At 40.9% G+C, this 71,922-nt stretch overlaps 1 protein-coding gene across 5 annotated transcripts; it reads left to right on the top strand.

Moving 5' to 3' along the window:
* The first annotated feature begins 23,651 nt into the window (after positions 1-23,651).
* Positions 23,652-61,337, top strand: Csnk1a1 (casein kinase 1 alpha 1). Of its 5 annotated transcripts, none has more exons than XM_048419595.3 (11): positions 23,652-24,267; positions 24,902-25,008; positions 38,351-38,477; positions 39,460-39,558; positions 41,952-42,035; positions 45,420-45,559; positions 46,726-46,804; positions 47,444-47,518; positions 49,021-49,127; positions 50,957-51,069; positions 52,931-53,012. In XM_048419595.3, exons 1-11 carry the CDS (start codon positions 24,145-24,147, stop codon positions 52,963-52,965), a joined length of 1,089 nt encoding a protein of 362 aa, XP_048275552.1. In that variant the 5' UTR covers positions 23,652-24,144; the 3' UTR covers positions 52,966-53,012. The 5 variants fall into 5 exon arrangements, with proteins under 5 accessions (XP_048275552.1, XP_048275553.1, XP_048275551.1 ...); XM_048419596.3 differs by lacking the exon at positions 52,931-53,012 and adding an exon at positions 58,800-61,337 and having other exon boundaries at positions 23,655-24,267; XM_048419594.3 differs by lacking the exon at positions 52,931-53,012 and adding an exon at positions 58,800-61,337 and having other exon boundaries at positions 23,656-24,267; positions 50,957-51,105.
* Positions 61,338-71,922: the final 10,585 nt, after the last annotated feature.

Below are 71,922 nucleotides of genomic sequence, written 5' to 3'. Positions count from 1 at the left end.
TGGAGAGGAACTAAGAGGAGTAGATGGGGGGGGGGTTGTAATCAAGATACATTATGTGAGAGAAAATAAAATCTATTTTCACTAAAAGGGGAAAATATCGATACTCCCAAACAGGCATTTGACTTGCTGGCTCCTGCTCTGTCTTCTTGGTCCTAAAAGTGACTGTGTGAAAGGGGACTGTGGCGGTTCGGAGCCCAGGCCTGGAGCCAAGAAAACCTAATTTCAAATTGTTTTTTGTTTTCTGTTTTGTTTTTAGACTTTTTGAGACAGGGTCTCATGTGACTCAAACTGGCTTGAGTTCTCACATAGCCACTCTTCTTGATACTTCTGTTTCCACTTCCCAAACATCAGGGTTACAGGCAATGTTCCGTCACGCCCAGCAACTGCTTAGAAATTTTGATTCTGTGATCAATTTGCTGCCTTTCCCAGCATGCTTATCTAACCACCCTTATTGGGTTCTTAGACGATTTCCTTAGCAGATGTCTAACACAGTGCCTGGAACACAATAAGATCTCCCTGTTTATTTGCTATTTTTTATTAAGCTAGAAAGCCAGTTATCATCATTGGCCAGGAGGATGAAAAGTTACCTGTGGATACTTGCTGACTGATCTAGGTCCAACCAATCAAATTCAGGTAAATGGATTCAGAACTGCTAAAACGATAATTATCATTATCATCATCACTGGTAATAAGAACTATGTAACCTGAAATTGCAGCTACTGCCCCAAAAATAGAACCGAGAGACTGACAGAGACTGAGTGCTGAGGCTGCGACTCAACCCAAGTCATAATGGAGATTGATTCTTTTGGGGTTTTATTTTCACAAGAGCTAATATATTTCCCTTCTCTTCCTCCACTTTGGCTTACAGCACTCTGGATTGGATTTCTGCCACTTGATTAAAACAAATGATTTTTTAGCCCTTGGAAGGAAATAGGTCACTGGGAGTCAGCACAGACTAATAAAAGGGTTTTAAAAACAAAACAAAACAAAATCCATAGAAGACAGGTCATACCAGACTGTCTTCATTCCCTTCCTGACAGCGGCATCAGTAGATCAAAGGAATGCTGTAGGCTATGTAGTCCAGCAAGCTGGCCCAGGGAGGTCTTGTGATTCTCTCAGGACAACCTTAAAAAGAAGAAACAAAAGATGTGATTGTAGAAGCTGAGGGAAAATGCACTGAAAGGCAGTCATGCGCACTAAGAAACTGATAAAGCTTGCCAAGCAAGCTGTACCCCCTGGTGCAATAATGGCATGGCTGTTAGAGTGAGTAACCAACCGATTTTTGATTGCATTTGAGGTCTGTCCAGGAGGAACCAATGGCTGGCACACGCGCTAGTGGGGAACCTACTACTTTGGTTTTCTTGAATAGACAAGTTGTCAAACTGCCTTCTCAATATTTATGTTTATGCCCATACCTTAGTGCTGTTCTCAACCTTAGCAAGAGAGGCTTCCTTTTACAGTGGGCCAAAGTTAATGCCAGCTGAGGACAAGCAACTGTGGAGTTCTACGTTTTGCAGAGATCAGGGAACGTGGCAAAAGAAAGGAAAGAGTGTAAGAGCTGGAGGGGGAGATGCTGCAAAAGGTGTCTTCCGGACATGGTGTGCCTCAGTGATACTCACTCACAAACTTACAGCTGGGGGTTACCTGCCCAAGAGCAAGACAGGCGACACTGCAGCATAGCTTGGGGGGGGGGGATCATGAGGCCCCACCCTTAGCTAAAGGATTGTGATCTGTGGAGGGGTATTTTATTTCCGGGGGTATGGCTGCATATCTAGACACACACAGACAGAACTAACCGAACTCCGTGGAGTATTAAAAATGGAGAGACAAGGTAGGAAAGGGGTATGGAATCTAGAGAGAGGAAAAGGGAGTTAGGTATATGATCAAGATACACTGTATGCACATATGAGATTGTGAAATCAATTTTTTAATTCTTAAAGAAAAACTGGTTTAAAAAAAAACTTTAATTTTTGTCCTATTTACCAACATCCACTAATTTCTCCAGTGTTTCCTATCTCAGAGACCGTCTGAGTTCAAATTCTACCTTCCTCCTGGAGGAGCAAGGCAGACCGGATGCCTGGCAGTAGCGTGCCGCGGTCTTTAAAACATGACAGCTAGGATTCACCTTTGAGAAACATCTTTAGTAGGGGCTGGAGGGATAGATGAGTGGCTAAGAGCACTGGCTGCTCTTCCAGGGTACTTGGTTTCAATTCCCAGAACCCACAGGGCAGCTCACAACTGTCTGTAACTCTAACGCCAGGAGATAAATGCCCCCTCTCCTCAGGCACAAAGCACACATGTGGTGTACAGGCATCGATACAGGAAAAACACCCATATAAGTAAAAATAAATAAAATTTAAAAATAGACATATCTTTAATATAATCTTAAGCGGGGAGTGAGGGATGGCTGTATGCTCAGGGGTAGGTTTTGTGCTTAGCCTCTACAAGGCCCTGAGTTGGATGCCCAGCACACACACACAGAGACATGCACAAAACAAACATACATACATGTGAATGTGCACGTGCACAATAATAAATATTTAAAAAAAAACCTAGACAAGTCTTCCTTGACTCCAAGGCCCTTTCTGAAGAATCACACCTGTCCTCAATAAATTTTTTGTTCTTTTTATATGGCGATTCATTCAACAAAATACAAACTTCGTGAGGTCAGGGGATCGTGTCTTATTTTTTCACTAGCATGTTCTTTTTGTCTGCTCTAGAGTTAGCACATAATACATGCTCTGATAATAAACTGAATGAATGATACAGATGAACACATGATTCAGTTGCAATGATACTGCTGCCTGCAGAGTTAGACTAATATGACCTTACGCAAATCTTTGGTTCTTCTTGGAAAACACTGACGAATCTGAGATCAGAAAAGGAATAGCAATTCCCTTCGAATTGTATACAAAGAGAACCAGATGTTATGTATTCTCTACGATTGTCTCTTTCTCTCAGAAGACCGCCCTTCACAGGTACATAATATTCTGCTATGAACATACATACGTTGCTATGGATATACCTGTTATGGGTATATGCCTGTTTGTACAATATGATCACCAATATACTGGATGAACAACTGGTTGTTTCCTGGTACCTAACTTTTTCCTCTGTTACTACAGAGTTGGACTTGATAGTGGAAGGTTTGGGTCACATGGTAGGGTTCCTTAACTTACACGGAAACGTCCAGCGCTTTGTAAAGTGGTCTTCTGGTTGACACCCCGTTAGCAGTGTGAGCTCATCTGCTCTGCTTCCTGGTCACCACTGACATGGTCAGTCTTTCTCATTTCTCTGAGGTTGATAATCGTGAGTACCTGCTCAAGGACTTAACTGCCACCCATATATTTTCTTAAACAACATCTTTAAATTTAAATTATATAACAATTCAATTTATAAAATTATAAAATAAAACTGAAATATAATTTAAATTTGTGCTATTTAAATTCTTAATATTTAAATTACAAATGAGGCTCTTGCTCATCATAAAAGTAAGTAAACAACACAGAGGGGTGTAAACAAGAGGGCACAGTCCTCCACGCTAACCACCTAACCACCGCCTGCAGCACACAGGTAACCACAGGGAATGAGTATCTTCAGAAACACACACATATTAGGCACAGAACTCCCCCCTAGAAGGTCTTGATTCAGTGGGCTGAGCTGAAGTATTTTAGCATATGTCCAGGAGTTTTTGATGCAAATGTTCTACAAATCATTTCTGGAGAAATTCGGTTCTGCTGGAAATGTAGTAAGTGGGCCTTAGGGAGGAATAGGGGGACACACCGCTGTCACCAGACAAGGAGGAGCCTTTTGCTGAAACAGGAAGCCTTTTGCTATAGACTGTCCTCTATGGAGGACCTAAAGCTTGAAGTCTAAAGGTCTAATTTAAGAAAGAAAATTCAAAATGTTAGAAACAACGGTGGGCTGGAGCAACAGTTCAGCTATTTAGAGAGCACTGATCGCTCTTCCAGAGGACCTGGATTCAATCACCAGCACCCATGTGTCAGTTCAAAACTGGCCTTAAAGCCAGTTCCAGGGAATCTGGTGGCCTTTTCTGGCTTCTGGGGACACTACTTTGCATGTGGTACTCAGACATACTTGCAGGCCATATACACAAAATAATAAAAATAAAAGAAACAACTGTGAAATAAAACCATAGTACAAGTTACCAAAATAATCATGTCAAAGAAAAAGGATCCCTGTGAGCTAAGAAAACAGGGATACGGAGGTGGGAAAGAGCAAAGACATCACATGCACGCAGTGCACGCACATGTATGCGCGCGCACACACACACACACACGTGCACACACACATAAACTTCCTTCTCATTGTAAATGCATGGGCAGACAGGTGGTATGTGTCTGAACCCAAATTAAACAGCAACAGCTATTTGCCTTTCTCTGGCTCTCCTTGGAAGGCTGAAAGGTAGAGAAAGGAGGCCATGCAGTATTTTTTATTTTTAAAGAACAGGTCTTTTCATAGACCCATGGGTCTGCCCAGACGGTGACTTCACAATTCCAGGTCCACAGATTCAAAGTTCTTCAGCCCATCAATAAACAAGTGCCAGGCTGTGGCACGTCAAGCTTGATAAATGCCATGCTGCTTTGGGGACAGCACTCAGACACACCCGCCTTCTCCATAGTTAAATAAAAAGCCATTGATTTGAGCTGGAGCAGAATCAACTGAGGCACTGTTCACCACAGTAATCCGCTGAGCCAAGGGAGATGCGAGCCAGCTGTTGGTGAATCCTGTGCCCTGGCAGAAATTCAATGAGCCCGTGTGTCTGAACAAGAATGGTGCTGCCAGGTCCCAGGTCATGTCCTCCTTCCCTCACTTAAAAACACACCATAAGTTTCTGGCCCCATTTGAAAGAGGCAAGCAATGCTTAAGAACCATCCTTGTTAGAACATCTGGTAGTTTCGACTTTGGGTCATATAGTGAACTGAGGGACTGGAGAGAGGGTTCAATGATTAAGAATGCTTGCCGCTCTTCCAGAGGACCCGAGTTCAATTCCCCTTGGCAATGTCATGCAGCTCCTGACCACCTGTAGCCATGGGGATAGGAGGCATCTGACCTGAGAGACCTGCACCCACATGCTCACTCCCACCCACAGGCACACACATACATATAATTAAAATAAATACAAGTATTTTAAAAAATAGTGAATGGAGCCGGACGGTAGTGGTGTATGCTTTTAATCCCAGCACTAGGGAGGCAGAGGCAGGCAGATCTGAGTTCAGGGCCAGCCTGACCTACAGAGCGAGTTCCAGGACAGCCTCCAAAGCTACAGAGAAACCATGTCTCATAAAACCAACCAATCAACCAACCAACCAACCAATCAATCAATCAATAAACAAATAGTGAATGGAGTACAACACTGTATCCTTATTTAAGGCACTCTCGCCAAGGTACGTGCTGGGTTTTGCTAGTCACTATATCGTTGATTTTATTCTACTTTCATGGGTACATTTTTTTCTTTGGGGTGGTGCATGTGAGTGGGGGCCAGAGGTCCTGGCAGGATATCTTCCTTGGTCTTTCAACACCCTGTTGTTTGGCAATCTCCCACTGAACCTGAAGCTCACCTATTTGGTTAGGGTGGCTGGCCAGCAAGCCTCAAGGAACTCTTTATCTCTGCCTGCCTCTACCCCTTGTGCTGGAGTTACAGCCTCCCCCAGAAGAGTAGGGCTTTTGAGTGTGTGTCAGGGATCCGACGTCAAGCCTTCATGTTTGCCAGGTTTTACCTGTTGCGGGATCTCCCCAACTCCGCCCATGTACACACGTTTTAAAGTTTTCATCTTATTTTACTTTGTATACAGTCCAGTTCCTTCCAGGTCGTCCCTAACTGGCACAGCCGTGTTTGACTGGATTATCAGCATCAGCCCTTCTGTTGAGCACGAACTGCGTGCCAAGCAACCAGGCTTTCCACTCAAAACAATCTGGAGGGCAAGGCACTGGGCCTGGAAAAAAGGCGAACAGGTCTTCCCAGTTCACATGGGAGTTCAGAAGGTAGCCTCCTCCGGCACCGGCTCCCTCTCTGCTATGGAACGAACTGTTCGCACAAGTTCTGCCCGAATGTTCAGTGGACAGTTATTTCCTCGGGATCACTGACCCCCAGAGGGCCAAGAGTCCGCACCTGCGCCAGGGGCGCACTTTACCACTTCAAATTGGCCAGCACTCAGGAGCTTCAGTTCGCCTCCTGGACCCAGTTCTGACAGCACTTCTCTACCGGGCCAATACTCCCTTCAGTCCATCTCGGATTTCTGATCTTTTCGTCCCCGGCCTTGCCGATCTACTCAAAAGTATAGTTTTTAGCCTGGATTCCTTACCGTCGTTTGAATCTTTCCTTTGTCTTAATGAATGGCTTCTTATGAAAAGCCGCCTCACATCCGACACAGGCAACGAGATTTTTTTTTAAAAAAAAAAAATACAGAACAGTAATTTGTTCTAGTCCAGCTTACCTTCCTGGACCTGTTTCCCACCCAGAAAGAGGCGCGGTGGAGCCACCTGGAACGGGTGACTTGAGCTCTTAAGAGGCTGGAGACCCAGCACCTGGGGCCTGGGATCCGGCCGCACCCCGCCTCTCTGCCCCCCACCTCGCGCTTCTCATCTGTCCGGCAGCTGTTTCCCCGCAGCCCTCCTGGCGGCATCCTGTCGCCGGGCTGGACTCACCGCGCACGCGCCCTCCGGTGTCACTCGCACCCGCTGGGCTCCCGCAGCAGAGCCCAGGGAAGCTCCGCTGCCTGCTGTGCACGCGCAGAGCGCGCCCCCGCCTTTGTCAGTTGCCGCTCTGGGGCCAGGTTGTTTGCCGCGCGCTCCCTGAGTCACCCAGAGGCCGAGGGCGTTCCCAGGCCTCGCCTCCGCGGATTGAGGGTGGGATAGCGCCCCACCTGCCAACTCACCTGCCCCACTGCTCAAACCCTCCACTCCCACCGCACTGGGATGAGGAGCCTGTTCGTGGGCCCTCCTCCTGGGAAAGGGTCTCTGTGCTGGGACCCGAATCACTGAGCTCAAGGGCCGTGTCTTAATTTGTTTTCTATTGCTGTTTTTAACACCATGACCAAAAGCAATTTGGAGAGAAGACTTCAGTATCACAGTCCTCTCTACAGGGAAACGGGCAGGAACTCAAGCAGGGCGGGAAGTTGGTGGCAGGAACTGAAGCAAAGACTATAGAGGAATGATGTTTGCTTGCCTTCTCCACACCTGCTTTCTTCTACAACCCAGGCCTTCAAGTGTGTCACCACCCACAGGGCTGGGCCCTCCCAAGGCAATCGTTAATCAAGAAAATACCCCCTCAGACTTACCTATAGGTCAATCTGATAGACGCATTTTCTCAACTGAGGCTCCCTCTTCCCAGATAACCTTAACTGGTGTCAAGTCGACCAAAACCTAACCTTAGTTGAGACTTGTGAATTCCATCCGTGGAGCACATAAAGCCACCAGTGGTTTCTTCTTGGCCATGCTGATATTTTATTTCATATTACAGTGAGCAAGGGTCCCTTCTGGGCACCGAAGACTCGGAGGTTAATTCTACAGACAGGGTCCCCAGTAGCCATAGCCACCTGTGCTTGACATTGAACTCATAGTTGGAAGTGCAAATTACTGTGAAATTGACAAAACATTTTTTATCCGGATAACCTAAGCTTGTGTGTGGGTACGGCTCTATCTAGTATTATTTATCCAAAGACAGCATCTCACTAGGTAGCCATGACCTGGAACTCACTATATAGCCCAGCCTGGCCACGGACTCACAGAAACCTGCCTGCCTCTCCCAAGTGCTAGGATTAAAGGCATGCACACTACACCTGCCCCGGGTTTGTTTTTTAAATAATGATTTCTCAAACATTTACAAAGACATAAACATCACTTCCTCCTGCGTACAAAGATAAAACCCAAAGATAAAAACAATTCTCCTGTACTTCTTTCTCCAAGAGCAATCAATCTTTAAACTTTACCTACTGAAAAAATACATTTGTCTCATTTAAAATTCAAAAGCATATTCTCAAGATTGTTTCTCATTGATCCTTGGATTTCTTCAGTACCTGGCATACTGCCATAGATACAGTTTGTGCTGAACTAGTGTTTGTTGAGTGGGTGGATAAGAGTACAAACTAAGAATTGTGAAAGTCAGAGAGAGATGCGATTTGGATTTGGACAACACGTATTTTGAGAATCAAAGGACAGTTACCCTATCTGCTGCTGTTTCTCCTGTTTCCTGAGGCACACAAGACTGAAACAGAACCCAGACAGAACTCCCAAACCAGTTGCAAAACTAATCATGGATTTATTTAGCGATATTATACACTGCAAGATCATACTCTTTGCGGTTAAGTATATCTAGAAATGATGGAATAGTTAGGCTGCTATGGTCTTCAGTAGTAGCAAAAACTGGTACTGGTTAACAGAAGCAGAAATGGAATACATTAAAAAAAATCCTTGGGGAGCTCACTGAATCGCTAGAAAAGTCTAAAGAGAAGGCTTGAGATACGACTCAGCAGTTAAGAAGGCATGCTACTCTTCCGGTTCCCAGCACCCACATTGACAGCTTATAACCATCTGTAACTCGAACTCCAAGTAGATCTGCTGCCTTCTTCTGGCATCCATGCGCTACTGAATACAGGGTCAGAGGCATACAGGTATGTGAGTGTGCACACATACATTCTTGTGCATGCACATGCGTGTGTGCACGCGCGCACGCCCTCACACACACACACACACACACACACACAGGGTTTTAAAATAATAATGCATCTTAAAGGAAAGGGTGAAGAGTCAAGTTAGCAACATAGGCAGGTCATGAAAGCAGGCTAGATAAGTGGTTCTCAACCTTTGGGCCATGACCCCATTTGGGGATCCCACATGAAATATCCTGTATATCAGATATTTACCTTATGATTTAAAACAGTAGCAAAATTACAGTTATGAATTAGCAATGAAACAATTTTAGGGTTGGGCATCACCATAACACAAGAAACTGTGTGAAAAGGTTGTAGCACTAGGAAGGTTGAGAACCACGGGGCTAGAGGATCAGACCCACAAAGAAACCACACCACAGAAAGGATGCTTCTGCTCTTCTGCTGAACTCGGGCAGTGTGGCTCTCCCATCGCCAGTCTCTGACTCTGGTGAGAAGCTGTCAGAGCTGACTCAGTTGTCATCCTGCAAACAAGCACCGAATTCACTACAACAGTCGACTGATACTTCTATGAATTTGCCTGCCTCTCTTCACTGCCCCCTCTCTCTTGCATCACCATCTAAGACAACTTGGGTGTTAGGTTTTGTTGTTGTTAATGATGCTGTGACAAAAAGCTCAAATGGGGAAATCGGATTTGTTTATGGTCTCATAGGTTTAAGTCAATGGCTGTCCAGTGCATTATTTTTAGGCCCATGGCAAGGCAGAAGCATCATGGAGGAAGTTCATGGTAAAGGAAAGCTGCTTACCTCCAAGAAACTAGTAGGGAGAGAAAGGGGAGAGGGGGAGGGAGAGGGGGAGCGAGAGAACAGAGGCCCATCCCTCCAGCTAGACCCCACCCTGATAGCCCCTTCTCTGAACTCAGTGTATTAATCCACAGAGGAGATCAGTGTTCTAGGGGCCCATTTGCCTCCCTAATAAAAACAAAAGTGTGGTTTCAGGATGTCTTTATAGTGGCTATGAGAAAATAGACTGACAAGAGCAACTCGTGGGAGAAAGGGTTTTGTTTTTGGCTTACAGTTTTGGAGAGATACAGTCCATCTTGTCTGAAAAGGCCTGACAACAGGCCGGGACGCAAGGTGACAGAAGAAGACAATTGGCTGCATTCCCTCTGCACGCAGAGACCGAATGTGAACAGGCTATGAAGCCTCAAGGTCCATGGTAACTCCCCAGCTCTCCAACAAGGCCTCACTTCCTAAAAAGAGTTCTATACCTTCCCAAACAGCACCACGGGTGGTGGGAGATGCTGCAAGGGTTCAAACATGAGCCCTTATGGTACGGGAGCTTTTCACATTGGAACCACAGCACACACTGTGATACGGCAGCTGTCCATGTCCAGGTGGTGCCTGCATAGTGTTCCGGATCATCTATAGACCAGGCCCAGTCTTCTCTTCCTCAGTAATTGACACCGCACATCTCTTGAGAATGAAGGCACATGCTTGGGAGTAGAAGACGCTATAGCAGGAAAAGGAACAGTAAGCACCTGGGCCACTTCGTGGTACTCGCTCATGCCTGCAGATTGTTCTTGAGCCTGATCATGTATAGAGCACATCCCTTTAATGATAGGTTGTTTCTGTTTACATTGTTGGGTGTATCAGAAGTCCCTATCTAGGGTTAAAAGCCTGAAAGTACCCTAGAAAGGCGTTGGTAACAAATCCACTTCGGAAGGCTGACAATGCTGGATTCTGATGTTAGCAGAGGAAGGTGGCAGCAAAGACAGGCAGGCAGGCTCACACTGCTCTTAGACTTCGTTATATCTGGACCACATCTTAAAGGGTGCCACTCATAAGGAGGGTAGGTCTTCCCCTGTCAACTACTCATCTTTAGAAATACTCTCACAGACACACCTAAAGGTGTGCCTCCTAGGTGACTGGGAACCTGTCAAACTAATGATCAAGTCCAAGCATCATATCAGGGAGAAAATATTTTATCAGTGACCTGCAAGAGAAAAAGAAAGCTGGGCGGTGGTGGGACACGCCTTTAATCCCAGCACTTGGGAACTCACTCTGAGTTCGAGACCAGCCTGGCCTACAGAGCAAGTTCTAGGACAGCCACAGCTACACAGAAAAACCCTGTTTCAAGGAAAAAGAATTTATTAGTCATAGTCCCCTTCATCTGGGCTGGAACTCTGTTACTAGGCTGACCTTGAACCAATAGACATCAGCCTGCCTCCCTGTCCCTGGTGTTCAGGGATTAAGAGTGTGTGACACAAAGCCTGAATCTTGAACAGAGCTTCTCCAATTTCCCCATTTGCAACACTTTCCTCCTAAAATACCATATTTATAGATATATATAAAATAGTTCTACAAGCTGAACTTGTATTGGTTAATAAACCAGGAAGAAATATACTTTAAAACAATTCTTTGGTTTATATTTCCTTTTCTAAAAAATTATGTATATCAGTGTTTTGCCTGCATGTATGTCTGTGTGAGGGTGTCAGATCTTGAAGTTACAGTCAGTTGTGAGCTGCCATGTGGGTGCTGGGAATTGAACCCGGGTCCTCTGGAAGAGCAATGTTCTTAACCACTGAGCCATCCCTTCAGCCCTTAGTTTACATTTGCTTTAATTGATAAAAATAATTTTAAAAGAAGGGAGGGAAGGTTTCTTCTGTCTTATACTTCCAAGGGGAATGTGCCATCATGGTGAGGAAGGCATGGTGACAGAGGACCTGACTAGTCACGCTACAAACACAGTCAGAAATCAAATGATATTAATTCCAGTAGTATAAACTTCATACCATTTACTAATGACAAAAGCAAATTCATATGGTGATAAGATGGATACTCTTAATCCCAGCACTGGGGAGGTAGAGGCAGGTGGATCTCTGTGAGTTCGAGGCCAGCCTGGTCTACAAGAGCTAGTTCCAGGACACGCTCCAAAGCTACAGAGAAACCATAAAAAAAAGAAAAATGGATACTCTTATTTTACATAAAGAAGTCAATGTGAGGGACTAGAGAGATGGCCACAAAGATTAAGAGTACTGGAGTACCAGCTGCTCTTCAGAGGACCCCAGTCTATTCCCAGCACCCACAGGGTGGCTCACAACCAAATGTAACTCCAGTTTCCAGCACCTGGTGACCTCTTCTGACCTCCTCAGGCACTGGGCATGTGCATGATGCACAACCACACATGCAGGCAAAATACTCAGACATCCAATAAAATAAACAGATCTTTAAAAAACATTTTCAGGGGGCTGGAGAGATGGCTCAGAGGTTAAGAGCATTGCCTGCTCTTCCAAAGGTCCTGAGTTCAATTCCCGGCAACCACATGGTGGCTCACAACCATCTGTAATGAGGTCTGGTGCCCTCTTCTGGCCTGCAGACATACACACAGACAGAATATTGTATACATAATAAATAAATTAATAAATAAATATTTTTAAAAAAGAAAAAAAATTTCAATAAATACTAATCAGTATGTTTGTTTTCCTCAGTAGTATAAATTAGCAGTTCTGAGACTGCCCTATGGGCATTTACTCATTGAGTGAACAACTGAATACACTAAGTATGAAGAGGAACCAAACTTCTGACTTTTTGTTTTTGTTTGTTTTCTTGAGACAAGATTTCTCTATGTAGCCCTGGCTGTCCTGGAACTCACTTTGTAGACCAGGCTGACCTCGAACTCAGAGATCCACCTGCCTCTGCCTCTTGAATGCTAGGATTAGAGGCATGTGTCATCACTGCCCGGCCAAACTTCTGACTATTAAGAAGGAACAGTGCACAGGAATTAGGAGTATATCCACTGAGGAGGGAGAGGAAGGAAAAAAGAAAAAAAAATGATGTTTAAACTCATAGAAGTAGAGGACAAACCAGGAGCAATGAGCACACCCAGCACCTAGATCTTGGCTTCTAAATACTCTTCCCCCTAAAAAGAGACACGGCTCTTTGAAGAAGGGGCTGGGAAACCTGAGACAGCTTGTTCTAGTTTGCTATCCTACTGTTGCAATAAAACAGTGGTCAAACCAGGCAGGGGGTTAAGAGCATTTTCTGTTCTTCCAGAGGACCTTATTTGGTTCTCTGCTTCTGGTCAAGTGATTGACAGCTGCCTTTAACTGCAGCTCTAGGGTCTCTGGTGATTTCCTCTGGCCCTCTTGGGCCCCTGTACACATGTGATATATATTCACTTAGACACACAAAAACATAGACACATTCTCTCTCTCTCTCTCTCCTTTCTCTCTCTCCTAAATAAAAAAATTTAAGGGCCAGAGAAATGGCTCAGCAGTTAAGAGCACTGGCTGCTCTTCCAGAGGTCATGAGTTCAATTCCCAGCAACCACATGGTGGCTCACAACCATCTGTAATGACATCTGGCATTCTCTTCTGGCCTGCAGGCATACATGCAGACAGAACACTGTTTACATGATGAGTTAAAAAAAATCTTTAAAAACTAGTGTTATTTGGGGCTGGAGAGATTGTTCAGTGATTAAGAGCACTGACTGCTCTTCCAGAGAACCCGGGTTCAATTCTCGGTACCCACATGGTGGCTCACAGCCATCTGGAGCTCCAGTTCTAGGGTACCTGACACCCTCATGCAGATATACTTACAAGCAAAACACACACACACAAACCAACTTAGAGTAATAAAAAGATGTCATTGTAATTAGAAAATACATAAGATGCAGGCACATGGTTATACATAATTGGAAGTTATGTATACACATACTCATAAAAGAAGTAGAATGCTATGCCATTCTCAGCAAATAGTCCTGTTGGAATCTAGTAGTGAAGTAAAGTGGCCCTTGCCATGTGACAGAACAACAGATCTAAACATTTTATCAATTGGCCCCTTTAATTATCTTTGTGATTATGGACATATTCATTAGTATTTCTGGGACTCAGTTTCTTGTAGAAACTCAGTTAGCTCTATTCGGGAAATAACCAGGCTAGCTAAAAGATAAAACAGTTATATTTTTATTTATTATAAGGGGAAAACTCACGAAACAGGAACGAGAAGTCCAAGCTCAGCTGTGTTGCAAGGGAACCACACAGAGAGCAGGCACCTGGGCCCAGAAAGCCACACCCTAACTTAGTCCCACCTCTTAAAGATAATTGGTTGGCAAAGATTCCCCATCAGTTTCTTTGTGTGAATCCAGTATAAAACATATATGTCTTTTTTTGGGGGGATAGGGTCTCACTGTGTAGCCTTGACTTGTCTAGAACTCACTATATAGACCAGGCTGGCATCAGACTCAGAGATCCACCAGCCTGCTTCCTGAATGCTGGTATTAAAGGTGTGCAGCACTATACCCTGCTGAATCTGTCTTTCCTGACCGACAAAAAAAATGAAATAATGCATAAAAATTAAACTTCAGGATGCTGCAGAGTGGAGTGATCATGTAGCTGCCTCATAGTGTTTTGTGGAATTCTTTGAGTTTATTATTATTTATTTATTAATTCCGAAGTTGCAGACAAAATGACACGTCTTATTCAGGCCTTATCCTGGGATAAGATGTCCTCCTCAAATAAGAAAAGCCTCCATTTAGTTGGTAGTAGAGTTTAAGTCTAGACTGGAAACCTCCTAATGCAGGGAGATTAGAGCTTTATCACTTGGTATCATGGCTGGCCCAGGGTGGTACTCAGTAAACCTAGTGCTTGCCGCCACAAACACATGCCCACTGCCTACCCTTCTGAGTGGACACCAAGAAGGTCGAGTATGTGTTAGTTTCTCTTAGTCACCAATATGCTTTTGTTACTCATAAGTAGTTGTAGTATAGTGGGAAGAGTACTTGGCTGGTCTGGGAACCTAGAAGACCGACTCAGCTGGGACTTTGACTTGGTCCTCTGCTCTCTGTCCATCCATTTAAGTCACAAAACACAAACAGACTTGATAGCCATTCTCATCGATCATGGTGTCCTGAGAGACAGAATGCACTTCACAGTGATTATGGTACAGTGGGATGGCATTGCACTGAGAGGAAGAGAGGGTTCTTTGGAGTAGGCACTGCCCTACACAGGGTTTAATTGTGCTCTCATGCATTTTTCATCCTCCCTGTTCTATCGTTTTTTTTTTTATCCAAAGTGAGTTCAACACTGTGTGGAGAGATGTTCAGCGGTTATTTTCTTCGCTGTGACTGTAAATGGCTGTATCTGTGCATTTAATATTTGACTTCAGATAAAGCTAGGCAATCTAACTGTGGATGTCCTAGAAGGCTGGCTATATTAACTACCCACAAGATGGCAGTATTGTATAATGTCGAAAACCAAGACGTTGCGTGGGTTCTTGATTCCCTTTTGTATTTATTTCAAGAATCTCTTTAGATGTCTATTTTTGCAGTTTCTCTCAATTATTGCATAATTTGCAGTTTCCTTCCTTTGTATGTTCTGCAATCCTTTGTATGTTCTGAAATGGAAGTGTGCTTGAGTAATGAAAAGCATATTCTTTGATATGAAAAAAAATTGAGTTCAAATAGAAGAGGAGCCTCAGCAATCCTATCAGAAAATTTGATACACTGAAATTATTTTCCTATGCAATTTTAGGGCATTAGATAATGTGTATGAGAATAATAATAACACCATAAATAATATGCTGTTTGAAATTATATGCAATATTTATGGCATAAGATAATATGTATAAAAATAGTATACATAGATTGGATGCAGTAGCAAATGCCTTTAATCCTAGTACTCTAGAGGCAGAGGCAAAGGCAAGAGCATGTCTGAGTTTGAGGCCAGCCTGACCTACATAATAAATTCCAAGACAACCACTAACTAGTGAGACCTTGCTAAAAAAAAGAAAAGAAAATATATAATATGAAGTTCTGTAAATATTACAAAAAAAAATGAATAAAGTATTGCAAGTAATGGTTTACTTTGCCTTAGCATGGACAAAAAAAAAATCAGTCCAGGTATATGCCGTGTGAACACCCAGTATTATCACATTGAGTAGAAGAAAGGCTGAGAGGCCTTTAGAAGAGCCTGGAAAAGTCTTATTTCTCTTTCCTGTGACACACTTAAGCACCTACAAGAACCTTGTCAACAGGACTTGTCCACATAAAAAATGAGTTGTGGAAATGTGGTCTTTTCTCATTTCAGACATCAAACGATAATTGTGGCATTCCTTTTTGAGCTGGCAGCCTAGCTCCTCTCCCACTAGGAGGTTAGAGAATGTCACCTTTGGTTTGCTGAATTGTCTAATATTATAGCCACAACAGCGTGTATTTCTGTGAGGTTTATGACCGAGACGTAGTGCTCTCACATCTCCTACTTCAACAAATGCAGAGGGATGTGGTCCTTGACACAATGGGGGGAACCAATAGTAAAATAAGAAAGAATGATAATAGAACTTGAAGTTCTGAGTAACCTTTAATAAATACTAAAATGTGAGTTCCCTATGGGCTAAAAAGTCTAACCAGGTAAGTAGAAGGTCTCTCATTTGTCCACAGAGACAGCGTAAGTAAGAATTACTTTTAGGAATTATGAGCAAGGTCAAAGCACAACAGGAAGTAAGGAGTTAGTAAAGTACAAACACTCTTAAGTGTAAAGGACTAGTTCAATGTGATTGGATATTCTATCCTGGTGGAATAGGGTCCTACAACCCAAACCACCACACACACACACACACACACACACACACACACACACACACACACACACACATTACCATGTTGGCTCTGCTCACTGCACAGTCTTATGGTAACCAAGTCTTTGCTGGCACCAAATGGAGCCGTTATTCCATTTCCTGTGATAAACATCAATCCCTCCTGGCTAGCAGGGAGAGTTGAGAGTTAACAGGATGTAGCTTTAGGACCAGCTCTTCCCAGGAATGGTAACTCAAACGGCTCCAAATGTGGTCTCACAAAGAAGAGTGGATTGCTAGAGTTAACTGTGAGTCACGGGAGCCCAGCTTCATGCCCTCGCTGGTGAACAATGCAGCGGAAGAGAACAGGGACTGGGAAGAGAAAGGCACCTAGAAATTGCAGAAACGCTAGTATATAGAATAGTCTTCCCGATAAGAAATAGCTAGCAAACATCCCAAAGTGCCGGGCAGTACATTTTCAGGGATTAATGGCCCATATAAATTGAGTAAAACTATTAAAATATAATTTGATAATCTAAATGTTGGCAGGTCGGTGTAAGCAGATATGGGAAGAGGGTAGAAAAAGTTAGTCAATGACAGCACATTGTCTTACTACCCAAGGCTCGAGTCCTGGCTTTAGTCAGTGGGGATGTAAGAGCGGCTCACCTTCTTGTTGTCAGCGTGTATTTCCAGCTTTTGTGTATTATACTGTGTGACATTCATTTCAGACAAACAAGCCAAAGCCTCTGGCATTGTTTCAGAATAATCCTGAGAAGGAAGGGAGAGACTTGACTGGACCTTCATTGTTGAATTTTATTATTTTATTGTGTTGAGCAGTATAAGTCATTTTCTCCTTTCCCTCTATATTAAGCAATATTTGTAGGCAAAAAAAATGGATTTTTAGAGGTCCCTCTTCTACATCCAGAGAAAACTATACAGAAAACTAAGTTATAATTGCAGTCTTTCTTAAATATCCTGAAAGAAGCATATTTCTTTATCCCTTCAAATTTCTACTTGCTGTTGGAGCTCCTGATGGAGGATCTGGTTTCTCAACAGTTTAGGGTCGAAGATCATGGATGAGGATCTAGCCACCTGAACTTTATCTTTGTTTTTTGAGACAGGGTTTCTCTAGCCCTAGCTGTCCTGTAACCAGCTCTGTAGATCAGGCTGACCTCAAACTCGTAGAGATCTGCCTCCAAATGCAGGAATTAAAGCCATGCACCACCACCGCCTGGCTTTCTATTTTTATTTCCTGAGGCAGGGTCACTTGCAACCAAAGCTTGCCAATTTGAGTAGTTTAATTTGCCATCTTGCCTCAGAAATCCTGTCTCCCTGCCTCCAAAGCAGTGGGATTACAGGTGCCTGTCATACCTGCCTGGCTTTTACAGAAGTTTTGAGCTATGAGTTTGAACTCTGCGCCTCATACTACTATCTCTATATATATTTACTGAACTAGCTATACATTTATTTTTGCAGGAAGATGAACTCATGCAAAAGATGAGAGATTATATGAGTGTATTCTTTTTAAAAATTAAATATATATATACTTAGATAGGGCCTCGTTATGTTTCCCACATCTTAAACTTGTAGCATCTTTGCCTCAACTCCTGAATGTGTCCATGACAAGTAAATGCCATCATTATAAGTCTTTCCTGGGGTTCTTTTGTTTGTTTGGTTTTGTTTTTAAGAGTCAGAATTGAGCTGAGCGGAAGTGGCGCATGCCTTTAATACCCGCACTTGGGAGGCAGAGGCAGGCGGATCTCTGGGAGTTCGAGGTCAGCCTGATCTACAGAGCTAGTTCCAGGATAGCGAGGGCTGTGACACACACACACACACAAACCCTGTCTCAAAAAACAACAAAAAAGAGTCAGAGTTGGTTTCTCTGTATATCCCTAGCTATCCTGGAACTAGAACTCTCTCGATAGAGCAGGCCGGCCTTGAACTCAGTGATCTGCCTGCCTCTGGGATAAAAGGTGTGCATCACACACCAGCCACCGTTCTCAGCCTTTACTGGGGTTCTTTGATCTGCATTCCTTCCCAGCAAACTCATTTTCCTGTCCCGCTCAAGTGAACCAAAATCGTTTCAGAACTCAATTGCTTCTCTAATGGACAGCACTCTTCGTAGTCCTCTCATTTGTGTCAAAGGGGGGCATTTTCACTAGCACACTCATAAATCAGGTGAAGAAATAAAGGGGTTACCAAATTAAAATCCGTTAGGTTATTCTACCAACACATTAGTCAGAAAAGAAGATCTAACATCCCCTTTTGGAGATAAAAATGAAAAGAATTGAATTGAAATGTGTGGCTATAAATTTAGGTGAGCAGCTAGAACAGCTCTCGAGTGAACTGAATCACTGCAGATCGCATCAATAAAATCAGTTTGCCAAACCTGTTTGATTATGCTACCAAGGGGTTTTAGGCCAGCAGTATTCCTAGAAATATGTTCTCACCAATTGATGTTGCGTGATAACAAATACTCAGTTACAGTAATATTCATTATAGCATTGTTTGTTTGTACAAAAGTCAGGAAAACAGCAGAATGCTCAATTGGGATTGGTTCGATGTTCCACCAATACCGTACGTATTTCCATAGACATTAGAAGTGACACCGCAGAAACCCAGGTATACGGGGCCTTATCACAGAACAAATCATTAGGAGGAAAAGCACAGGTATCAAGATAAAACTACAACCATTGATAATTTTAAAAAAGAAAATTGAAAATGTGTACACACATGTATTCTTGAAATACTGAACAGTCTTTAAAAATATCAAATTGTGAGTTTTATATGAGCTGAAAGAGATAACAGGGAAGTGCGGGGGGGGGGGCTGACATCTGTGCCATTTGCCCAATGGATATAAGTGAGAAGAACTTTTGGGAGTTCTTGCCAAGCTCAGCACCCACTGGGAAGTAAGGACCTCATGAACTACAAAATAGTCTAAGTGTAAAGGACTATTCAGTACAATTCTGAAACATTTTTTTGAGTACCATGTACTGCATTTACATCATTTCTACCTGTCTCCCTCTCCAACTTCACCCCCGTCACCTACACACCCTCTCAAACTTTATGATTTCTTATATATACATATATCTATATGTTTGACTACACACACACACACACACACAACGACCTGTTGTGCCTACTTAGTGTTGCTCTTATGTGTTTAGGGTTGACCACAGTTTGGGACTGGATAATAACCTATCAGGGAGCGTGACATCAGAGAATAGATTGTCCCTTCATCTAGGGCGGGGCCTTGAGACTTCCACATCCATGTTGGGTGTGAACTGACGTTGCCGTTGGGCTGCTCTTGTGTAAGTGACTATATTGTTAAGATTTTGTGGAGGCGACTTCCTGTCATACACAGAAGACAGTATCTCATAGCAATCCACTTTTAACAGAACCCAATGAACAATGTAGTGGGAAGAACAGGAACTGAGAAAAGAAATATGAAATTGCTATCAGCGTCAAACACTGGGAAACAAGCAGAATGGATTGTGACTAACCCTAAAGCACATTTCTGGTTTCCTCATGATTTTCAACACTCCACTGACTCCTGCATCTGATACTGACTACACTTAGGGTGTTTAATAGTCTACACCTGGGACAGTGCTTGATGGAAGTGTTGCGTTTTTCTATTGATGTGTAGGTTTGCGATCCTAGAGATGGACAGGCTGCTTGTGCTTTTTGGAATCCACCTGAGCTTTTTGCGGTTCTTATTTTACCCAAAACACCCTCTGATTACCGGAGAACTTTTCTTAAGTAACACTGGCTTTAAGAATTTGGAACCACTTACTCTAGAATGGTCAATAAATACAGATGTGGGACTGGAGAGATGGCTCAGCGGTTGAGAGCACTGGCTGCTCTTCCAGAGGTCCCAAGTTCAATTCTCAGCAACCACAACCACAACCATCTGTAATGAGATCTGGTGCCCTCCTCTGGCGTGCGGGCATACATGGAGGCAGAATGTTGTATACATAATAAATAAATAAATCTTTAAAAAAAATAAAATAAAATACAGATGTAATTACTAAAACACAACTGTCCAAATTTGTATCCTACTGTTCCCAAAAGTTCTGTCTTGCTTAAGTTGAGGTTCTAGTCCTGTCTTTACCACTAAGAGCTGTGTGACCTTTGGCAAGCCAGTTCATCATAGGAGGGCACAAATAATATGCATGAAAGCATTCTGTAAATTGTATTTGAAATAGTAATTATTTGGTCTGTAAATTTCCCCAGAGTCTAAAATTTTTATTCATTTTCAAAGTAATTACAGTGAATTCATCTGATAAGAGCCAGCAATTATATTTTGGCACATATGAACTACATCACTCACAAAGCTGTCAATTTAAAGAATATGAAATGATTGGTGAGTTTAAATAACAGCCCCCAAATAAAGTCAAGCCTTCAGTAATTTAGGGTGAAAGTTTCCGCAGAATGATACAGGAGTTTAAAAAAATGGATTGAGTCACATTTAAAAAAACAGTTTCCACACTAAAAACAAACACGACCAACCTCTCAGTGGTGGCACATGCCTTTAATCCCAGCACTTGGGAGGCAGAATAAGGTGGGTCTCTGAGTTTGAGGCCAGCCGGGTCTATAGAGTTCCAGGAAAAGCTGGGGCTACAAGAGAAACCTTGTCTCGTAAAACCAAACCAAAACAAAACCCCACCAAATTTGCCCTTCCTGTCTTATAAATGAAAATTATTAGATACAATAGAAATCCCAGCTGCAAAGGTTGTGGCCACCCATTCATTTTACAATATTTAGTACCCAGTCAGTCCTGGAATAGTGGCTACAATATTCTAGAAACAAATAACACATGATAAATTACATCTATAAGCTTTATTTTACACGTGTCTGTGTAAAAATCATAGAGCCTCAGAAGCATTTCTAAAAGTTATTTAGACTAACAGGTCCAGAAATAATTTTTTTTTTAGGTGGGGGATAGGCTTATAACAATTCCTTTTTGAAAAAAGTTAGGTATATATGTTGACTTTAAAAAAAAAACCAAAACTTTTCCAAATAAAGATTTAAAAAACAAAAATCAAAAAATGGTGTCATTGGGGCCATTTCTAAAGATTTACTTTGACTTTATGTATATGGGTATTTTGACTGCATGTGTATCTGTGCACCCTGTGAATATCTGCATGTACACCTGTGCACCCTGGCGGATGCAGCACCCAGAGACCTGAAGATATCTGATTCTCTGGAACCGGAGTTATGGATGGTTGTGAGTCACCATATGGATGCTGGGTGCCACACCTGGGGTCTGCTAAAACAGCTGCAAGAGCTTGACCCACCTCTCCAACCCCCATTTTTTTATAAAGCATCATTTTTATAAGCATCATTTTATAAAAATGTTTTCCAATGACACAAATGTAGGAAGAATTTGTGTGTGTGTGTGTGTGTGTGTGGTTTTTCAAGACAGGGTTTCTTTGTAGCTTGTTCTGGAACTAGCTCTTGTAGACCATGCTGGCCTTGAACTCAGAGATCCGCCTGCCCCCGCCTCCACTGCCCAGCAGGAAGAATTTCAATAAAGTACAATGTGAAATTAGATTAGGAAATGGATGACTGCACTTCTGTAAGTTTACACAACGCTTTGCTAGACTTGCACCTATCCACACACATACCTTAAAAAAAAAAATCACTAACTTGGGCCACTTTGTCCTCTCCCTATTACACCAACTGAGCATCTATATACCTCCACCAAGACTCCTTTTTTCTCAACTTCCATGGAAGCTTTGGCCAACCCTGGTTTTCTTATACTTCAGAACTCCTTGTTAAATCCTAGATGGATTCTTTTTCTCAGTACTGTACCAGCTTTCAACGTGGCATTTAAAGCCTCCCCCCCCCCCCCCCCCCCCCCCGTTTTCCCTTGGTATGGAATGACAGACAGCTCAGTGGTTTAGAGCACTTACTACTCTTGCAGAGGACCAGGAGATCAGTTTTTGTCACCTATATTAGATGGCTTTCAGGCAAATGTGACTTCAGTTCAGGTGATCCAGTTCTCTCTAGCACCCATGTATGTGGTGCACATAAATATGCAAACACACACATAAACAAAATAAAAAATACATCGTTTTTTTCATTTTGATGAGTTCATTTTAGGGTTGACTTAAAATTTTTACAACCTAGAGCTATAATCATTCTTCGTTGCACCCAACAGTGCTTTTGTAAATTTTATAATTTCACGTTCAATTTTCAGTCAAATTTTATAATTGAAAATAAGGTCAAGTCCTGATTGTCCAATCAGTTTTTACTTAAAAAAAAATACCTTGTTAAGTTTATATACCGTCACTTTTTTTTTCAGATTTATTTATGTGTTTTATGTATGTGAGCGCTCTATTTGCACGTATGCCTGCATGACAGAAGAGGGCTTTGGATCACATTATAGGTGGTTGTGAACCACCACCATGTTGTTACTGGGAATTAAACTCAGGACTTCTGGAAGAGGAGTCAGGGCTCTTAACCACTGAGCCATCTCTCCAGGCCCCCATTTTTATATTGTAATAGTTACCTGTGCCGTTTACATCAATATCGTACTAAAACGTGACTGTTTCTTTTGGGGATGGGTGCAACAACTTTTACTGTGCGCAGTCTTCCTTCTTCTCCTCCTCCTCTTCTTCTTCTTTTTTTTTGAAGGGAGGAGTTCGAGACAGTTTCTTTGTGTATCCATGGCTTTCCTGGAACTAGCTTGTAGACCAGGCTGGCCTCAAACTCAGATTCACCTGCTTCTGCCTCCTAAGTACTGGGATTAAAGGCATGTGCACCACTACCCGCCCGGCTTGTTATTGTTTTTCTCTTCGTTACATGTTAGTAATATTATGAAGCACCTACTAGATTTGCTCCTCTCAGATCAAGTGTATTCATAGGGTGAGACCAATTCCAGGTTCTTTCTGAGCAGGGGAGGGGAGCTCGCAACATTCCACGGAGCCCCGAACGCCAATTATTAGTAATCAACTAGGCCAGATAAAAAACTGAGCCACTTCCTGAACCCAGCTCGCCCAGTGCAGCTTTTCTCTTTCCAAACAGAAGCTAGGCTGGAAAAGGACGGCCCCAGAGGGACAACCTGAAGAAGGATCAAAGGTTATAAACCGCCTCAAACGCGGAATAATGGTCAACACTCAACTCCCAAGGAGATCAGAAGCTTCCACTGGCCACATTTGAAATTTAAAAAAAAAAAAAAAAAAAAGGTGACTCCCTAACACTCTCTCCAGACTCACAGCCCGATACAGTCCTCGGGGCCTAAAATGACTAACAGGTAGCAAGAGTGGACCCGCAGACGGCCGGAAGTGGAAGTGAGCCCGGGCTGGGGAAGACGGCAGGCCGTACCGGGCCTGCGCGGTCCGCAGGCATCGCAGTGCGCAGGCGCAGCTGGGCGGCGCCGGGGTGACGCTTGGAGCGTGGGCTGCGACTCTCGCGGATCCGGTTCCGCCCTCCGTCTCGCAGCCCACCCTACCGAAAGAGCGCCCGAGATCCCTTTCCCAGAGTGCTCTGCGCCGTGAAGAAGCGGCTCCCAGGGACTGGGGGCATTTTGTGTTGGCTGGAGCTGGAGGAACAAGATGGCGGCATTGACGGAGTGACGGGGTCCCTCCGGGCCGGAGCCGGCGGCACTGGTGGCATCGGTACCACCGCCCTAACTCACCGCGCCCCTTTCCCAGCCCGCAACGTCGCCGCGGACGCGAGACATCGGCGGCCGCCCCAAAGCAACCGGCCGAGCGTCAGCCGCCGCGATCACCCTTCACGAACCGCGGCCCGGCCCTCAGCGAGCGGCGGCGATCCGGCTTCTCGCAGCCGACTCCGCGCCCCTGTAACGCCAACAAAGCCTCGCTTTTCGCTTGCCTGCCGCGCTCCGCAGTTTTACCGGGCGGAACAGACCCGGAGGCCTCCATCCTCCCCCTAGAGGTGTCGGGGCTTCGCCCCCGCCTCCATCTTCGCTTCTCAGGATGGCGAGCAGCAGCGGCTCTAAGGCCGAATTTATCGTCGGAGGGAAATACAAACTGGTGCGGAAGATCGGATCTGGCTCCTTCGGGGACATTTATCTGGCGATCAACATCACCAATGGCGAGGTAATCACCCGGTGAGGTGGGGGGAGGACGATAATGCTGGGCTGTTGTTTTTTTTTCCCCACCCCAACCCCCCCCTAAGTACTCCAAGCCTCATCCCACTGCACGCACGCACGCACGCACTGGGGAGTCTAGAGCGAGCCAGCTTTCCTGGCTTAGCAACCTCCCCCACTATTTCCCTAAAAAGGAAAAACGCGATAGAAAGGCTGGATAAACTCTGAGGTTTCCCAACTTGTCCAAAATGTCTCTTTTCAACCATTAATTAAGATAAGAAGTAGGGCGAAGTCGTGTAATCGCCCTGGTAGTCTTTGTATTTCTTTAGTTTGGGATTCTTGTTCCAGTTAGAACAGTTTCCTTCTTTAAAAAAATCTCGCCTTACGTTTCAAGGTTGCCTGTTTTCTGGACGAATCCTTTCGTTCACTTTAGATTTAGAGGACATGGAGGGTTCGCCATTGTCCCCAGGAAAAAGCCTTTGAAACTGGCTGGCTTGTTTTGTAATTGCAAAGGTAGCTTTCCCCCATCCTCTCACGTCCTTGTAGTGGCGACTAGAAGCAAACATTGCTAATCTCTCTTCTCGTTTCCCGAGTGAGTTTGAATCCGTAGGGATGTTGATGCCATCATCCCCTTTCCTCTGCAGGAAGTGGCAGTGAAGCTAGAATCCCAGAAGGCCAGGCATCCCCAGTTGCTGTACGAGAGCAAACTGTATAAGATTCTTCAAGGTGGGGTTGGCATCCCTCACATACGGTAAGCACCCGTGAACACAGTTGATCACAGAGGGAATTGAGAAATGGTGAAAGGGGTTGAGACTGATTGATAATGAAACCGGCTGAATCGGTTTTGATGCTGAGTTCCCCAGATTCCACAGTTAACCGTAATCGTTGAATAAATTTTAGTTCTCCAACTTAGTTGAAATTTTGTGTACTGCTGCATTTAGTTTCTGTCATTTTTCCGCTTCCCATGGCTTTCATTTGCAGTTAACTATGCAGGGTCATCTTTGATTCCTACGCGGAAGGGATCTCGCTGTCTTTACGGCGACACTTTTGTTATTCGTACGGTTGTCCACTTCAGTTTTGAAGGTGCGGATGTGACCGAGTTTCGTCTGTTGGGGTTGCTATCGGAACTGGTTTGGGAAATGGCTGCTCTTTTGTTGTGTTTTTGTTCCAACATGTCTTCCTCCTCCGCTTAGAAAATGGCGGAACGACGTGACTCAACCCCCATATTCCTGCCTTTTTCTCCGCTTGGATTCATATATTAAGCTTTCTTGGTTTCCCTTTAGCAGCCTTAAATGGATTAACCCTTGAAAAGCCAAGAATTAAGTTCCATGAGACTCTGGGAAGAAGGTGTCATAACAGAGTATGATCTCTAGTAGATGCGACATAACTTGTTAAATTATACTGACCTAAAATTCTTAATATCCCTGCCAATATGTTCGTTTGTTTTTGCTTTTGTGAATGGTAATGTCCGAAATGTTTCGGTTCCTACAAACTTTATAGGCTATGGCAAAGGCAGTTCAGAACAGCACCAACTGTTGAAATCTGGTCAGCTTTATGAAAGAAAGCTTCACTTAGTAGCAGTTTGAGTAGCTTCAACCTGTTGCGTGTTTTTGTCTGTAACATTTAAGGAAAATTTGGGGGAGTGACTGGTAAATAGAAATAATGATAAAAAACTGCTCTTTCAAGTATTTAATCTTATTATAATGTTACTTTTAAAATTAAACCTCACTATTTCCAGCAGTGGTCAATAAGATAACATTTACAGAAAGAGTCATAGTTGATGATTAAGTGGACAGCTACATAATCTTCTCTCTCCTTTTCCATTCCTCCCTTCCTCTAGGTCTCTGCCTAGTATGGGTTAAATAGACTAGCCTGGGCCTTGAACGCAGAGATCTCCTCTTCTCAAATGTGGGGAATAAAGGAGTACATTATCATACCCAGCTTTTTCCTAAATCCTGAATTGAGTGATAAATTACCTTCAATCTAAATAACAATACATTTAAAGGACAGACATTTTTAATATAGATGCTGTGTGAGAAATACTCCACTGGCCATTTGTAAATGAGCTCTTTCAAAGAAAATTGCAGATTTATGGCAAAGATTAAAGTGAAATTGGAGGAGGTTTGAGTTTTTGAATGGTTTTTGTCCCTAAAATACAATATCATGGGAGGAAATAGGGCCCTTGCCCTCCACTGATTTGCTTCCATTACTATTGAGTTTTGTTTGTTTGTTTGTTTTGTTTTTAACAAGTAGAATCAGTTCGTGTCGGGTCATTTGTGTTTGGCTCATTTCACATATTGGTCTTGCTTTTAAAATAACCCTGTGCTGGGAAGTTCATAAATTTAAAAATTCATCATTGCATTTTCAATGCTAAACCAATGCTAATGTGTTCTTTAGTCTGGTAGCCTAAGGACCATCATTAAGGGCAATGAGTAGTTTACTAAATAAGCAGATGAATAAATTAACAGGGAGCAGACTAGTAGGTGCCTATTATACAATGGTGAATGCAGAGAGAGTTATGGCCTTTGTAAGCTTTCTGTGGGTGGGGCTAAATAGATTAACCTGGCTTTTAAATTAAGGCTTCCTGGGAAAGGAGATGATTTCAGGAAGCAAGCTTGGTGGACTGGTTGGGGAGGGCATCCAAGAATAGAGTGGCTTCTGGGAGTGGTTCCTAAGACAGAATGTAATTAGGGAGGGGTGGGGAAAGTGTACACTTGTTTAGCAATGGTAGGAACAGGTACATAGAAACACAGTGTGTTGTAGTTTTTCCTTTTTATTTTGAGATGGATCTCACTGTATATTTCTGGCTAGTATCAAGAACTCAGATTCTTCTGTCATTTCTTCTATTGCCGGCCACTATGACAGGCTACCTTGTTGGTTTTAAGCAGAAGTATGAAAACACACTTTTTGCACCAAAAGATAAAGATTTCCAAAGTACTTTTTTTGTGCTAACATTTTCCCATTCTTGTATATTTGTCAGTATTTGTGTCACTTATGCATAGAATGTCTAAAATATTTACTTGGAAAATATTCAGGCACGTTGGCTGGCTAGTTTTAGGCAACTAGAATAATGTTTTGTCCATTAGTTAATAGTAATTTAAAAACTCGAATTTTTACTTATACACATCCCCCTTTCATACTTAAGAGTTTATATACACACAATCCTGTTTATAAGATTAACTTTAAGATATTCTGGTATATCTTAAAAGACAGAATCAAAATTACCGGGCCTCCACAGGTGGGTGGCTTCCCTCTTCTGTGTAGTTTGAGGGTCTTACAGCCGCTTAGAAAGAGATGTAACCAAGAGTGAAATATGTCATCCGGTTGTATGGTGTAAGAAACTTAATCCTTTTGGCTTCCAGGACATCTGGAAGCTCACCTAGAATTACCATGGCCTTTACATTCCTTTTCTACGTGCAGCTCTGAATTGAATTAACTCTACAAAGGAAAAACAATTTATATAAACTAGAGCTCTTTAGCGGAACAATTAGATTGAATGTACTTGAACCTAGGGTGATCTACAGTTGGGTTTTTTTAACCTCTTTGAGGCTCATCAACTTCCTGTCTATACAGTTGAAAAAGAATATGACTAATGTTTTAGTTTTGTTGGGGTTGGAAGAATGTTGAGTAGAAAATGTTGTGGAGGGCTAGAGAGCTGGACAGTTCATTTTCCGCTACCCACTAGGGGGTTTCCACAACTGCCTCTAACTCCAGCTCAGGGAATCTGGTGACCTCTTTGTTGTCCAGGCATTTGCACTCCTATATGATATACATTCACATAGATCTACACTTTTTTCTCCCCCAAGAAGAAACGTTTGGGAAATTTATTCTGCTTGGAAAAGAACTCATTGCTACTTGCTTTTTAGGGCAGAACTTTTGGTGTGAACAGAATCCTTCTCTATTTAAAGTCTTTTGCTTTGTTATTCTTAGACCTTTCAGGTTTGGGATTTTAACTGTCCAGATGATAGTTGCAAAGCATCCCCCCCCCCCGAGTTTGATGCTTATGTCCAAGTCTTACATTTACATGGTATTTTATAAAACAGTAACTCAAAACTTACACATCTGTCTCTGGCAACTTTTAGATTAACTATTTAGAAAGGCATACAATGGTAAGAAGGTAGTTGGGTATGGGGAAATGTTCTTGCCTCTTACATTTGGTGTCCCCCCCCCCCCTTGGTTTTTCAACACGGGGTTTCTCTGTAGCCTAGGAGCTTGTCTTCAAACTTGCTCTGTAGACCAGACTGACTTTGAGCTTTCAGAGATCTGCCTGCCTCTGCCTCCAGAATGCTGGGATTAAAGGTGTGTGCCACCACCGCCTAGCTTTGCCTTTGTTTTTTAACCACACCTTCCTGCCTTCTGCATTTGGATGTCGGGTATTTTAGAAAGTATTTACAAAGTATTAGTTAATACTTTTCACAGCTGAAGTCTTTGTGAATAAGGTTGTGATGTTTTAAAGGAAAACAACTGTTAGGTTGTTCTAGAAATGTTCTAGAAATGCTTTGTATTGTGCATTTATGGGATAGTAGATGGTGTTTTTGAGCTGAACAAAATCTGAGGGATGAATAAGGAACATTTACTCATATAAATTAAACCTTGGGTCTCAGAAGAGTCTTCTGGCTCCTAGTTCTCTCTCTCTCTCTCTCTCTCTCTCTCTCTCTCTCTCTCTCGCCATTATCACCTTGATGTCAAGGTCATATCCTGCCTACTCCTAACTCTCACCACACCTTTCTAGTTGATACTGAGAAAGCCATACTTAGCTTCATTCACTATCCACAGTTCTCCAGTCTTCATCCATATAGCTATAGCTTTTACCAAAAAAAACAAAAATTGGCTTGGAGTTGTAGGTCAGTGATGAAACACATGCTTAATATATAGGAGACTAAGTTTAGTTAAGTACAAGCATCGTAAAGAACAATATAGCTAGGCTTGGCTCATACCAGTAATCTAAGCACTTGAACATTATCTGAGGCCAGCCTGGGTAGCATAGCAAGACCTGTCTGGAAAGAAAAAAAGAAATCTAGAATTTGTTGTAACTAAAATAAATTGAATCTGAGTTGAATTTTTTTGAGACAGCATCTCACCATGTAACTGTCTGGCCTGGAAGTCACTTTATAAACTAGGCTGGCCTTGAACTCATATCCTTCTGCCTTCTGAGTGGTGGGATTAAAGGTGTTCCCCCACCACTGCCTACTAATTGAATCTTTAAAATGGGTTATTAAGTAGGTTACATGAATATGTTTTCATAGTTTCCAGTGAATGAATGTATACTTAAAGTGATGCACTCTGCTTACTGTTTTGTTTATAATGCAACCTCAGCGGCTCCTAATTGTTTGAGTGACCGCCAGTGTTAGCTAGTTGTAAACTGATATGTGGTTTAATGAAATTTTTGAAATCTTAGGTATAATTTATATATAGTGAAATGTACAAATGCTAATGTGTGGCTGGATTAGTTTTGACAAATGTATGTCCTTACTGAGATGAAAGAATATATGCATATTACTTAATTTGTGACAATGTTTTTTGTGGTAGTTGTGTGTCATTTCTTCTAAATTTAATGAAAGGCTGTTCAAAACAAAGTAATAGCAAAGCTTTCAGGTTGGTAGATACTCTGTAGAAGTTACCTTAACAGAATAGTTAATGTAGTTGTGACAGCTGCTGGTTGACATCTCTAGCTTGTTTTCTCCCATTGAGGACCCAGAATATCACCATTCCCTAGTCTTAGTGACTAGTGAATGAGATGTGTTGTGGCTCATTTTTAAGGTTTTTCTGTGTAGTCCTGGCTGCCTTGGAACTTGCTTTGTGGACTGGGCTGGCCACAAATTCAAGAGATCTGTCTGCCTCTGCCTCCCAAGTGCTGGAATTAAAGGCATGCAACAAATTTTAGATTTCTGTTTCTAAATTTTTGTTGTGGCTGTTTTAATAAGGACTTTGAAAGTACTGTACATAAAGGTTTGGTTGAAGAGTGTTAGTTTCTAAAGAAAATGGAAAAGGCAAAAAACAAACTGTATCTAAACCTAGAATTCCATAATTTTTAATGTTAGCTGCTTTTCAGAGAAAAGATTTTGTTAGACCAAATAGTTTTATCTTGTTTTTGATAACAGAATTTCATGTAGTCCTGGTTGGCAAAACCTGGCTTCTGCCTGGCAGCTAACTTACAAGGCCACAGCCATTCTTGGCTTCCAAATGGGTTTCAGCTTTTAAATGTTTTATATAAGTTGATAGGGTTATGATAAAAGATAATGCTTCCCACCTCTGATGTATACAGTACAGTGATTTGTTTTGAGGTATAATTCCCTTTGATTTATAGCATTGATAAACACTGTTGAAATAGGGAATATGGGGCTGGGGAGATGGCTCAGTGGTTAAGAGCACTGGCTGTTTTTCCAGAGGTCCTGAGTTCAATTCCCAGCAACCACATGGTGGCTCACAGCCATCTATAATGAGATCTGGTGCCTCCTTTTCTGGCCTGTAGGCACACATGGAATGATGTATACATAATAAATAAATATTTAAAAGAAAAGAAATAAGGGAATAGTTGATTAACTTCAGTGTGGCTACATATTTTTCCTTTTATGTGCAAGAAGTAAAAGAACCAGGCATGGTAGCACATGCTTGTAATTTCAATACTTGGAAGGTTGGGACAGGAGGTTCGAAGACAACCTGAGCTATATGAAAGCCCCCCCCCAAAAAAAATTGCTGAGTAGTTAGACTGACTTTTGTAAAAAAAAAAAATGAATTATATTCCCAGCAGTTATGTTTAGTGGCTGGTAACTAACCCTAGCTCCATGGAGTGCAACCCCTCCTCTGTGGTCCCTAGCACTCACTGTGTACATGAACATAATGGAGGAGTAAATAAAAGGAAGAACAAGAGTCAAACACTATCCAGGCATTATATACTTCTTTTTTTAATCATTACAACAATCCTGTAAGTTGGGAGTTTCATATGAAAACCCTTGATATATGACATTTAAGGCCTTCTAGGGTGATTCTGGTGTCAAAATACAGGAACAACCTACTATACTATGTAGAGTTTTAATAACTGCTGCCTCTCTGCTCAGCTAATTAATCCCCATGTTTTTTGGACCTGTATATCTCGGTGAGTCTCTTGTAATGGCTCATTCCTTTAATCTCAGCACCTGGGAGACTGTGGCAGGTGGATCTCTGGGTTTGAGGCTAGCCTGATCTTCAGAACTAGTTCCAGGACAAACAGCTGCACAGAGAAACCCCGTCTCACAAAAACAATGGATTCTTTAAATTTATGTGCTCACAAGATGTAGTATCAGGCAGCGAGGCAGAAGCTACACTGTAACCTCATACAACCAAATCCTTTGGAGGGGCTTGGTGGGGGAAAGTATCTAAAACAACACTGTTGTGCATTTCTACAATGCTGTGAGGGAAAGAACTAGGTCTTAACATACTAGCTTCTTAGCATGGTTTGTGACTATGAAGGTACTTACTCTGGCTTCATTGTATGTGTTAACTTTTTAATCCAGCTGTAGAAATAAATGCTGTGTACAGTGCATCTTAGAAACATTTGATGTGTGTTCAGTTACGTTCTTGAGTTTCCTAATGGTCTCCAGTTCCAATACTTATATTAGACTAAGACTAAGACTGGACCAAAGCTAATTGCTGATTTACAAAGTAAAATGTAGCTGTGCTCTTTTTGCTTTGAATACAGTTAGAAAGAATTCATTGTCTCATTGAAATTTAGTTTTCTAGAGTGCCAGGTGTGATGGCACGCACATGTAATACTAGAATTCAGAATTCCAGGCCATATGTAGTGAGACCTTGTCTTTAAAACTTAAAGGTTCTTTAACTTAATCGCAAGGTTTTACTTCTATGTTGGGCATTTTAATTTTCTAGGTTAACACCATGAGTGTTTGCTGCTTTCAGTATTAGTGTAGTGCGTGCTTTTTTTGTTTTTGTTTTTGGAGACAGGGCCCAGACTGGTCTGAGACTCACAGAAATCCACCTGCCTCTGTTTCCCAAGTGCTGGTATTAAAGGTGTGCGCCATCGCTACCTGTTGATTTTTTTTTCTTTTTTAAGAAAAATGTCAACAGTGGGTGAAGTAGAGGTAGTAAATTAGCCCCATGTTTGTGTTGTATTTAAATGTACAAGGAACAAGTTTGCAGGAGAACTTCTAAGATGGCGTCTTGTCAGCTCTTATCTGAAATTGAAAAACTTGAGCAATTATATTACAAGTGTCTCATACATTGTACTTGGTAAAAATGTAGGAAGAATCGGGAGTGGGGTGCATGCTTTTATATGAATAGCTCTCCATTTTATGTTCTTCACATTTACTGAGACAAGGATCATGTAGTATAGTGTATTGGACTCACGGAACTTTCCTAGTACTGGAATTAAAGGTGTGTGCTACCATGCTAGACTTCTCTTTTCTGTTCTTTTTATGCCTTTTTGTATTTATTGGATTGTTTTTGTGTGGGATCTGTTGACACTGGATTTAAGTTGTTTCTGACACCAAGTTCCACTTAGTGAAATCAGTGTTCCAGTTAAATGACTATTAACTGCTATTCAGTCTCTAGTGATTGAAACTGTCTTGGTTAACGTAACACACTTGAACTTATAAGCGTACTTACATCACTTATTTATAAGTTATAGATAATAAAAAGCTTTTTCCTGTATGAGTGTACGAATGAGTTTAAAATAGGCACATTTAAAAATTTAGGGTTTTTTTTTTTTTTGAACATTTGTCATGAGCCAGGCATGTGGTACCAGTAAGTTTGTCTTCCTCTGAAAACAAGGAGAACAGTGTCTAGATCTCAAACTGAAATTGAATATAAGGGCACAAGTGTTTTCTTAAGAGGATAGTGTGTAAGACTGTACCAGGAAGCCCTCAGCTGCTTTCTTTGGTCAGTGTCTAATAAGTTAGGGGTTTCTAATTTCTATTATAAAGCACCATGACCAGTAAACCCTTTGGGGAGGAAAGGGTTTTAGTTTACAGTTCCATAGCACAGTTGAGGGAAGTCAGGGTAGGAACTTAGAGGCAATATCTGATACAGAGGCCATTGAGGAATGCTGTTTGCTTACTGTCTTGCTCCGGCTGCTTTATAGCATCCAGGACCACCAGCTGGGTTGCACTGGGCCTGCTTACATTAAGAAACTGTGTCCCAGGCTTGCCCACAAGCCAGTATAGTTGAGGATATTTTACAGAGTGAGGTTCCCTTTCCCATATGACTCTAGCTTGTGTGAAGCTGACAGAAACAAAACAACAACAACAAAAAAAAACCCACTAGCTAGCACAGTCAGATTCAAGGATAAACTCTATTAAAGTTGTTTGAATCCAGTGAAGTAAAGTAAGCCTTTTCTCAGATCTTAACCACGTGGACTGGAGAGATAGCTCAAGAGTACTTGTTCTTTCAGGGGACCAGAATTCAATTCCCAGCGCCAACACAGTAGCTCTCAGTTGTCAGTAACTCATTGCAGGAAATCCAAAGGTCCTCTTGTGGTTCATATGCAGGCAAAGCACTCATACACATAAGTAACTTTTTTTTCTTTTTTTAAGAATTAGCTACCGAGTGTTAAAAATTCAGGTTTCTTCACCTTGTGTTCATGTGTTTAATCAATTCTGGAATGTGTCCCAAGTCTGTTTTTAAAATAAGAACACCCAAATAATTTCTGCTAAGACCCGATGGCCACACTTGGGAATTCTGTTGAGGTTCTAGATTCCATTGCTGAAATGTGCAGAATTTTCTAAGTGCTTGTGACTATTGTGGAAAATCGTATTGTCAAGCCAGAAGTAATGGCATCTGTGACAGAAAACAGAATTGCTGCTAGTTTGAGGCCATCCTGGACTACAAAGCAAATTCCATACTAGCATTGGGAAGACGTACTGAGACCATGTCTCAGCAAAGGTGGACAGAGGTGGTAAGAAAATGCTATTGTTGTGATAGCATTTTGTGATTGGGGGGTACTTTTTGTACTTTGAGTCATTTCACGTAGATTTCATAATTACTATACCACTTCATGATAGGTAGGTGCATTTCGGGATTGAGCTAGCTCAGTGCATAAAGCGCTTGTCACACAAGAGAAGGACCAGAGTTTGGGTAGAAAGAGCTAGGTGGGATTGGGGAGTTGAGTTTGCCTGTCAGCAAGTTAGACATTGGATCTCAAAGGATTGTATAGTCAAATAGTTGTGTATAAGGCCTAGGATTCCATCCCTAGTACTGTAGGAAGTGGGGAACAGGGTAGGCATGGTGGTGCCTGCTTATAATCCCAGACCTAGGCTGGTGGGGCACATATTCAGAGATAACCTAGTTTTGTTTAAATACCTAGCAGGACTGTTTAGTAGAGAAAGATGAATCATGGATTAGCAAGCAAAACGGTTTGTTTCTGGCTGTTTTTCTGTTGTTCTTCATATGGTATGTGTTCATTTTATTGTTGCCTTAATGTTGCACTTATTTGTTCTTTTAGATCAAAGAGAATGGCACTTTGCGCGGGTGTGTGTGTGTGTGTGTTTTCTCTAGGGGAGTTGTTTTGTGCAGAATGTTACTTTGACGCCTGCCTGGCCTGGAACTTTGTATCCAGACTGGCCTCTTAAACTTGGCAATCCTCTTGCCTCTGCTTCCTGAATACTGGAATTACAGGTATGGGCCATCACTCCTGACTTTCAGTACTAACATAAGATTGAAAGTAATTCTCACAGCCTCTCATGTGTTGTTGTGGGTAACAGGAATGAACCTCCATACTCCAACACTGACCTTAAGATTTCTAGCTGAAGCCTTTAATCCCAGCACTCGGGAGGCAGAGAGGCAGCAGATCTCTTGAATTAGAGGCCACCCTGATCTACTACAGAGCTAGTTCCAGGACAGCCAAGGCTACACAGAAAAACACTTTCTCAAAAAACAAAAAAGGATTTCTATAACTCTAGATTGTAGGAAAAGTTTTTTAAATAACTTAAAACGACATATTTTGCTAGTGAAAAGCTTGAACCATTTAAAGTGTACAAATTTATTTTTGTCGTATGTACAGAGTTGTACAGTCATTACCATAATTAAGTTTTGGGATATTTTTGTCCCATTCTACAAAGATACCTTGAACCCATAGCAGTCATTCTCTTACTTCCTTGTTAGTGCTAGAAAAACAGCAATTTTACTTTCTGTATGTGTATAGTTACCTATTAGGAAATGTTGATCAAGGGCTTAGATAAAAATAGCTTAGTGATAGGTAGGGTGTTTGCTTGGCTTCTGGGAGTCCCAGGGTTTGATCTATAGCACCAAGAAGGTGATATTAATTGCTTTTGATTGGTGTGCAGAAGATTGCTAGATTTTCCACTTTCCAATGAAGATGTGTATTTTTTTGCTTTGTTTTGAATACTTGCTTGAATTTTGATGTTCAGTTGTCTACTTTCTGTCCCATAGTAACACTGTTAGCAGTATTTAAAGTAATGACAGAGAACTGACAAAAAATTCAGTCATTGTCATTTTTGACAAACTTAGTATGGTTAGAATCTGTTATTCCAGCCAAGAAACAAAAATGGGAAAAGTGGCCGGTATAAAATGGGTTTTCAGTGAATTAACCTGTGAAGAAAATGAGGTAGCTGCTTCTAATTTGTATACCAACCACACTGGCTACTTACAGTTTATTGTAATCTTTCATCCTTTCACCAGATTCTCTAACTATGGTGTAATGATCACCTTATTTCTTTAGGAACTGATATTGAAGGAATCTGCTAAAGTTTGGATCTTTGAAATTTTTGCTCTTTGACATGTGTTTCTTTGACATTCATGTTGCATAGTAAACAGGTGATCATGAAAGAAGATATTACGTGATTGTCTTGTTAGCTGCTATAAACTTCAGATTAATGATGTACAGACTTTATGCTGATACTCACAACTAATGAGAATTTGAGGGTACAGTAGACACATTAGGCCCAGAAGGAAAATGTTCCACAACACTCTGCCCTTCTACCCTTTCCTCCAGCTCTCGCATTCTTTTGGAATGCTCCCTGAGCCTTGCAGAGCATGATATAGAAATCCCAGTTAAGGCTTGTCTTTCAACAGTTCTGTTATCTCAGCGCTTTGACCATTAGAAGTTTCTATAGTAAGCACATAATCTACTGCCAAAAGAATCCTCTAGCCACAGCTGACAGCAGCGCTGGTGCATGGACATAAACAAAAATATTTAGAAGGCATTAGAGAAAGGCACAGAGTCTCCAGTTAGTCAATATAATCATGGAAGCTTCCTCACTAGGGCCTGTGCCTTCCCAAGCCACAGACTTTTACCTAAGCTTACAGTACCAGATCTGAATTCCTTACTGTGGAGTTAACTTCAAATCTAGACAGGAATAATTAGCCCCTAAACAGACCTGCCACTACTGGATCTCATTTTCATACAAGTGTATACTGTATGTTTAATGCTCTCTTAGATTTATTAAGATTTTAGGGAGCAAATTTGATATAACTGAATATGAACTCTTGTTAGTAAGGTCTGAAATTAGAGCCTGCTGATTTGAGGTTTTATCTATATTTCTCTTGAATGTCACTTTTGGAATCCCCTGCAGTTCTGATGGATGGCATTAAAGGGATAATAGCATTGAGTTTCGGGACCACTAGTTAAGCAACTTTTTTTTTTTTTTTAAAAAAAAAAAAGGAAAGAAAAGAAAAGATTCCAGCTGGGCAGCTGTAGTGCACACCTTTAATCTCAGCCAGAACGTGGGTCTTCAGGGACAGCCAGAGCTACAAAGAGAAACCTTACCTCCAAAACAGGACAAACACGTATAATAAACTGTATTTTCTAGGAAAATGTTCATGTTCTTTTGTTAATACTGATGTTTAAAAACCAGTGCTATTGCCGGACAGTGGTGGCGCATGCCTTTAATCCCAGCACTTGGGAGGCAGAGGTAGGTGGATCTGAGTTTGAGGCCAGCATGGTCTACAAGAGCTAATTCCAGGACAGGCTCCAAAAGCCAGAGAAACCTGTCTTGAAAAACCAAAAAAAAAAAAAAAAAAAAGATGCTATTTATCAGTAGAATGACATAATAGAGAAAAATTGTAGAGAAGAAATAGCATTAAAACAGTAGTAGTTTTCTAGAGATTGGCATTTAATGTTCTTGTTTGGTCTTTTGAGACAGGCTCTCAACTCACCCTGTAGTTTAAGGCTGACCTTAAACTTTGCCTCGGGCTCCTGAACACTAAGGTTACAGGCTTGGCCAACATTCTGATGTGTTATACCTTTTACACAGATTTTTTTTTTTTTTAAAAACCTTTTCTCTCCTTTGAGTATTTTTAATACATATTTCCAAATATGGTAACCTCTTGGCTTTAGCTTCTATTGGTGTTAAGAAACTAAGCCAGTTTAGGCTTTTAAGTAATTTACTCCAGTTTTAGTTGTTCTGGAAACAGACTTGCTGTGTATAACCAGGTTGGCCCCATATTGTTTGGGAAGAATTTTATAGACATCAAAATGTGAAAAAAATTTATGGTGATTATTTCTAGTCCTCACAAGAAGAGAAATTAAGTTAATATTTTGAGTTATTGGGGAAAATTTTATATGTGTACAGTATAACAAAATAAAGTAATTTTTCCCTAACAGATAAATATAATCATGTGTCTATGCTATTCTTGAACTAAGCAAAACATGCGATTCCTTTTCAAAGAAGGACAAATAATTGAAGTAGAGTTTGATGTGGAGGGAGTTGGAAGGCAATGACGAGGCCTTTCTGAGGTGTGGTATAGCTGGTGGAGTCAGTTCTTCCATTACAAAGTTAGTCCAAGTTCGAAGGATTTGTCCAAGGTCAGGAAATGATGCAGGTGGCTCAAAATTGCTATGATGGTGAGAGTAGTTATGAAGTGGCCATGCAGAAGGGAGAGGGTCTTGTTACTCTTGAGCAGTATATTTAACCACTGCATTTGTCTTGTAAATAGAGTAAAGGTTCCCTTTTTAAAAAACGTAAATTTCCTTGTTGGAGCCAGAATCTCCCTAGCTAACTATGGCTTAAAATTTAGCAACCCTTAATGTCCCAAGCTCTGAGATTATAGGTGTGTGCTTCCATGCCTAAGGAATACATTGTAATCTTAAAAGTATTAAGTGATAATGTTTTTTCATTGACGCTCTCATTTCTTGTTTTTATTAGGTGGTATGGACAAGAAAAAGACTATAATGTGCTAGTCATGGATCTTCTAGGGCCCAGCCTTGAAGATCTCTTCAATTTCTGTTCAAGAAGGTTCACTATGAAGACTGTACTTATGTTAGCTGACCAGGTGTGTGAACTTTTGACAAAAAAAACCCTGCAGAGTTATTTGTATAATGGTCAGCATTTCACAGACCACATTGTTGTAAGCCCATGTGTCACTATTTTTCTCTTTAAAAAATTATAAAAGGGTTGTTTGTTGTCTTACAGTAGTGTAGGGTATTTGTTCAGGTGTGCTTTAGAAATGTGTTCCTCAGGAAATAAACTATTACTTGCAGCATTCTGTATTTTTACTGTATGTGGTAGCACAGACTCTTAGAATCCCAGCATTCAGGAGACTGAAGAGGGGTTTTAGATTCAGGGCCTTCCTGGGCATTATATAAGATCCTACTCAGATGAACAAAGAGCTTAATTTTTTGTTTTTTTAAAAAAAGGTACCAGGGTAACTAAAGATGAAGCTTTAGCCAAATTGATGCTTGAAGTCAAAATCTGAAACATCAATAATAGCATTGAAGCAACACTAGGACATTTTAGAAATGCCTAAGTTTGCCTTTGTTTTGTAGCCCAACCTGGCTTCAAACTCCCTAGGTTTACCACTGAGAAAAATAAAGTAGAACAGTCCTTTCTAGGAACTGAAAGTCAAAAAAAAAAAAAACCGATAAAATATCTAGTCGAGGTTCTGTGGTATCATGAGCAAAAAATTGCTAAGGATTATAAGGCTTTCTTGCAATATATATTTTAGCAATTATTCTTTTTCACTATGTAGAACAGGCTGGTCTTGAACCCATAGAGATCCACCTGCCTCTGCCTCCTGAGTGATGGGCTTAAAGGTGAGTACCACCACATTCATCAGCCCGTTTTAAATCATTAAATACTAACAGAACAAGTCAAACACCACAAAAGTTTAGGCCTTGATAGCCAGCACACTTGAAATAAAGGGCTTTGTTCTTTTATTGTTTTTCTAGTGCAGTCATTAACTGAAAGACTGGAGTACTTGAGAAATTGAGTTGCTGCTTTTGTCACTTACTGTTTTTATCCCTTTTCTTTTTCAGATGATCAGTAGGATTGAATATGTGCACACAAAGAATTTTATACACAGAGACATTAAACCAGATAACTTCCTAATGGGTATTGGGCGTCACTGTAATAAGGTTAGTTAACTGCTCTTGGCATGAAAGAACAGTAAAATATTGATATGAATTGCTTTGATAAATTTTTGAATCTTTAAAAAGCCATAGTAATTGTATTTGCTGTAATCTGCTTAAGAGATTGTGTTAGAAGGATAATCAGCTAACTCTATTAACTTAATAACTTGAAATATAGTCTCTCCAACTTAGCCCACTAAGATTAGCTTATTTATGTGAAAATAATGAAATTCCAAGGGCTTTAATCATCTGTACTTAACTTGGACAATTGTATCTAGTTTTCATTCACTTAAATAGTGAAAACATTTACCTTTAATCCTTCTTGAGTGGTATAAATCAGATTCTAACTTTATAGACGCTCTCTCTATATATGTAATATATGTGCTTGTGCCAGTATGGCAACCATTGACCCATCTGTCACTATGGCATTAATCCTTGCTGGCTGAGCATGGTTGATACTGAGAATTCTTTAGTCCTTGGATTGGGGTATTTAAAAGAATAACTTTTGGGCCTTCTTCAAAAGTAGCTTACGGTTTATTAATTGGCTTCCTAATTGGGTGAGTTTTCCACCCTCCATGCTGTTTACAGGAAAATACTGACCAGTGGTTGAATATTCATATAGAAAAATGAGTGCTTATTGGGGGTTTCTGACAATGGGTTCCATATACGGGGTGATTAGGTTGTAGTGACGCATGATTGCAGTTAGAAACTAATGATATTGAAGTTTTGTCTGCAATGCTTAGTTTTATTGAGTGAATTGCTTTCTTTATTCATTCAATGTTGAGCTCGGGCAGACAGGCAGCATTGGCAATGCACGAAGCATGTTCCAATCTGATGATCTCAGAAATTCTCAACTTCAGGACAACTGTGGGGGAGGGGGCTTTTTTGTTTTTGTTTTTTTCTTTTTTTTCCTTTTATTTTTCTTTTTTCTCTTTTGTGGTTTTTTTTTTTTTTTTTTGGAAGGAAACTTCCCATTTGTTAACCAGTTAGGGAATGTGGTGTTTTAGGTCCAGCTGTAAATGTTTACCTTTGTTTGCCTGTATGAATGCCAACTTGGAGCCATTATATTAGAACTGGTGTTGCTTGTTAATGTGAGATTAATGTTGGTCTGACCAAGTTTTAGATTAGATTTTTCACTGAACTTCATATATTGAAGGGTTTTATAGCCATATAATTTGTCTTGCATTCCAGATTTCATTTAAAGAAATGTGGCTACTCTCTTTGAAGCAGCCAGGTTCTTAGTTATTATTCTAAAACCTGGTAATTGGTTAGAAAAAAAAAATTTGGCCTTATATTTTTCTCCTACAGTTTTGGCAGTTTGACTCTTCTTTTAGTCATTTCCCGGCCCTCTCCTTCCTGTTTTCTTACCCTTAAACACCCATTATCCCTACATGGTCCCTGTTCTGCATAGTGACAGCAGTAAGTGCATGGTTTTTGCCTTCACTTTAAACAGTGGCCTAGGTAGTAACACTTCACACTCTTCCTCCCCCCCTTATGAATAGTTGTCTTATTCACATACATGTCTTGGATTCCATGTTTCTTTTTTAGAATCTATGTACTCTGTACAGTTGGTCAAATGATTTTTGTGGCACTGCTTTTCTGGAGCTCTTTTCAGAGAGATTATTGGACAGAAGTGAAGTGTTTTATTTAAGATTCAAATATAAATGTTTCTCTTGAACACTTTAGTGTTTTGTTTCTGTAGTTGATTTTTTTTGTTTTGTTTTGTTTTGGTTTTTTGTTTTGTTTTGGTGTTTTCTGTACTGTAGTTTGAAATTGCCCATTGTGTAAGACTGGTTCCTTCAGTCAGCTTGTACCAGTAGTTTATAGCCACAGGGGGGTCAGGCTTGATGGGGTGGGGGCAGCTTCCGAGTTTGGCTTTTGAAGTTAAAATTACTTACTTGAAAATTGTTCTGAATTTGATATTTAGGAGTAGCCACTCCAATCTTAGTGAATTTGCTCATCTCGTCCAGTAATCGGCCCTGCATGCTTTTAAAAATAAATTTTAAGGTGACTAAATGCCTTCTACCTCTTCCTTACTGAAGATTTTTCCCCCATTCATTCTTTTTTGGGGGAAGGGCAGATTGTGATATCAAAGATTGCAGATCCAAATTCCCCATTTTTATTTAAAAATGAAAAAGCCAAATGTCACCATTGCTATCCCTGTTTCAGGCAGTGACACAATCATAGTGGCATTGAAAACATAAGTATTGTAGAATTCACTGTTGTTGAGCTCATGATTTTTATTTGGAAACTGAGAAGCTACAGTGCTTGGTGGAAGAAGGATGGCATTTGGCTACCCTGTTCTTTCTCTAATGCCTCGGTGTTGCCTGTCTGCGCCGGCCATTGTTGCAATGTACGCAATACTGTTTGATGCACTGCCACCTCTATTGTCTGTTCAGTGTTTAGAATCTCCAGTGGGGAAGAGGAAAAGAAGCATGACTGTTAGTCCTTCTCAGGACCCATCTTTCTCAGGATTAAACCAGGTCTGAAACTGTCTCCTATTCCAACCTCAACCCCAAAGTCATGTGCTTTTCTTTCTTATTGTTTCGTTTTAATTACTTTTATTTAATTCTGGAGAATATAGATCTTGCTCAAGCACCTCTTACGTTGGCATTATTCAGACATACTTGGCAAACATGTAACATTACTAAGATATTTTTGTGGCTTTTGCTTAAAACTTTAAAAAGCTTAGAGAAAACTTAAATGAAAATAGGATACTGTCTTTGTTTTAGATCGACAGCATTGATATGAGGAAATGCTGTTAGTTTAGTATTGGAACCTTTAAAAATAGACTTGAGATAGACTAGCTTTAAAAATGTATTTGGAGTTGGAGAGCTTACTACACAATTAAGTCTCATGTGCTATAGTAACTGCTCTGCTGTACCTTCCTCTCCTTTCTTAAGAGCCTCAGGTAAGTAGAAGTCAGAGTTCACATCTAGGATTTCTCAGTGGTTGCTTAAAGAGGACTATACGCTCTAGACTAGAGGACATTGTATTTATAACAGAACAGTGACAGTTGAAGGAGAAAACAAACGACCTGAATATATAACCCGATTTAGATTTGGGCAGGCTAAACCAACCAGTAAAGAAAAACACTTTACATTTTCTTTTCTAGAAATTGTAGCTGTGCGCCCCCCCCCCATGTGAATTTGTTTTTGGTTTTGTTTTGAGGCCTGGTCTCTAGCCCTAGGTTGGCCTGAAACTTGATAAGTAGATCAGGTTGGTCTCAAACTCAGAGACATCCTACCTCTGCCTCCAATTAAAGGTGTATGTCACCAAGCTTGATCCAATATAAATTTTTATAGACAAAGGAACATTTATTTTAGGATGTGAATTTTGGTGCTTCTGGAACCCACAAGTCTATAATTTGATGCCACGTACCTTGAGAAGACAATATTGACATAAATAACCAAAATTGAAGAAATAATCAATCTGGCTTAATTCTGGCTTAATCACCTAAATTACCTTTCATTTATTTTCTGCACTGCCTCTGTTTTGGTTTTGCATTTTGTTGTTTTCAGTACTCTCCAGGGGGCAAGCTCCTCCTGCTTCAAAGGGTTTCAAGTACTCAAGAGTTACCTTATCCCAGAAAAGAAATGCCACTATTGGATTGAGTGTGGTGGCGCGCCTGTAATTTGGTAGGAGGAGGAGGATCACAGCAAATTCAAGGCCAGGACTAGTTACATAGGGAGTTCCAGGTAACCCAGGAAGCTGCATACTGAGACCTTCTCAAAAAATAACTCCACTAAGAGCTTACTGCTATGCCTAAATCTTGGCGGAGTAAGAGTGCGTAATTTAAATTGGTCGTTACAGGAAGAAACAAATTTTAAAAACTTAATAGCCTCAGTTTTACTTATCCATATCTGTACATTTTGCTTACATTTTGTAGCATAACAGCTTGATAATCTAAATAAATGCTTTACTATTCTGTTTATATTATATACGAGCTAGTTAGGTTGCAAATAATTAATGCAAGTTCTCAGAAACGTAGTTTGTTCCAGTCATGAAAATTGCCTGAGTCTCTGCAGATGCAACCCTTATGCTTAACTGGCACTGACTTTCCTTATTTAGTTCTTTTTCTTTCTGTAGTTTCTTTAAAGACTGGAGCGTTTGAGGAGTTAGTTTTGGCTTGGGTTTTTTGGTTTGTTTTTTTGTTTTTTGCTTTTTTGTTTTTAATACTTCATTTTTCAGAACTGAGCTTCTTGAGTCTTTGGTTGTTTACACAGTATCCACTTATTGATTTGTGAATGGAGATTTAGCTTTGAGTAGCAACTGCCAGATATAATCCACATTAGCACACTTCCCCTTCTGTTTCAAGAATTGAAGGGAGTAATCCAATTCCATGACCTAGGAATTGTTCTCAGTGCCTTCACACTTAATACTCTTTGTTGTTAGAGTTTCTGTTTTCAGTGTCATTCTGCAGAAGTGTGAGCTCGTTTACTGATACTGGTTTTCATATTAAGAGGAATGTGTAGTGTGAACTAAATGTATTAAAATACTTTCTCATAGTCCTAAATAACTCGATTGCTAGAGAGTTTGATATTAGATTTACAGAGCATTCGTTGTCCACCTATATTAATTTATCTATCTCTAGTAATTTATTGCTTTTTATAGTAGACCAAATGAAAGTATAAAAGTATAGGCATAATAGCTGGAAGAAGCAGGGTTTATTTTGTTTGTTGGAACAGGCCTTTTTTTTTTTTTAATGTATCCCTGGCTAGCCTGAAACCTTCCTTGTAGACCAGGCTGGCCTTGAAGAGATCTGCCTGCTTTGTCTCCCAAATGCTGGGATTAAAGGCATGTGCTACCAAGGCCTCACTGATCTTAACATGAATAGATGATTTGTTTACTTGTAACATGAGTTTTAAAAGATTACCATAGCCGTTTTCTAAAACATCACAGATTCTGTATTGGTAGAAGAGACCAATATAGTGGTTTAACAAAAATAAAATGTAGGTCTAATTAGAAGAGACACAATAGTCTTATTGCATATATAGTTTCACTTGCACACAGATATGTCAAGCTAGATAATGTTGATGATAGGATTTTACTATAGTATGGCAGTAGGGTTTTTTGTATAAAAGTTAAAACTTCAAATACAGTGGTAAAAGAATGAATTTTGTTGCCTTTCATCAAAGAATAAGTTTTCCTTTTTAAAAATTCAGTTTTGTAGATCAAATTTGAATCACTTAGAAAAATTGTGCTATTCTTTATTCCCTGGCTGCCATATAGATTATATACAACGAAACATTTTCTTCTAAAATGCTAATGTGGCTTTGGGTTAGCTCGTTTAAACAGATAATTTGAAAGCCACCTTAATTTAAATGCTGTACTTGTAAATTTTAATTTTCGGGTGAACATTTTCTATGTTTTAGATATATTATAAAACAATGTAGTGCATGCTCTTGTTTTTTATTATCTTAAAAATGGTTTATTTTTATCAGACTTGGAGGATTATGTTATTTAAATAATTAGCCTTTTATTAGCATACTGAAGAGTGACCTCTGGGAGAAGAGTCCAAAAAGCTTGTACATAAATTTTGGAACATGTTTGTTTTACCCATTAAAAACGGGCTTTCAAATTTCCTGTGGTTAAACAGCACTCTTGACAACTCGGCCTTGGAACATGTGTGTGTATGCATATACACACACACATACTGTGTGAAGACAGGCTACTATAAGAACTGGGCACGTCAAGTTACAGAAATAAGGATAATAGTTGGGGGTTACTTGTGAAGAATAGTAAAGTCTTATTGGAATGTTAAATCTATTATCTGTTCTATTTATACTTCATTTTGATATTTGGATATACTTGTTTAATTGGAAAAAAGGCTAGAGGCCTAATTTCTCTTTGTTTTTCTTTTAAAGTTATTCCTTATTGATTTTGGTTTGGCCAAAAAGTACAGAGACAACAGGACAAGGCAACACATACCATACAGAGAAGATAAAAATCTCACTGGCACTGCCCGATACGCTAGCATCAATGCACATCTTGGTATTGAACAGAGGTGAGTCTTATCAGATCCATAATGGAAGCAAGCAGTTGATGGCTTTTCTTGAGTTTGTATTAAAGTTTCTTAGTGTCTTAAGGGTGCTTCTTTGGCTGAGGATTAAGAAATTGCATATTGTTGTACCATTTGCTTTTAACTAGTGCAGAAAAGCCAGCTAAATTAATAGCACTTTTTATTTTCTTTCTTGAAAGCTGTCTCTGGGCTAGAAAGTTAAATGTCTAGTATGGTGACACATGCCGGCTTTAGCTATAGGAGACTGAAGCAGGATGACTTTTAAGAATTCAAGGCCATTCTTGGCTATGACATGTACTAGCTAAGCAGGGTCTACATTGTGAGACCTTATCTAAAAAAAGAAATGAAAAACAAAAGCCTATTAAACATGGAAGTTGGAAGCAATTAGTATTGACATCTCTTTGCAGTTTAACATATCCCTACTTTTTAAAGTACTGATCTTCGGCGTTGTGTATTTTAGTGTTATGACTTGTGCTTATCACTGTAGTTGGCAGTGTGAACCTGGGAGAATGGAGCCTAAAAATGGGGTAGACTAAATTTTCGTGCAATAGCTAACTTTATTCAGAGCATCGGACAATTTGTACTCTGTGGGTTAAGATAAGTCACATAAGTATTCAGTCACAGCGACAAACCACAAGCAGCACATAGCAAAAATGTTTTTCCATGGAGTCAGATAAACCAAAAATGTGGTTGGTAGACCATGATCTGTCTTTCCTGTTTTGTTTTTTGTTGTTTTTTTTTTTTTTAGTTTGTTTGTTGGTGGTGTTTTTGAGTTCCTTTTGATTTTTGGTTAGTGTTTCCTCACTAACAGAAACAAAGCAAAAAGTGCTGTCTTTGGGTTGAAATGTGGGAAGAGAAATAGTAAATTTCTGAATACTCTGAGATGTACTGTGATTGATTGCATTCACTTTGTGGATCTTAAAATATTACCTATCCAAATAATACCCCAGGAAAGGGTATTGTTTTTCAAGTTCTCTGGCAACCTTGTGTAGTTAACCAATCCATTTTGAACTTTAATACTCTAATTACCTAATTTTGTAAGGCACCCAATAGTCTTTATTGTCATTTGTGAACATTGTTTCTTATATGTACAGTACTTAGTTTTTATATTTTTCACTATCTGGTTCATAAAATAACATTTTCTTTTCTAGTCGCCGAGATGACATGGAATCTTTAGGATATGTTTTGATGTATTTTAATAGAACCAGTCTGCCCTGGCAAGGGCTAAAGGTAAATCAGACTCAAATTACTGGGGATTGTTTTTGTGTATCTTATCTGAAGGAAAAATATGAGACAGGTGATCCCAGAACTTGGGGAGTGGTATTGGCCCAGAAGATTAAGAGCAACCTTAGACGGCATACATAAGTAAGGAACCAACCCTTCCATCTCAGGGGAAGGAGTGTTGGAAGGGGAGAGAAAAAAGAAAGTAAATAAAGTGTTTTCCAGATCTGAGTTTCAGCCAAAGTTAATTTGCTGTTGCCTTTAATTTGGGGGAATAAATTAACCATTTCAGTAAGAAATTAGTTAAGAGCAATTGTTAAACCTGAAGGCTAGTGTTCTTGTGCTGGTACTAATTGGTGGCAGCCTGCCTTAGCTAGATAAAAGCATCATAAGCACGGGGCTTGTGATGAAGTGTGCTTTTGAGAGTGTGTAGAATAAATGTAGAATTTTTAATAGCTATTTTAAATCTTTAAAGGAAAATAGTACAATGCTCAGTTCTTTAGTGAGTAGCTTTATACGATATGGACTTGATTCCATGTATTCTTTTCTTAGCTTTCACATGCTGAATTCTCTATATATTCTGTCTAGTGACTTCAACTGCTGCATTTCTTTTAAGTATTAAATCCATCTTTGAACAACCTTTTACAGGCTGCAACAAAGAAACAGAAATATGAAAAGATTAGTGAAAAGAAGATGTCCACTCCTGTTGAAGTTTTGTGTAAGGTAAGCATACATAATGAATATTCAAAAATAATTCACATGGCATTCCCAGCCAGCACTTGGGAGGCAGAGCCAGACTTATCTGTCTAGGCAGCCAGAGTTTGAGTAGTAAGACTTGTCTAAGTAAATAAAAACTGGAGAGACACCCCTCCATGATCTGTGCCATGCTAGGTGTGGTGTCGTAGTTGTGCCTTTAATCCTGGCATTCAAGACTCAAGAGTCGGGAGTTCAGGGCTGTGTAGAGAGATCCTGTCTCAAAAAACAAACAAAAGTAGCATTTGTTGCTATTACAGGAGAGGAGGTGCAAGTTCAGTTGCCAGCACCCACGTTGAGTGGTATATAACTCAGGCTCCAGACACACTTTCTTGCTTTTATCCTCTTTGGGCACCAAGCACATACAAAGCAGGTACAATGTACATATATAAATAAGTCTTTTAAAAATAATTTATATAAAGTTTAGTGGGAGGGCTGGAGAGATGGCTCAGAGGTTAAGAGCACTAACTGCTCTTCCAGAGGTCCTGAGTTCAATTCTCAGCAACCACATGGTGGCTCACAACCATCTGTAATGAGGTCTGGTGCCCTCTTCTGGCAGGCAGACATGGAAGAAATGTTGTATACATAATAAATAAATCTTTTAAAAAAAATAAAGTTTAGTGGGATAGCACAGTGAGAAGATACGTGCCATCGAGCCCGATAGCCTGGGTTTGTTATTTGGGATAAGTGGTGGAAGGAAAGACCCAACCCCCACAAGTTGTTCTGTTCCACATGCTATAGCACACATATCCATGCACATACGGAGTGCACAAAAGTTAAAGGTAATCACGTTAATAAAAGCAGGGCTTCTTAGTAGCTATGGAGCCAGTCCTAGAATTCAGTCTGTAGACCAGGCTGGACTTGAACTAAGAGACCCACCTGTGTCAGCCTCCCAAGTGCTGGGATTAAAGGTGTGCAACACTGCCTGGCAAAAGAAGCAAATCCTACATTAACAGACATCCGATCTCAGGGTAAGGAAAATCACCCTAGTAAATTTTCCTAGTAAGACAAAAAAGTCAGTTGTTTTTGTTATTACCTGCGGGGAAAAAATTCAGAATTGTGCTATAGAAAAAGGTGGTTTCTTTCACAGTTGTCTTAGTGTTTGTATTGCTGTTATGTAACAACCACTGTGACCAAAAGCAACTTGGGGAGAAGGCTTTTATTTCATTTTAGAACTCTCAGGCCATACTCATCTTTGAGGGAAGTCAGCAGGAATTTAAGTCTGGAACCTGGACTAAGGAGCTAAAGCAGCCAGTAGAGGGCTGCTGCTTAATGGCTTACTCCTCAGGGCTGGCACCATCCCGTGAGAAAGGGCCCTCCTAAATCAATCATTAAATCAAGAAAATGATTCAAACTGGTGGGGACATTTTAAAACTCAAGTTAAAAGAAACTAGCCAGGACATGTATTTTCCTTTGATTTTCCTAACTTGGTGTTTTTGCTTTTCACTTTTTTAAAAATGTTGACTCAATAGGGGTTTCCTGCAGAATTTGCCATGTACTTAAATTACTGTCGTGGGCTGCGCTTTGAGGAAGCTCCGGATTACATGTATCTGAGGCAGCTATTCCGCATCCTTTTCAGGTCAGTTAATCCCTAAGTGGCTGCAGAGGCTGAAAGATGGCTTAAGGAGAGCATACTGATCTTATACTGATCTTGTAGGCAACTCAGATTTGGTTCCCACCACTCACATTGGGCAGCTCGTAACCACCTACCTGCAGCTTCACAGGATCACATAACCTCTGACCTTCATGGGTATTTGCTCGTGTACAATTGCCCCCTCCTCCCACCCCCAGTGTGTGTTTTACATATACATAATTAGGAATAATTTTTGCCCCATCTTAGTGGCTGCATATACAGAATAACAAGTCCCTAATCTAAGGCTCAGTGGTCACATGCTATGAGATTGTATAACCTCAGAACATCAGAAGCTGCACCCATAAAATCTCACCAACATGACAGTTTAAGTAAGGATTGCTGAGAGCAGGAGAAATTGTCTTCCCCAGGGAAGAGTACACCAGGTAGTTATGCGATACCAAGTAGTCAGCCCTGAAAACATACATAACGTTACACATACTGAGCAGGTTGTACTCATGGGTGTGTGTGTGTGTCTAACAGCAGTTCATGAAAAATGGTTATGGTTTTTTTTTTTTCTTCAAAATGGGGTTTATCTTTGGTGCCTGTCTTGGAACTCTGTAGACCAGGCAGGCCTCTTAACTCAGAGATCCGCCTGTCTCTGCCTCCCAAGTGTTGGGATTAAAGGTGTGGCCTGGACTGTCTGTCTGTCTATCTATCTATCTATCTATTTGGAGGAGGGTTATATAGACATCTTTGGAGAGAGGAAGGGAGGGGAGGGGAGGAAGGGAGATTACATTAATCTCAAAATAATTTTAGAAGTAAATGGGTTTTTTAAAAACCGTTAAACAGTAATTCCAATCGTACAGAAACCTATTCAGTACCAAATAAAAAGGTGTTAAAAGCCAGGAATGGTGGTACATGTGTTTAATCCCAGCTCTTAGGCAGAGGCAGGGGTGAATCTGAGTTCCAGGCCAGCCAGGGCTACATAGAGAAACCTTGCCTTGAAATTATGTGTTCCTTCTCCCAAGAAAAAGAAAAGGGCATTAAAATATAGAATCTGTCAGAGGGCTACAGAGACTCCAGCCCTTAGAAGATAGAGGTAGGATTGGGAGTTTGGGGTCATCATTAGTTCCAGAAATGATGTCCCAAGGTACTAACACCATCTCCCTCACAAAGCTGCCAATTCTATACATGCTCCCTTAGGAGGTTCTAAATGAATCTTTCTAGGTAATTGACAACTTGACTCACTGTAGTTACTTATTCTGGGTTTTTTGTTCTTATTGTTAATTTGTTTTGTTTTTCCATTTCTAGTATGCCACTAAGGAAGTTTCTGTTTTGATTTTGTTTTTTGTTTTTTTAAGGCAGGGCTTCATTATGTAGACCAGGCTGACCTTGAACTCAGTAGATATCTGTCTTACTGAACACTGGGGTTAAAGGCTTGTGTCATTGAAAATTTAAAAGGCAGTTTCTTTTTGAAAAGGTTTTTTTTCTTTCTTTCTTCATCTAATTCACCAGACTAGAGTGGCTAACATTTTCCTTTCAGTTGTGACCATGTGAGAAGTAAATAATTATTTAAAGTTACTTACAAGAAGAAAAATCTTAGAGGTTACCATGCTTATGACAAAATACTCTAAAGAGGCTCCCTGGAGCTGGACACAGTGATGCTTGCCTTTAATCTCAGCCTTCTGTAAATAGGCAGCAGATTTGAGCTTGGAGAATTCTAGGCCAACTGGGGCTACATAATAGGAAAAGAAATGGCCTCAACTGTCTTGAGAAGTGAGTAGGCTATTTAGCTGGACAGTATTAAAGGGTTAACATGGCATTTTATTTTTCAGGACCCTGAACCACCAATACGACTATACGTTTGATTGGACGATGTTAAAGCAGAAAGCAGCACAGCAGGCAGCCTCTTCCAGTGGGCAGGGTCAGCAGGCCCAAACCCCCACAGGCAAGCAAACTGACAAAACCAAGAGTAACATGAAAGGTTAGTAGCCAAGAACCAAGTGACGTTACAGGGAAAAAAATTAAATACAAATTGGGTAATTCATTCATTTCTAACAGTGTTAGATCAAGGAGGTGGTTTTAAAACACATAAAATTTGGCTTGTATTTAAAAAAAAAAAAAGACGTCCTTGGAAAATTTGACTACTAACTTTAAACCCAAATGTCCTTGTTCATATATATGTATATGTATTCGTATATACATATATGTGTGTATTATATCATTTCTCTTGGGATTTTGGGTCATTTTTAACAACTGCATCTTTTTTACTCATTCATTAACCCTTTTCCAAAATAAACATTTGGTGTTGGGAATATGGTATTGCCAATCAATCCAAAATCCTAGACCTAACACTTGTTGATTTTTAATACAGAATCTGGTTAGCCATGGTATTTTGACTTACTTTCAGACTAACAGTGTTGAGATATTTATACATTGTTTGTTTGCATGCTAATGCTTTAGCATTTAATGGGAAAATGTGAACATGATCTAATTTTAAAAGGTGAGTCTTGGCATTGCCTTCAGCATGTCTATCTTCTCAATTGCAGAGCACCTTGTTAACTGCAAAGCTCAGCATATCTTCCTAAATCAGAAATTCCCTCTCTGCTAATGAACTATGGCAGATCTTAATTTCATGGTGATCCTTTAAAGGAGTGTTTTATTGAAATGCGAAGGAACTTTAGGCACTAGGGTTCATTCAATGTGAAATTGAAGCCTGCAGTTAGACCTTGTCAATTGAAGATAACTGAGGCAAATGCTATTAAACTGCTAGTCTGTCTCTGTCTCTTTCTGGCACTTTCAGTGCTTCTAAGGAGTAGAACTGTCAGAGCACAGCATCACTCCCTGTTCCCAGTGCCTTAGAGTTCAACTCCTGCTTCCATGTTGTTGTCTCCCCTTTTGGGGCTTACCTATTGATGCCTGCCTGCTTTTTGCCTGTGGTGGGCAGGTAAGGTTGGTTTTTGGTTTCTAGTTACTTTATTTCTGAAAGACTGCTCTAGTCTGAATGTGGTTTTCAAATATTAGTACTTGTTAGTATTAGTAATATTCTGTATTTTTAGTGTTGCATCTAAATAATTTTTAAACTTAAAAATAAATTTTAGGCCGGGTGTGGTTGCAAATGCTTTAATCCAAGCATTTGGGAGGCAAAGGCAGGCGGATCTCATGAGTTCGAGTCCTGCTGGGTCTACAGAGTGAATTTCAGAGCATCCAGGGCTACATAAGACCCTGTCTTTGTTAAGAACAGCTTCTAGTATCTGTGGAACATTTGAAGAAATGGAATGAACTGATGTCCATCCTTGTCCCAGCAGCTCAGTAAAGTTGAGGGGCTTCCTTTCTGTGTTTCTGTATTTGGGAAAGATCGAGTTGAAGATTTGGTGGAGGAAGGGTTTCGATGATGAGGCCTGAGCTAAGCAGTTGCTCAGGGTGTTCAGCCTCTGTACTTTAGTTGGAACGTGAACGCCTCCTTTGTCTCTTAATACTGTGTAAGTAATCTTCCCCTGAAGTAGGTGACAAGTATTTGTGAGAAGTGGAGAGTCTCTTAACTAAGATATCAAACAATGCCTATGTTTGCCTTTTTCATGAAATGAAGCCTTTTTTTTTGCCAAAAGCTGGCTGGGATAATAGGATCCATCACAAATTGCAGCTTCTAGAGCTGAAATTGAAATCTCATCTGGCCTAGAACATTTTTCTTCAGGCATTCAGCAGCCTTCAGAAAGAAGTACTTTCGTTTTGACCTAGTTTCATTGTTCTAATTTCCTATGTGTTTATTACTCAATATAAAAGCAGAATTTTTGTCCTGCTTTATCCAGGTATTAAAGACGAGAAGTTGGATCCACTGAGTTAGTATGTTTCCTTGAAAAAGAAAAGTGATTAAACTTAAGTTTAAGCTGCCTTCTGTATTGTACCTTTTTCATAAAAGTAACTTAAAATCGTAAAACAGTTACAACATCAATAGACACAGTGGTCATGCAAATTATTACGTGTACATGAACCAACAATGTTCTGAAATACGAGATTTTCAGTAAATACCTTAATATGACTGCTTTCAAAAGGTACATTTCTAAGACCAGGTTCAGTGACATGAATGCTTATAGTCTTAGCTACTGGGAGATTGAGGTGAGGATTGCTTGAGCTCAAGAGTTAAGGGCCAGTGTTCCTTCTCAAAGGCGGGGAAGGGAGTGGAATGGGTTACCAAGAGGGTTTTTGTTGTTTTGGGGGGTTTGTTTGCTTTTATTTTTATTTTTTACCTTGAGCAAAATACTGCTTGCCACTGAAATATGTCAGTCTGGTGCTAGATAGAAAGTTAGCTAAGTTGGAAAGTGCTTGCCTTGTATGAATGTGGACCTGAGCTCAGTTATCTAGAACCTCCATTTTAAAAGCCAGCAAGGACTGGGATGTGTTTGACACACACCCTAAATCCCAACACTTGGGCATAGAGCAAGCAGATTTCTGTGAGCTTGAGGCCAACCTCAAAATGGTGAGACAAAGACCCTGTCTCAGCAACAAAGCTAGCAAGCTGTAATGACATTTGCTTGTATGCCCAGCCCCGGCTAGCAGGGTGGAGACAGGCAAAACCTTGGGACTTCCTGGCTGGCCCTAGAAAGCCCAATCAATAAGCTCTCTGTCCTAGTGGAAGACCCCAACTCCAAAATATAAAAGACATCAGAGGAACCACCACTAGGCTTGACTCTTGACCACGGCCCACACAGAGATGCACAACAAGCTGTGCCGCTATCCAGAATACACAGTAAAAGAGGTGGACTTTGGACTCCTTAACATTTGTAAAGTTAGTGTTCATACAGAAAGCGCTCTCTTCGTACATAAAGCTAAGAACAATGCACCTGCCCTAAGGGTGGCATGAAATAAGCATGAGAAAATTAGTCTTAGACCCTCTGCCACTCATATTATATAGGTGATTCCAAAATAATAGGATGTATAAAACAATACTTAGTTTCTGCTACTTTAGCTTTTGGTCTCATGGAATCTTCCAATAATGGTAACACCATATTTTTTCTCAGCTCAAAAATTATGGAAAGTGACCAGGCAATGGTGGTACTACCTGTAATCACAGCACTTAGGAGGCAAAGGCAGGCGGAGCTCAGTGAGTTCCAGGACAGCTAGAACCTGTTACACAGAGAAACTCTGTCTTAAGAAAAAAAAAGAAAAAAAAAAAACGAAGCAAAAAAATCATAGAAATTGACTGCAGGTGGTGGCTCATAACTTTTAATCCGAGTCTTGGGAGTAGAATGATGGATCTGGATCTGGTTGAGGATCACTCGGGCTATATAGTGAGACTCTCAAAGACCAAAATAAAAAGTAAAAGATATCCCTTAGGACATACATATTATAGCCTCCTTTTCCTTTTGATGATAATCTCAGATGCTTTTATATATCAATGAATTCAGTTCATAAATCTTCAGCAAGCAGGCCTCTAAAGGTTCTCTTCTGGAAAGATCCTCTAAAGGTTGGCATTTACTATTATATTTTTTATAGTTCTTTTGGGTTTTGTGAGGGTTTCTTGGTTTTTGGCTACTCAGCAGTTATTTTTTTAAGCGTTTGTTTCTTTCATAGATATTATAGAAATTTCTAGCCACTTACTGAGAGTGTTCAAAAGTGTTCTTAAAAATCTTGATCATGCTAGGTGCACACCTTTAATCCCAGCACTTTGGAGGTGGAGTGGATCTTTGTGAGTTTGAGGCCAGCCTGGTCTACAAGAGCTAGTTCAGGACAGGCTCCAAAGCTACAGAGAAATCCTGTCTCAAAATATATAAAATATATTATATATATATATATATATATTTGCTCATTTAGCTAGTGTATGCTTCTTATGTCATAGGTGGATCTCTGCTCTGATAACTTTGCATTAGGCCTTTTAGTTACAGCATTCCAAAGCCAATCAAGACCAAGAGAAAGGATTTCCTCTAATGTCTCTTAGACTTTTTCCTGCAGTGCTGAAGTGCCCCTAAGATTGAATTTTTTGCTTCTATCTGTGTAGCAAAAAGATGAAAAACTTCTCCCTCTGAACATTTGACAATCCATTTAATGAGTGGTTCTACTGTTTATGATTGTCAGGAAGGTACTTGTTTATGACCTAGAAAAGGCAAAGATACATTTTATGAACATTTAAATAATTGAGTTAATTCTGATATACACACAAGTAGCTGATGCAGTAAGGACAAGTTTGAGAGTGGCCTTGACTTTCTAAGAGTTAAGTGTTTTCCCTCACACTAACCTACCTCTGTGGGTGATCCCCAGGAGCCTAAAGAGTTTACCATGTGTAGTTTAACCTTTTCTGACTTCACCAACTGCTACCAGGAACACAGCTGATAATTCAGCAACTTAACCCAAAACAGGAAAGGGAAGACCTAGCGATGGGTGGAGAAGCTGACTTACCCTGAGTACACTCAGTCCAAAGAAGATCTGGGAACTGAATCTTTGCTGAAACCTGGGATTTTCGTCAGCTTTTCTCATTGTGGACAGTAAAACTGGAGAGAGCGACAAAAGAAATGAAGAAAGTGCAAGAGACCTTCAAGGCTCCTGGGCCTGTTAACTCTCAGCTCAGGCTCTGTGATGGCTGTCAGGAGGCCTGGGAAAGCGCTGTGTAATGCCCACTATCTGCCAGTTGGAACAGATTCCTTTGTAACAGGTATGTTGAGCTTAGCAACTGTGGAAACTATTAGAGAATGAGCCTGAGTAGAGAGTACAGTCATTCAGATTGTTTTTAGTCTTTGGTCCAATTTAAGGAGGAATTGAACCTGTCACACATAAGTTGCCGGTGTGCAATCAAAAATACTTTCACCTTCCACAGTGTTCTTTTTGTAGAGCAGAGTTTGTTACTTTCATACATACTGGCAGCTTAATTCAAAATTCACCTAGCTTAATCTTGTATAACCAGAAAACCATAGGAGAATATTGTAGGAAAAGTTACTTAATACAACAACTGACAGTGTATATTGATTGAGTTGAAAATAACTTTAAACGGTTTTGTTCTTATTATACTGTGGAAGGAGTCTAAATTTCAAACACGCACCACAAATATATAAACCTTATTACTGCATGAACATCCTTTAACTGGATGGTAGACCTTAATTATAATCTCATTAATACAGAGGTATGTAGAGACAGGAAGAACTGTTCAAAACATAACTATATCTGTTTAAAATGGATTCTGGCTATCTTTTTAAAAATTGGACATGTTTGCAGTGAATTCCTAAATAAAGATACATTTCTTGTAGATTTCTTTTTGAGGGGATAGAGTATGATTGTTACTTAAAATAAGCACTTTTTTTGTGTTTAAAGTGTAGCTTAATTCCTGAATCGTCACTAGCCCTGCAACTTTAATAGTCTTCACTCTCCTTCTCTTTTAGGAAAAGAAGAGATTCATCCTTCATTTTAACTGATGACTCAAATGAAGATTTACTCTGGAACCAGAAGTGCTACCCAGGCTGCAAGATTTTAAAAACAAAAACTAAAGCACGCTGGAAGAGACTGTGCTTAGTGGTGGTTGAAGACTGAATGTTGGAGGCCTGCTATTGTGTTTTGTTTTTCCTTCTTGGTTATCATCCAAGAACTGCTCTTTTGAGGGATGTCACCTGGGTAGAAAGACCATCCTACCATTGACCTGTCTAGCTGAAGAACTAAAACTGGATTTGACTGCCTTATTCTACCAGGAATATTGTTAGCCTAATCTTCAACCAAGCCCTAAACAGTTGTAACCAGAGACTGAACTAGCCGTTCCACAAAGAAAGACTTGACCTAGAACTTCCCTGTTATTAAAAACTAAGTTGTTTTGTATTTGGCTTATACTTTGTTAGTGACTGGATTTCCACTTCAGACCTGCTTGTGTGGAGGGATACTGAGTGTAACAAAATACTAAAATATAATCACATGATTCCAGCAAATTACTATAAAGGGGGGAGCCCTAGTTTTTGTAGCCAGGAAAATTATGTTTGTTTTTACGATTTATGAATAACTTTCATAGTTAAAGCCAAATACTGATGGGGGTAAAGGTCATTTCTATTTAACTAGTCCATAGTTTCTAGATTTTAAATAACTTTTTAACTTATTACTCTGAAATTGGAATTAGATTATGGTCTGGTCGGTTTACAGATGGAATTAGAGTTTGGTTAATAGCCTTTTAAAGTAGGCCTTACTGTGCCTGGGGAGGTGGCCCAATAGATAAAACACTTAGCACAGAGTATGAGAGCTCCAGGTTCAGCAAAGGCCCTGCATCAATATATTCAAGGTGATGAACCATCGGGAAAGATAACACCTGATTTCAACCTCTAACCTAAATACAAGTATGCCTACACTCAAGTATATGTATACACACAAGAGTGCATGTGCACAACAGATTTTTTGGTTTTAAGTTTGCCAATGCTATTTCATAATCTTAGTATTTGTTTTCTGTGCTCTTAGGATGATGAATTAGTGTTGGATAGCTGCTCATGGTTGACAGTGGGAAGGAGGAAAGCACATAATTGCCTTCAGAGCTTAATTGTATTTATCAGATACATGAGGATGTCTGGTTTCCTCCCAAATGAAAAGTTCCTAGTTAACTGGCGAAGGAATGCTTATTAAAAATGATTATAAATATTTGATACTGACTTTCCAGTTTTAGTGTTAAAAACATCTGTAATAAAGAGTAGTAGGGTTATATTCTAAATCCCACCAAACCCAAAGGAAATATCCCACCAATGTTGGCAGGGGGAGAAATAGATTACTGGCCAAAGCATGGTTTTTCTGTAATGTGGTAGGTTTGGTTTTGATTTTTGTTAAAGAAGTTAAATGGTCAGAAATGTAATTCAGTCATCTTGGGGTTTAGAAGGGAATAGACAAAATGGCTCTTGATTATTTGATGTCCAGGTTATTAAGAGTATGAATAGGTGGGCATGTTTATTCTGTCTCTAGCCATAAAGAGCCATTTAGAACCTAATGCAGAAGCCCTGGCTTCCACTTGTGGGAGAAGGAGCTGTACAACAGGATAGGACAGGAAGTAAACAGTGCCAAAGCATTGCATTGCTTGTTTCTAGTTCACAAGTCAGTCAGTACAATGGGTTTTTTTTGTTTGTTGGTTTGGTTTTTCGAGATAGGGTTTCTCTAGCTTTGGAGCCTGTCCTGGAACTAGCTCTTGTAGACCAGGCTTGGCCTCGAACTCACAGAGATCTGCTTGGGTCTGCCTCCCGAGTGCTGGGATTAAAGGCGTGTGCCATCACTGCCCAGCGACACTTTTCTTTTTAATGCAACAGTGGAAGTTAAACAAGTATGAAGATCAGTGTAAAGTTTTTGTATGCAGATTACATATTTCTTTAAAGGTTTAACAACAAAGTTGTGCTTTTAAAAAAGTGAAGTAACTGTTACTGTTGTGAAAATTCTGCCAGAAATGGTGTACACAAAAGCTGGCTTCTGATCTAGTTAGAACCACCCTCTAGTTGTTGCAAATAATGTCGCCTGTTTCTCATTTCAGTTGGGTTTCTGAAATAACTTGTGTTCTGGGTCCAAAAGAAGTGGGCATCCTCTTGGATAGCTAGCCATTCACTGTAGCTGAGAGTTGGATGCTGAGGCTTTAATTAGAAAGTTGTGTACTCACTAAGGTGTGATTACTGTCCTAGTTCTCTAATTTGGGGAGTTTGTGAAAGTTTAAAACTTGTAACAACCTTTTCTGTTTTGTTTTAATAGGTTTCTAGGCGTGAATTGAGGAAGAGAAGCAGCAGAGCAGATGATTGGAGCAGCATTTGTTTCTCCCCAGACTAGACTTTTAGTTCATATGTACACTAGCCAGTGGTTGTGAACAACCATTTACTTGGTGTAAAGAACTTAATTTCAGTATAAACTGGCCCTGGGCAGCATTGCTGGTGCTGACCCTGAGCTGTAGCCGCTGTAATTGTGAATATTAACTGAGGTAGTGAAACATGGTGTCCGGTTTTCTATTGCATTTTTTTTCAAGTGGAAAAGTTAACTAAATGGTTGACACACGAATTGGTGGAGAAATTGTGCATATGCCAATTTTTTTGTTTAAAACCTTTTATTTTTGAACTATACTGCTTTTGAGATCTCTTTTCAGAAGAACGGCATGAACAGTCTTCAGCCACAGTTGTGATGGTTGTGAATGTTCACAATTGTGTGTTCTTAGGGCTTTCCATCCCTGGGGTTTGCAAGTTGTTAACTTAAAACATTCTTTAAAAGGCTGACTTCTTGTTTGCAAGCCAGCTGATATGGTAGCAACCAAAGATTCCAGTGTTTGAGCATTTGAAAGACTCTGCCTGCTTACCTGTGCTAGAAATAACAGCATCTAAAGTGAAGACTTAAGAAAAAAAAACATAGCGACTACTAGATTATCCTTAGGACTCTGCATTAACTCTATAATGTTCTTGCTATTATAAAAGCATATTTGTCACAAATTTAGTTACCGTCTTACAACTGAACATGTATGTGTGTTGCTTAGATAAATGTAATCACTGTAAACATCTATATGATCTGGGATTTTGTTTTTATTTTGAAATGGGAGCTTTTTGTTTACAAGTTCATTAAAAACTAAAAACTGTTTCTGTAAGGAAGTGAAATTTTTTTAAACAAAATGCCTTGGTGACTCAACATGAAGTATATCTTATCAATTTTTTGTTTTATGTTTTGAGACAGGGTCTCATTTTGTGGCTCTGGCTAGCCTGGAAGTCACTATAGACCAGGCTGGCCCTAAACTCCGAGATCTTTCCCTCTCTGCCTCCCTAGAGTCCTGGGACTAAAAACATGAGCCACCATGCCCAGCTTTCCCTAATTTTTTTGATAGTTCACTGCAAGTCATTGTTATATTTCTCTGCTGCGAAAGATTTTTTTTTTTTTGTCTTAAAGAGAAGAGCATCCTGTCCATTATTTTTTTTCCTATGACTCACAGACAATACCCAGTACTGCAGCTGCCATAACTTTGGCATTGACTCCTATGGCCACTGACTAGCAAGCAGATGGACTGATTCTGAATAAGAGTGGAAGTGTTAAAGGGTTTAATAACTATATTACAAGATATTTTTCTTAAAAATCCTTGTGAAATGGCTCTAAGAGTGTCACACAGTGTGAAGTTAGTGATCTTGACCCTCTAGCCCCGCTTCTGTAGGTACCTGTGCACGCTTCCTCATGGTCTCTTTTGGCCACTTTTCTTTTTCCCTTTGATCCAAACGAAGGGGGAACTTAATTGACCATAATTTTTCAAATGGTGTAATTTATTCATTACAGCATGTCAGGATAAATTAAAAAATGCTTTGTCTGAAAATGCTGCCAGGAGCTTATTGTGTAAAATACTCTGAATTGTAAATTGACACGTGTTTGAGAAGATTGTTGGGATTGATTTGTTGTGGTGTTTTTTTTTAATTTGAACAGCAATAACTAATTCCATGATTGCCACATTATGTTATGAAGAGTTGTATTAGTACCATAAAGCTAAAGAAGGCTTAGTGAGGTGGGACTGGTGGGTGGCAGCTTCTGTTTCTTTTCTAACCATGCTTGTCAGTTAAGGTGTTTGTTTCTTGACTAATAAACCCTTTGATACTTTTAGCCAGAAATCAGTCTCATAAAGCTATTTTTGAGTATAGTTTGTGTAAGATAAAACTGTTCAGCTTTGGTTATAAATTTCCAGGCTGAACTCCCTCTCTAGCAAGATATTTTTCAGTGCTTTTATTTACTATGCACTTAGACTATGCACTTTTTCTGAAATATTTTTGTAACACTTTTTTGTATTTTTGCCATTTGAAAAGGTGTGTCATTGGTCTGTAACTAAGTTGCAGGTTTGAAACTGCTGTCAGCTTTGTGAACCAGAGCAGAAATGTTTTGTTTCGGGTGTGTTGTCTGTCTGCAGCTGGAGCTGGAATCCCACTGATCTTCTAGCTACCTTTCGTTTTCCTCACAGTTCACCAAGAAGAGCAGAAGTTCAGTGAATGCTGTTACTAATCCTGTCTGGAAATGAATCTCATTTCACCAAAATTAATTATGTTTTTCCACTAAAATGATGGTATATGTTGAAGACACATCACTTTGAAGTTGGAAGACCTCACCACTAAAGGCTCCACAGTGGCTGACTTGGCTGAACTCTAGGTTGCCACTCTTTTCTTTGTTCACCCACTGGGTGATGCAGCTTTTTTAAATGTTGGGAGATGGCCATTCTAACTACTGTTGAATGTCTCTGTTTGGGGAAGGTATAATAAGAAAATAAAAAAGAATATATATGAAGGGGAGGCTGGTTGTCTCCCATGTGGTTGTGCATATGCTCTTAGAACACATAAGTGGCACAGTCTGCCTTTGCTGTGATCTCTTCTCTGCTGAGTCTGTTGTAACTACTCAGTGTACTGTGACAGGGCACAGATTGGTCTAAGTTTGAACCACAAAGACGGTGGAGTCTAAGCTGGTAGGCTGTTTTCCCTGAGAATTGCTGGGATAATAAAGTTGATTGCAACTCAACTAGAATGAGCCCATGAGGATTGCAAAAGGGGCCATCAAAGCGTCTTTAGCTCACATGAAGATTTGCAACATCCAATATAGCTGCAGAAAGTGACCCCTCTTCCAACTAAGTCTTTGTGGTTTTGTTTTTTTGTTTGTTTTTTGTCTTTTTGTGACAAATCAGTTTGTATGGTGATGACCAAGATGTGAGGGCGTGTGTCTTGTGGGAAATATCAGAAATATGATCCAGACGTGCAGTTTTATTGTATGTGTGCAGTGTGGGTGTTCGGGGCTCAATTTTTCTTTTTCAAGACAGGGTTTCTCTGTAGCTTAGGAACCTGTCCTGGAACTCGCTCTCACTCTGTAGACCAGGCTGGCCTCAAACTCAGAGATCTGCCTTGCTTCTACCTCCCAAGTGTTAGAACTAAAAGCATGTGCCACCACCACCTGGCTACTTCTCAGATTCTTAATCTTTTTCTTTGGTTTTGGTTTCTTTGGGGTGTTTTTGACCTCTTAGGCTCAGCAATCCTCCGCTGCACACTGTAGACATGACCTAGCACTAGAATGACTTGTCTACTATTCTTTTTTTCTGGTGCAGACAGGGTCTCCACTTTGCCAGCATTGACACCCGCTTTTCACATGGGTGCTGGGGGGATGCTTTGGTGCAAGTTTTGAGCTAATACGGTTGTAACATTTGTGTGCGCATTGTTAGAGAACGTGTGTTGTTTGGTTTGTTTTTGGAGGCAGGGTTTTTCCTGTAGCTTTGTAGCCTGTCCTCTCACCAGCTCTGTAGACCAAGTGGCCTTGAATTCAAGAGATCCAGTGCTGGGATTAAAGGCCAGTGCCACCACCGACCAGCTGTATGTTCCACTCATTGAAGAGGATGGGACTGAAGCAGAAGACTTTGAGGTCCAAGTATGTCTGTAATGTGAAATGGTTGCAAGTTCTTCACAGTTAATTAGCATTGATGTTTTGCAAGATGCAGTCTCACTTAGCCTGGGTGGTGAAGAGTGACCTTGAACTTCCGATCCTCCTCCCTTGGGCTGGGATCATAGGCAGTATCATCTAAGCAGAGATCCCCAAGAGAGGTGCATTCAAGTTGGTTGTTTTTCTTTATAAAATGTGCTGACCATGTTTCTTCCTTTTGTGACTAAGTAAATCTAAGTACGCGGGTGCTCAAGATCACCTGTCATGACTACAAACCAAAAACCATACATTTTTGTAGGTAACGTTGACTGAGCTCACTGAGATCCAGTGGGGTTAAAGGCATACACCATTATGCCCAGTGAAATGGTACTTGTTTTCTTCAAGACGGTTTCTCTGTAGCTTTGGAGCCTATCCTGTATCTCACACTGTCGACCAGGCTGGCCTCGAACTCCCAAGTGCTAGGATTAAAGACGAGCACCACCATTTCTGGGTCATAGAGTGCTTCTTAAATTACTGGTAGCACTGTTTAAGCCTAAGTGACTTCATAGATTCTGTTCTCAAATTATGTCGACCAGGCTTACCTTCACTCAGATTTGCCTGCCTCAGCCTCCCGAGTTTAAAGGAGGTGCGTGCCCAGCTAGGATTAGAAAAAAGGAAGGCTAGTGCTATTAACAAATTAGTATTGGGTAGATTTAAGATACAGTCAGTGCTCTAGTCAGGAATACTTTGAATTCTGTTATGTGTAACAAGTTTCTTGTTTTTTGTTTTGCTTGTGGATATAAATATACAATTGGAACATTTCTGTATGCCCAGGTGAGTATCATTTGATCTGATTGATACAAGCTAGTATATAAACAAAAGGAATTTTTTTTTTCTCCCTCTTACTTTAGAATACAGTACTTTTAGAGCCTGTCATGGAGCAGAATGTCTTGGGTATAAAAGTGCAGACCCTTTATTGATGTATATTAGATGATAGTTTCATTATGACATTTCATACATGTACATATATTTTGATCATGGGCAACCAACTTTATTTTCTTCCCATAATGTCTTTTTGTGTGTGACTCAATTATTCAGAGCATTTCCAAACAACTTCTTTCAGAAGCCATTAACTGCCTAGAAAAGTGGTTCTCAACCTGTGGGTCACAACTCCTGCAGGGGGGGTCACCTAAAACCATCAAATACATTTTCTGTGATTTTAGAAGCTGTGGCACCCCTGCTCTATCCATCTCCAGAGGCATGTCCAGCCACATATATGTCAAGTTTACTGAGCTTTTAGCCCTGGAGGCAGTTTTCAGCCCTTCTGGGTTACTCATCCAATTTGCCTATGACTGCCGCCATTTCTTTACTCAGTCGCAATGAGAACTGGACACTCATTTTGTCTATTGCCCAGCACAGAGCTAAGCCTACAAAGTAGGGGCTCTCTGGTGATTGAGAACTTTTCTTCCCACTTTTGTTAGGGCGCAAATCCTGACCCCTGGACCTTAGTGTGTTTCTCTACTGGGTCTTAAATGGGATGGTTGACGCCAGGCGATGGTGGCATATGCCTTTAATTCCAGCGCAGACAGAGGCAGGTAGAGGTAGAGTTCAAGGCTACCCTAGTCTGCAAGAGCTAGTTCCAAGGACAGGCACCAAAGCTACACAGAAATCCTATTTCGAAAAATCAAAATGAAAAGTGAGGGGTTCTCCCTGTAGCCCTGACTGCCCTGAAACTTCTCTTTAGACCAGGCTGGCCTCAAGCTCGCAGATCCACCTGTTTCTGCCTCTGGAGTGCTGGGTTTAAAGGTGTTTTATTAAAAATTTCCACCTCCTCCCTTTTCCCTCCCCCTCCCCACCTTCCCCTCCCTCTCTAGTCCTAGGAGCAGTCAGGGTTCCCTGCCCCGTGATAAGTCCAAGGTCCTCCCCCCTCCATCCAGGTCTATAAAGGTGAGCATCCAAACAAACCAGGCTCCCACAAAGTCAGTCCATGCAGTAGAATCAAAACCCAGTGCCATTGTCCTTGACTTCTCAGTCAGCCTTCAACTGGCATCTTTAGGAAGCTGACCAGGTGGGGCTGGAGCTACCGCTCAACTGCTAAGAGCAAGTACAGCTCGGAGAGGATCCAAGTTCAGCTCAGTACCAATGACGAGCTACTCAGAAGAGTCTGTAGCTCAGCCTCCAAGGATCGGATGCCTGTTTGGGCACCTGCACTTTGTACACATACACACAAACTTAAAAATTGAGTCCAAGACACTATGACCAGATGACAGGTGTAGAACATACAGAGACAAGTACCAGGAAAGGAACAGAAATGGACCTGTCTTTCCAATCTCTCCTCCCAAGACCCTCCTTTGTTAACTTCTCATTCCACCCACAACAAAAAACAGAAACGAGCAGTTGAGTGGGAGATGAAACCCAGGGCTGTCCCCATTGACACTCTGGAATTAAATGGAATCTGGTTTTTGAAACGGTCTGTGTATCTCTCTCTGCTGTCCTGTAACTTTCTCTGTAGACCAGACTGGCACCACCACGCCTGGCTATCTTTTGTAACGATATTAAAGCCATTGTTAGATATCATTTCCTTTGGGAAACCATCCCATGATAGTAAATCATGTAGAGAAGATGTTTAAAAGAAAATAGGATTTATGTGAGTATGGCTTTACCTCAATAAATACAGTAGGAATTGAGAAAACATGTTATTCTGAAGTTCTATCTGCTGGACCTACGAAACCGAACAAAAAATGCCATTTTGGTAGCAAGCATCTAAGTTTGCTGACAAGGATACCAACTGTCTTGAAGCAAAGCTGATGGGCTCAAGAAAGCCAGACCTGACACTGGTGGCAAGTACCACAAAACATAGGAGCTATTAAAGCTTCATATTTGGTGGCACTCAGAATCAGAGCTATGAAACTTCAACACCTTTGCCGAGGATTTCCAGTTGCTAGCGACCCTGCAGTGCTCTGAGTTGTGATCAGAGCTGAATTTGTTACGCAGTAATGCAGTTTATCTAATGACCCTGCAGAAGAATAGATGGCATGTCAGCTGATACTCTTGACCGTGTAATCCAGGAAACTACATCTGCTCTACTTCCGGTGTTTAGTATCCAGCCTGATGAATCCACAGATGTTGCAAACAGTTTACAGTTACTAGTTTACGTGAGATGTATTAATGATGGTGACTTTAAAGTTGAGTTTTTGCAAACCTTGAAACAGCAACTACTGCATGTGATGTATTTGACACAGATCATTTCTTAAAGATCATAAGATCTGTGGGAAAACGTTTGTGGTATTTGCACAGATGGTGCCCCAGCTACGCTAGCTTGTCAATCTGGATGTGAACGCTTGGTACTGAATGAGTCACCAAAAGGCATTGGAATTCACTGTATGACTAATCAGCAGTTATTGGCAATGAAGACGCTGCCACAAGAGTTAAGAATAAAAAGTATAAGTTCTTTCAATTTTGTAGAGGCAAACACTTTAAACTGTCAACTGTTGTCAAAACTGCACCAAATTGGATGCGCCAAACAAAGCTCTGCTATTTTACACTGAGGAAAGGTGGTTTTTGTTTAAGACAGGCTTTCTCTACATACTCCTGGCTGTCCCGGAATTCACTCTGTAAGACCAGGCTAGCCTCTAACTCATGCTACCTTCCCAGGTGCTGGTGATAAAGGCATAAAGGCATGCACCACCACCTACTGGCTAGAAGCATTTGTTTTTATTTTTCAAGAGGGTTTCTCTGTAACAGTCCTAGTGGTCTTGGAACTAGCTCTTACAGACCAGGCTGGCCTTGAAAACAGAGACCCTCCTGCCTTTGCCTCCTGAATGCTGGGATTAAAGGCGGGCGCCACCACCTCCCAGCTGAGAAAATTAAGTGTTTGAGCTTAGTGATGAGCTCAAAATGTTTTTTAATCAGTCAGCAAGACCAAAGTTGAAAATATTTTTCAGCAGCATAATTGTGAATTACAGAAAATAACTTACTTGGTTGCCATCTTTGCCATCTCAAGTGAGCAAGTACGTTAAATTTATCCCTGCAAGGCCCAAACGCAACATGCCTCGGTTTGTCTGAAGAGATCTAATCATTCCCAGTGAAATTTCAGCTATGGCAAAATAAAAAATTAAAAAAAAAAAGATGAGAATAAAGTTTGCGTCTTGCCCAGCTTCTCTGCCTTCTTTGAGGAAAGCGACATTGAACCACACGAAACAGTTACAATGATGATTTCTGTGAAAGAACACTTGCCTGTGCTTGCAGATGGAATCTCTGTGTTTTCCAAATCTCCCCTACACCCCACTGCACTAGCCAGAAGCCCATTCTCGGCCAGATGAAGATGCTCCCGAGACAGCACGAGAGTTCATGGAGCAGCCATGCGGTGATGCCAGGTATAAAATTCAGAAGCAAGTGTTTGCAGTCTTGTGCTGCATCTTCCATTTCCAAACGTGAGAAGCAGTGTTTTCCAGCTGATTGGTTATCAAGTCTCAATACAGAAGTAGACTTGTGGAAGGTGAGCTTCATTGTGCTTCTAAAGGCTGCCCCCAGAATTTCTGATCTGTTGAGAAAAAAGCAGTCACACACGGATTGGCTTTTTTTTTTTTTGCACACAGCCACAAAATGTAGCCATGTAGTTTACTGTTGTTAAATCATGACTGTTAGCCGTGCTACACCATGCTTCAAGACAAAATTTCTTATATTTGTAATCAGAACTGAATATTTCACAATATATGACTACATATGTGATTAATCACTGTGCTTTAGTTATGTTCAATTTGTAACAATGAAAATACATTCTGCATGTCAGATTTTATATTACGATTCATAATAGAAATTTACAGTTATGAAGTAGCAATGAAACTAATTTTATGGTTGGGGGGTCACCACAACATGAGGAACTAAGCCGGGCAATGGTGGCCACTCGAGGCAGAGGCAGGCAGATCTCTGAGTTCAAGGCCAGCCTGGTCTATAGAGTGAGTTCCAGGACAGGCTCCAAAGCTACAAAGAAACCCTGTCTTGAAAAACAAAATAAACAAAAAAAGAAAAGAAAAACTATATTAAAATGCTGTAGCAGTAGGAAGATTGAGAACCACAGGCCTAGTATCACCATCCCTGCCTTCCTCTGCTGTAGCTGTCTATCCTCGGAGCGGTGGGGCTCAAAAGCCCCACCTCCAGAATGTAGTCTTTACATTACCATATGAAGTCTGAAACATTACTGGCTCAGGGAAGGAAAACAGTTTGAACAATTTCTGTGGGTGTCAGGCCGCCAGCCACTGGTTCTGCATACCACTGAACGTGACAGTGGGATCACTGTGTCTGTAAAAGCTATTTAGAATTAGGAGGCGGCAGGAGACTTTTCATTGCAAAGCGACTTGCTTAGCTAACATGCATGACTATGAAAGTAAAGTTGTAGTCTGGACTTAGTAAAACTGATGAATTTGGCCTCTGGCTTTGGGTGATTTTTAGTACATGGAGAGTGTGTACGCTATCAGTACTTTGGGGTTGTTTAGGACTGCCTGCATGGTTTTGTCTCTGAGATAGAACCTTGCTACTTTTCCCAGGCTGTCCTTCAACTCCTGGTTTACTCCTGGGTAGCTGGGACTACAAGTTCGTATACACCATGGTGAGTGCTTAGTTTTTAGTTTATTAACCTAGGCACAAACCAGAAAACTTTTATATTATGCGAAGAGTAACAAGTTTCCTCGGTTTCATAAACAGAAGAATATCGGTTTCTTAGAAATTCAGAAATGACGTTGTGTGTGGGACTATAAGAGGTGCACATGTACATAAGAAATGAGGGAAGGACCAACTGTGTTCTCTAGCCAATAAACATGGTTTTTGTTTTGAGGGGGTTGGGTTTCATTCATGAGTCTTATTAGTGTATAAATCTTTGTGTTACTATCAGGAGTGGGGAAACAAGATGAGGAAATTGATGCAGCAACATTAACCTAACAGTAGGGGAAGGTGTGTGGAGGATGGAGGTGATAGAAAATGGATGAGTGGCCAGTGGTGGCCAGAAAACAAGCTCACTCTTAGACGATCGGGCCCTCTATAAAGCCATGTCTGGGAAAGCACCATTCTGCACAGAAGAAAAGTTCCCGGTTTTAGGCTGATAAAATGCCCCTCTGGGGTAAATGCATTGAAATGTCTTCTGGGTGCTGCTTGTCTGCCTGTGCTGTTGTAGTAGTGCTGGGACTCAAACCCAGAACTCATCAACTCTAGGGAAGCACTCTAACCCTGAGCTTTCACCTCCCTGCTGTTTCTGGCCTTACTGTGAAGGAAGACGTACTGTGTGCTTGGGGGAAGGAAATCCCATATGTTAAACTGTTGCCCAAGCATCTCAAAGTCACGTTTAGATGTGCACTGTCACCCAGGAAGATGCTAACTTAATATGAAGACTTTGGATTCCGAGTACTGAAGAGAGATGGCTCAGTGTTAAGAGGCCTTGCTGTCCCTTCCTGTCATCTTGGATTCAGTTTCTAGAACCCTCATTGTGTGTGTCAACCGCCGGTAACGGGGACATCTGATGTCCCTCCTGGTCTCAGTGGACATATGCACATACATTCTTCAGCTAAATCAATTTTTATTATATTGGATCCCTTGCCCATTTTTTTTTTGTCTGTTTGAAATGGTGATGGAAGGGATAAACAGAATAAAATGTCAAGAAAAGAGTAACTAAGATGCATACTACATATGCAGACCCTTTAGGTTAGGTCGCTGGGTGCTGAAACAGGGCTTCATTGGTATGCAAACACTACTAAGTCACATCCATAAGGAATCATTGCCTATGAAAAAGAGGGAGAAGAGAACTCTGCTGTAGGCACAGAAGTGTAGATTCCCCCATCCTCTGTTTACAGTGTGGGAGGTTTTATCACTAGACTGGGCTTGCACCCTTTCCCTCTGCCTCAGTGCTGGGATTTTAGTCATGCTCAGTAGAAATGTATATCCTCAAGCCCTACCTAGACCCATAGAATGGTGCAGTCCAGCAATTTCATATATATATATCATGCAGAGTCAAATCCTGACAAAAGAGAGACCAAGTAGAAGGCAGGATAAGATTGGGCTGTGGTAGCTCATGCCTTTAATTTCAACACTAGGGAGGCAGGTGAGTCTGAGTTTGAGGCCAGCCTACAGAGAGAGCAAGTTCCAGGACAGCCAGGGATATGCTGTCTCGATAAACAATCAAGACAGGGTAAATTGGGACCTGATGCATGACCTAGTTTGTCTGCTACCTGAGCTGGTTATGAGTGGCATAAGGGACTTGCTCAAATGTTGATGGCATCCACTTTGGTCATCTTAGCTATCATTTCATATATACATACACATTTACAGTCACATTTCATATATACATATATACACACACACACACTATTGTACATTAATGAAAAAATAGAATGCCAATTGTGGGAGCTGGTTCTCTTCTTCCACTATGTGTGTTCAGGCTCAGACTTGGCAGTAAGCACCTTTACCCACTGAGCCAGCTTGCCAGCCCATCCATAGTCAACCTAGAACTCTTTGAGCTAGACCAGTGTGCTCTGCGTAGAATCCCAGCTCTGGGGTTGCATGTGCACACCTCCTGACTTTTTTTTTTAAATATTTATTTACTTTGTATACAATATTCTGTCTGTGTGTATGCCTGCAGGCCAGAAGACTCCATTACAGATGGTTGTGAACCACCATGTGGTTGCTGGGAATTGAACTCAGGACCTTTGGAAGAACAGGCAATGTTCTTGACCTCTGAGCTATCTCTCCAGCCCCACCTCCTGACTTTTTAAAAATTATTTAACTTCATGTGCGTTGGTATGAAGGTGTCAGATCCCCTGGAACTGGAGTTAAAATTAGTTGGGAGTTACCATGTGGATGCTGGGAATTGAACCCAGCTGGGAATTGGAAAAGCAGTTATTACTCTTAACCGCTGAGCCATCTCTCCAGCCCCCATACCTCCTGACTTCTTTAGGTGCGAAGGGTCTGAATTTAGGGTCCTCATTCTTACACAGCAGGAACTTTACCTGTTAAGCCAGCACCCTGTCCATCCCTTCCTTACCTATCGCTTCTACCAAAACAAAAGCTACACAAATTCTGTGAAGCCACTGAAGACAATGTGGGGCAGCAATGTGGCTTTGGTAGTGACAAGCAGAGCAAGGTGAATTCTACACTGGAAAGAAACTTTGATCTAAAACCAGAGTTGAACATGGCTCCAGGGATACAAGGATGGAGAATGACAAACTTACTGGCAAAAGGCATTGACAAGGACACCCAGATGATCTAACGGGCCAATATGGGGAGATCAAAGAGGAGACATCATTGTTTAGCCAGCATACCTAGTGTGAATTACTGCAATGGACGAGGACAAGGTGGATTTCTCCTTCATGAGAGCCATGTGGTGAGCCTCCCAGGTGGGTGCAGCAGGGAAAGCCAGTGGAGGCTTCCCAGCACCACTTGTCTCACCTGGGCTATGACAGTCAGCCTGTTTGGCAGTGACCAGCATAGGTATTTGGTTCGAAAGTTCTGTGTCACAGGCTGATGTCAAGTGCTAGTGTAGAGAGAGTTGGGAGTACCGGTTGGTGGTGGCACACACCTTTAATCCGAGCTCTTGAGAGGCAGAGGCAGGCAGATCTTTAAATTCAAGACCAGCCTGGTCTACAGAGTGAGTTCCAGGACACCCTGAGCTACGCAGAGAAACCTTGTCTCGGAACGTATGTGTGTGTTGGGGATGGGGGCAGGCACTTAAGAGGCAATTTCTGTCTGTGTCCTCAGAATCTGAGCTAGGTTTTCCTTCCAGGAAGGAGAGCCCAGGCCTGGTAAACTCATGGCTTTTGTCCTGGCTCCTTGCCTCTCTTTCAGAGTTTGTCACACAGGAAAACAAGCTGTGCAGCTCCCGCTGTTGCTAGGAGACGTACACACACAGCCAGAAAAGATCTACTGAGGGTTTAGTGTTGCAGCTTTCCCATAAATGACAAGCAGCTGTTTGGGAAAGCAGGGGGAGGTAGCGGCCAATCTCTGTTGGTGGCATAGGAGGATGGAAGAATTTCTACTGTAGCGGTTTCTTGTGCTCAAATTCTAGAACAAGCATGCCAATTAAAACCTATGTAAAAGAGTGTTAGCTTTTCAGCAATATTGTGTCATTGCCTCATTGAACTTGTGCTTTATGAAAAATGGAGGGGGGGACTTTTTACTTATATATAATTTTAAAATCAGAAAAGGCCCCACCTTTAATCAATGAAAGTCCCCCTCTAGATTTAGGAGCTGCACTATGCTGTTTCCCTAACTGTAAAAGGAATTTTTGTTTTGTGGCACAGGTCTCGGCTGTGTAGCCCTGGAACTCTAATCAGGCTTGAACATGAAATCTGCTTGCCTCAGCCTCCAGAGGCCTGGGGTAAAGGCAGAAGCCACCATGCCCAACTGTAAAAGGAATTTTTTTTTCGAGACAGGGTTTCTCTGTAGCTTTGGAGCCTGACCTGGAACTAGCTCTTGTAGACCAGGCTGG

Source organism: Myodes glareolus, chromosome 13 (assembly GCF_982192425.1).
Source record: "Myodes glareolus chromosome 13, mMyoGla1.1, whole genome shotgun sequence".
In the NCBI taxonomy this organism is placed as follows: Eukaryota; Metazoa; Chordata; class Mammalia; order Rodentia; family Cricetidae; genus Myodes; species Myodes glareolus.
Note: the sequence above shows the minus strand (reverse complement) of the source record. Positions and strands in the feature narration are given on the sequence as shown.

What these genes read in the sequence shown, in the direction of transcription:
- Csnk1a1 (XM_048419594.3), top strand. Translation starts at nt 24,145, where the DNA reads ATGGCGAGCAGCAGCGGCTCTAAGGCCGAATTTATCGTCGGAGGGAAA. An exon ending in TACTTATGTTAGCTGACCAG is followed by an intron (nt 38,478 to 39,459) that starts GTGTGTGAACTT and finishes TTTCTTTTTCAG; the next exon opens with ATGATCAGTAGGATTGAATA. An exon ending in CTATTCCGCATCCTTTTCAG is followed by an intron (nt 49,128 to 50,956) that starts GTCAGTTAATCC and finishes TTTATTTTTCAG; the next exon opens with GACCCTGAACCACCAATACG.